Source organism: Phoenix dactylifera, unplaced genomic scaffold (genome assembly GCF_009389715.1).
Source record: "Phoenix dactylifera cultivar Barhee BC4 unplaced genomic scaffold, palm_55x_up_171113_PBpolish2nd_filt_p 000090F, whole genome shotgun sequence".
Taxonomy (NCBI): Eukaryota; Viridiplantae; Streptophyta; class Magnoliopsida; order Arecales; family Arecaceae; genus Phoenix; species Phoenix dactylifera.
The window spans coordinates 680313-752401 of NW_024067679.1; the positions used below are offsets into that span (position 1 = coordinate 680313).

A 72089-nucleotide genomic window follows, 5' to 3' on the forward strand; every position below is an offset into this window, starting at 1 on the left:
TTGTATTGACTAGGTTATCATTTCCGTGGAGCTGTCTCTTTTCCTGTGTCTTTTGTGTGGTGGGTAATAATCTGTGGGTATTATAGTGCTGAGTTGGTGATTTGGTGCAATAAACCGATCACGGCACACGAAGACTAGACTTCTGGGGCAGAGAGAGTTGGGACTGGAAGCGGACTTGGGCTGGTCTTAGGCCCATCGGACCGAGCTGGCTTTGGGAGTATGGGCCTAAAAATAGGGCACAAGGAGATTTTGGGCTGACCTCGGGTTGTTACTTGTCCTAGTCCAGGACCGGCCTGAAGCCCGAGCCCGAACCAGACTCAAGATTGGCTTGAAACCATGCCCTAGAGTGGCTCGAAACTAGGCTCGAGATTGGCTAGAATTGTGCCCTAGATTAGCTCAAAACCAGGCCCGAGGTCTAACCTGAGCCTAAATCCAACCACACCTTGAAATAGAGGTGCAATTGAGCTAAGTTGAGTTTTTGTAGTTGGAGTTTTGAGCTCGACTTGATTCAAAATACTCGCGCTCACAACTCGACTTAAAGGTCGATTGAGTCTTAATATCCAAGTTCGAGTTCGACTCGATAAAAAAAAGAGCAATACTTGGGTTTGGTTTGGTTCGACTCGAATATCAACTGAGCCATACTCACATTCGAATTCGTGCTTTGGCCATAATTAAAAATATAGTTAAATAAAATATAACATAATATTATATTTTAAAATATTAAATTAATAATGTATATTATAAATAAAAAATAATATAATTAAAAAAATATGTGCTCGACTAGGTTCGTGAGCCTTCGAGCCATGTAGTATGCTACTCGAGTTTGACTTAAAGAATTTTGGAGCTACTCGAGCTTGGTAACATTTGAGTTGAGTCATGCTTGAATAAGAGTCGAGCTAGAGTAGCTCACGAGTTGCACCCCTACCCTGAAGTGGTTGGGTTGTTCTATTTAGATTGGGAGTCTATGACTTAGTTAGCTGGTTTCAATCAGTGAGTTCAATCTCAAATCAGGCTATTCGCCCTAATTCCATCAAATGATCAGGCTCATCCTAATTTCCCTCGTTGTCAGTCGATCCCCAACCCTGGACACCCTTCTATTATTCAATCCTTTGACTCTATGGCTTGTTGGCCCTCTTCACTCGTTTAGCCTTCTCCCATCTCTTCACATCCTTCTCGCATCGTCATTGATGACCGGCCCAAGCAGAGGCAATGTGATCCTCCTCTTGTCGGCCAATGGCATTGCTAAAAGCCATCGCCGTCATCGGTCATCCCTAACCCTTATTTTCCTTCATTGTCATCGGTCAACCTCCTCTCGTAGGCTGAAGGCATGGCTAAAAACCAACTTCCTTGAGCTTGAGCTACTCTACTTGTTCTCCTCGTGTTACCACTAGCTGGTGGCGAGGTGCTTGTGGCTGAAATTATTTCAGACAATTATTGTTCTTGGTTTTTTTTCCAAAGAGAAAGAAATGTTTTCATTTGGTATCCTTTCTGTGATCTAAAATAAGTCAGTGATTTTTCTGGTTCAGTGTGTTCTTTTTTTTTTTTTGGGTAAAACGGTCGTTCACGTTAATCTAGCGTAAGTGCAACCAACAGAGTCAAGATACAATATGTGGCATAAAGATGGGGGTACAATCTCAGACCATGTCCATAAGACCTCTCCAGAATGATGGGCAGCAAAGGAAGCAACCCAATCAGCCGCCCTATTTGCCTCCCCGTACACATGAGAAACTTGAAACGAGTTAAAGTCTCTCACCATCCGTCGTATATCGCTAAGAAGAGGATGATCGTGTACTTGTCGCTCAGGAAGCCGAATCCAATCAATCATCATAGTGGAATCTCCTTCCAGGGTGATCTCACTAGCCTCTAGGACGCTCCTCGCATAAGTGATGCCCTCCCATACCGCCCTAAGCTATGCTCCTATGACTATTGTGCCGCCAATGTGTCGCCCTCTTGCAACAATCAGTCTGGAATTGTGATCCCGAATCACATATTCCGTCTCTCCTCTGTCTCCTCTAGTTAGCATACTACCATTGAAGTTCATCTTAAGGTGACCCAGGGTTGAGGGTTCCCAAGTGACAAAAGTGACTCTGGGCACTGTGACAGCGATGTAGGAACCGCAGGTGTCCCTAGTCCCTCTAAGTGAAGACTCTCTGATAGAGTAGATGAACTCGACTGCATGTCGGAAGGCTCTGTTCGCCGCAGCCTGTGGGTGTGCCCTCCTCTCCTCAAAGATACTGGCAGTCCTGTCTAACCATATATTGTAGACCAGGTAGGCACAGGTAACGCCCCACTCCAACTCCAGTCTCCTCATAGATACCCTCAGATAATGTAACAAATCCTCCGCCGAACCTCAATCCCGTGACAAGGATGGTGCTGCACTCCTCCATACCTGTATAGCCCGAGGGCAGTAAAGAAAAGCATGAGTGATGGTCTCCTCCTCATCAAGGTAATCCTCACACATGAGAGTAGTCCTGACACTCCGCTTAGCTAATACACTCCGAATCAGGAGACATCCCCAGGCTACTTTCCATAAGAATAAGGCCACTCGGGGATTTTTCTAGTCCAGTGTTCTTTACTAGGCGATTGCTGCCTTCATCATTTTTGGGAATGAATTTGGTATATCTTTTAGTGGATTATGGTGCTGATGTTGCATTCCGTTGCGCTTTGTGATTTCTTTAATTATTTTGGAGATTTCTATATCCGTCTTATTCGGCAAGAATGTTCTGTAGTTCTTGTTATATGGTACAAGGATGTTTGAAGCTGGGTGCAGGGAGGTACTTTTAAGCGAAGGATAAAGGTGAAGGAAATAGGTAACTATAAATTGCTTTTAGGTTTTGACGTGTTTCTGCATTGCTCTTTGGTACGCTTGCTATGTTAAATACATATTACAATGGTCTGCTGATACATTAAACTTTTTTTTGGATCCCAAGGACCCGTGTAATCACAAGGTGTGAGTATTTATCAATTAGGGTTGTATTCTATGGTTACGATTATACCAGATATATCCTTTTTCATTCCATTGAAAATTAATTGTACTAGATATGTCTTTTGGACCGATGAACGAGGATCCTAGAAAGTTAACATCCAAGCAATTGGGTTCCCATCAGATCAGCCAAATGTTTTAGCTGGAACAGGCTCAATCAGGTCAGCCAAATCGAGTTTTGGGTCAAGTCCGGGCTAGGGTTTTCGAGAGTATGCCCCGCCAAAGCCTGAGAAAAACTGCAGATAAAACTCGATCAGGGGCATAGCCCAGCCTGACCCGATTCCAGCCCTCAAGACAGTAGTATGGTAAAGCTTTTTCCTGTTAGTTATAATCCGTATATTACATTTACATATATATTTCTTTTTCTTTGTTAATGCCGTGACTACAGGAAGCAACTGGGCACCAGGGGAAAGCATGAGCAAGCATTTTATCGTACAGGGATACCACATTTTTTGTGTAAAGATAATAATATAGTCTAGCTATAAAGCCATCCACTCTTAAATTATTCAAAAAATATTAGTTATTACGTCTCAAATCTCTTCAATATTTGCATACAAGAATTAGAATACAAATATAAAAATAAAATACTTGTGCAAACCTGACATTTTTATATCAAACCAAACACCCAAAGGAGTGAGCTCATATAACTCACTCCTTAATTTCATGAACTCACTTCCAACACTCACATACAAACAAACAAGGCACGAGTCAGTGTTTCATAGCGGGCGCCAAACATGAGGCATCTCCCTAGCCACTACAATATGAAGAAAAAACATGGTGTCACATATTTCCTACATTGCAATATCATGGTAATTTATTACTACAGTGGAGGTAGATGTTGTCCAGAAGAGCAAACTATCTAACTTGATGCAAGTCCACAATGTGAGATCCCAGCTGCATGCGCACGTTGGTTGTAATGCATTCGACATACAAATGTGATCTCCAATAAGTTGGGATATGTTGATTGCGCTACCAGAACCATTCTTCTCGTGCATCTACAGCCTTCATGCTGGTAGGTACTAAAGGCACAGATCCATAAAGGGAAAAGAAGTCATTGAGGCATTTATTCCTCCTCTTGTTATGATCCTTCAAGCTGCTGATACCAGAGCTACCAATCTCATATATCTTACCTGTAATAATAATTCCACCATATGAATAAGAAATAGCACAGTGTCTTGATATGAATCTATGATATTCCCCAAACTGGGGACAGTGCTTTCTCCAATTTTATTTAACTTTCTAGATTGCAGTTGTAAGGCTTGAGATGCTTACAACTAAAACCTAGATCATTTTAAAGTTGCATATAAATGAAAATGGGACTGTTCTATCCAAGGTCCACCGTACCGGGTCCGGTAGGCGTACCGGTTGCCTACCGGACCGGTACGGGCCGGTTCGTACCGTGCTCCGGGCGGTACGAACCGGGAAGCTCTTCCCCGCCGGAACCGGGGAAGAAGAAGAGAATCAGAGAGAGCGCGGGGAAGAGAGGGAGAGAGCCCACCTTCGGCCGCCATCGGAGAGCCACGGAGGGGCGTCGGAGGCCGGCGGGGGGCGGCGGAGCCCGCGGGGGCGCTGCAGAGGCCGCGGCCGCGTTTTTTAATTTGGGGATTTTAAGTGAAGTCGGCACATCGGTTGCCGACTTCACTTAAAAATCCCCAAATTAAAAAATTTGGAGATTTTTAAGTGAAGTCGGCAACCGATTTGCCGACTTCACTTAAAATCCCCAAATTAAAAAACGCGGCCGCGTCCTCTGTTTCTTTCGAAACAGTGACGCGGCCGCGGCCGCGGCCTCCGCAGCGCCCCCGCGGGCTCCCCCGTCCCCCGCCCGGCTCCGCCGCCCCCCACCGGCCTCCGACGCCCCTCCGCGGCTCTCCGATGGCGGCGGAAGGTGGGCTCCCTCCCTCTCTTCCCCGTGCTCCCTCTTTTTCTCCTCGCCTTCTTCGTCTCCGGCAAGGAACCAGCCTGTACCGGTTTCCACGGCTCCGCCGTACCGGTAGCTGGCCGGACCGGTTTGTACCGGCCCGTACCGGCCGGTACGGCATACGCTGGTTCTATCTGCTGCAAACAAACTACGAAGTAACGAATACAAATAAAGGCTCCATAGGTAAGATGTGCATATATCTATCTTGCTGCAAATCCGAGATATTCCATGAGGAAAGGAGCTCAGTTTTTAAAATACATTGCCGGCTGAAATTGCAAATTTTATTCTAAAGAATGTAGTTGTAACAGCAAAATCCAGTTCCATCAAAGCAAAAGCTACTCTACCAGATAATTAATCCTAAAACCTATATAATTTTGCCAATATTCCTTTTATGTGAAAATTCAAATATGCTGACAATAAGCCTAAATAACACTCTTTAAATTCTCTGCTTCTCTGATCATCTCCTTTTGATTAATCTAAATAACTTCTCCCACTCACTCTGACACTACCCTCCTTCCTTTCTACTTCATACAAAATGTAAATAAATCCTACTCTTAAAATTCTAAGGAATAAAGTTTCTCTCCTACTTCTCCATTTAAAAGTTGTGCATAAATAGTCCTTCACACTCTATTCTGAAAATTTTTCTGTTTTCTGCATATTTTAATGATTGCACACCAAGCATCTTCCCTCTATTCTCTCCGGTCAACATCTTTCTCTATCCTTGATCCCTCCCACTCATTCTCTCTGTTAAAAATGGTAGTATTCAGAACTAATAAAATTATGATACTGGAGTCCTGACAGGCTATCTACATTAATCTATAAACACTGATTCTGTCAATCTAATGGCTGGCACCTACCTGTGATCAGGAGACCCTAATTCTTTCCTCCTAACTCTCTCCTCAGTCCAAAGGAGGCCATCATCTCACTGTGGACATGGAAATTGTATTTTTAGTCCAAAGGAGGCCATATGGATTGTGCCTCCGAGCATTGTACAGCTCCTCTCCTCAGCCATGTGCAACTTTGACAAGTGTGATCCACCCTACAATTGATAGCAGATTTTGACTGCAAATGCTTGCATATGGCTCTATTACTATTTACTCAAGAACAATAAATTTTTAAATTTCTCTGTTTATCTTTTTGCATCTTTATCGTTATTATTTGTATATATTCTCCATGTTGATAAGATCTTTATTATTTTAAACCAAGGTCCACCGTACCGGGTCCGGTAGGCGTACCGGTTGCCTACCGGACCGGTACGGGCCGGTTCGTACCGTGCTCCGGGCGGTACGAACCGGGAAGCTCTTCCCCGCCGGAACCGGGGAAGAAGAAGAGAACCAGAGAGCGCGGGGAAGAGAGGGAGAGAGCCCACCTTCGGCCGCCATCGGAGAGCCGCGGCGGGGCGTCGGAGGCCGGCGGGGGGCGGCGGAGCCCGCGGGGGCGCTGCGGAGGCCGCCCGCGGGCTCCCCCGTCCCCCGCCCAGCTCCGCCGCCCCCCACCGGCCTCCGACGCCCCTCCGCGGCTCTCCGATGGCGGCGGAAGGTGGGCTCCCTCCCTCTCTTCCCTGTGCTCCCTCTTTTTCTCCTCGCCTTCTTCGTCTCCGGCAAGGAACCGGCCTGTACCGGTTTCCACGGCTCCGCCATACCGGTAGCTGGCCGGACCGGTTTGTACCGGCCCGTACCGGCCGGTACGGACCGGTTTGTACCGGCCCGTACCGGCCGGTACGGGCCGGTTCGGCATACGCTGTTTTAAACCCTTAGCATGAGTTTGTGCAAAAATTTATGTGCCCAAAATGCCCCTTTCACTATTCTTACAATGACACTTTGCCTAAAATAACTAGGATTAGGATTCAACCGTCCGCTCTTTGTGAAAAATTATCAAGACTAGGATCCAAGATGAGCTTCTTTATGGGCATGTTCCCTACTCATGAGGAATCAATGCGTTAAACCTGAATTGCATGTTGATCCTCATTTTGAATCTTAACAAGTTCCAAGAGAAGCAATGATAAAAAAAAAAGGGGTTAAAATGTCTATACCTATGGCTTAAAGACTCATGCCTTGGAAACTCTCTTCCTTTATGTCCCTATGTTCTAATATCATGAACCTTACCAGTTACATATTAGTGTTCTTGCCTTCTTGGAAGCTTTAAAGATGTTTTTCCCCCATTATCTTTGGATCATAGATATCCTTTAGGCCTTAAGAGTTTTAGCTTTCAAGTGAGCATTAGATATGGCCTAGGGGCTGTTAGTTTGGTTTTTAGAGTGTATGGCTTACTTCGCTTAGTCTTGCAAGTTTGATTTGACTTGATGTGTTTTGTTTTCTACCTTGGACTATCTTTAGTAGCACATGGACTATCTTGCTTATTCTTGGCCAACAAAAGCATCCTGTAAGTTGAAAAGAGAAGTTTGACACCAGCTCATGAACAATACGATAACTCCAAGCATGCTCTGCCATCATTTATAAAAAAAGATAATGCTAAATAATGAAGAAAGACTAACTTCAAATGGTTTAATAGTGAAGTGGGAATGAAAAGGTTTTCATTAGATTTCTTTTAATTAGATTGTGAAAAATGATTTAATAATGTCAGAACGAATTTTGATTTTATTACTGACACTGAGGTCCAAATATTCTTTCATTATTTAATCTGACAAGTTTTCCTATATTTGTTTTGCTAATCATAATAAATTAGTTTTCTAGGTACACATGCTTAAGCACACAAAAGATAACTGGTGACATCAAATAACAGCAAGTGGCTGTATGTTCTTGATTTGTAAAGGTCTAGCCCTTAAATTGACAAGAAAACTAGTTAAAAAGATTTTGCATAAATGACAGAGGTGGTGTTTAACATCTATGCTTCCATGCAGAAAGACTTTCCTAAAAGATGGAACAACTAAACACTTCACATGACTGAACCACCATAATTGTATATGCATCTTGAGATCCTTTTCATGAATAGAAGTTTCAGTAAGAGAGTTTGCTTCCAGATTGAGGTAAGTTATATTATCAGCTTCCCAATCTTTTTTTACCTCATCAAATAGTCTGTTGCATAGTCTATGTCATCTGCACTTCTGCAACAAGTTTTGACTACGCTAACCGTCAGACAGCAGCTCATCTATTCAGTATCTTTATTTATGGACAAAAGGTACATCAAGTATCTAACCTAGTCTCAATACAAGGTAAATTGAAATAATCAATTTTAGTGGGAAAGTGACAATGATTCTAAGCAACAGCATATTAAGCAACAAATTTCAGTGACTGGACAATATCCGATTTCTTATTAACATCTAAACTGCAATACAAAACTTTATAAATCCGCCAAGAAATAACCAAGATTGCCATAGAAAGGTCTTTTGATTAGACAAGACAAAGATAACATTTTTAAATAACTTTTCCTTCTTTTTTTTCCATCATTGTAATCGGCCGACACAACGTTCCAGAAAATGATGTTAACAAAAACTGTGAACAGAAAAGAATGGAGTTGTAGCTTCTGCCAGCGAATTCATCAGAAAATCATAGTTACCAAGATATTGCATCTCATTGTCAGGTAATATACGTTCATTCACAAATTGCATATCCAAATTTGCTATAAACCCTTTCAGATTGACCTTGAACTTTTCAAAAATAGTTCGAATTTTTAATAAACTAAATGTTGTGCTTTATAATATCATTTTGGTTTTTAGCTGATGCCCAAGGCCATTTGTAGCGGGAGATAAGGTGCTATTGGTGTTACAAACATGCACATAAAACTGAAAACTGCTGCATAGAATTCAGTCCTACCTTTCACCCAGATAGGAGGAGCTCCAGTGGCATTGGCAATGAGCAGCGACATAGCAATGTCTTCACAGTTCCTACAAGAATCGTAGAAGTCAACAGATGAAAATGCAAAGCTAACATCAAAACAATAGAGCCGATGCTTGAAGTGGACCTTTCCCTGGTTACATATTTACGAATAGATGATGGCATCTTGTAGGTGTACAGGTCCAAGTACTTTCGGTGGAAAAATGCTGCTTTTGACAGAACCATACTGTAAGCACCCATCCACCATACTGACCACCAGCCTCCATATCTATAATATGGCATACCATTTTCCTGCAATAACAAAAACTGTCAAGAGTAAATTCTTGGATTCTTCCTACAACATGTTGTTTCAACCGGACCGGTTCGGTACCGGATCGGAACCGGTATGGCTACCGGCATGCCCAATTTTTTTTACTTTTCAAAAATATTTAATTGGTAATCACTCTTTTTGAAATTTTTCAATGATTTTAAGTGTAATTTGATAATTTTTTTGGTATTTTCTTGATATTTTTTTGGTATTTCTATGATCCCGGTTTAACCTAATGATGCATTTTCTTGTTTTAAAATTAGACAAATCATAAAATGATTAGTGAGATGCTGCATGCTACAAGGAACGACATAAAATATTCTCAATTCAAATAGTGATGTGAAAAATATAAAATAATACAATCACTTATATACATTTAAAGTACAACATACATATTGATATATAAAATTGGGTCGAGTGGCGATAGGTTTCGTAGATATCTGAATCATAAGCATAGTCAAGAGGCACATCAACCCACCCCATTAACCAAGCAACATTATAGTTTTGTACATTCATCCCATAAGAAACACGTGTCGGGTTATAAGCACTCTCAGATCTCTCACTGAAGCTCTGGTTCTGAAAGGTGTCTTCTGATTAATAATATGGATGTAGAAAGGGCGCATCCGAAAATGCCGGCAACAAAATCCGACCGGTGAGATGCTCCAGACTGCGTAGGATAGTAGCCACCGAAAGATGCCTCAGACGCATGATATCCATACCCGTATTCGTATGGGTCATAGGCAGCCGTGGTTGTGGATAATAGGATCCAGTATACGACTCAAAACCTATACGTCTATGGATCCCACTCCATGTGCGAGGTTATTTATAGCTGCATCGTGTCCTCCTGAATGAACTCAAGGAGCCTGTCTCCTATATGCAATCGTATTTTCGCGGGCTCTATCAGATCGTGCACCATGGTCCCTATCCTATGTAGTATGTATGCATAAACTGAAACTTACGGGTATATCGAAAACCACCATGCGGCTGTCTCATAAATAATGGTCTCTTGTCCTTCACTCCCTCCATGGCCAGCAAAAACATAACCACTAGAACTGCTATCGCTGTTGTTCCAGAACTCCTCTTCGACACTCTTCATTGGCGTTGCAGGTGTCTTTTATTTTTTTGGTGTGTTGGACAGCTGCCTTTTTACCTTTATGCCCCTCTCTACCTAGCTGTCCTCCTAACCGAGTCAACCGGATAGCGTAGTAGCCTCGTCTAAGCATCTCTCGATCATATTTCTAAGAGGATGTCTCGGATAAGAAGTCATATGGTGATTGGCTTTCCTGTGGTTTTGGCTAATCAGCTGTAGGAATGCGTGGAATATTACGCTCAGCCCATTGCCCTGCATAGACCCTAGCCTTGCTGGCTACGAAGCTGGCCGGTCGTAGAGGCAATCTTGGCTCGTCAAGCTTTGGCTCCTGCTGCTAATCCACAAGCCTTTCGATCAAAGGATCATCCTCATCATCAACGAAAGCACTATGGATCAGATTTGTATACTTAAGCTCTACTTCCTCCTGAATGCACTTTAGCTTCAACCTCAGATCGTAGTGAACATATACAGGATCGTTAAGGCGCTTCTGTGAGGGTGAAGGTAGACCAGTTGCGCTCACAGCCACTCAAAAAGACCTTCTGCGAGAAGATTCGGATAGCAACCCGTTTAAGATTTTTCACAGACAATCCAAAATGAATCCGCCATTCAGCTACAAAAATATTGAAGAAAAATAGATATAAGATCGTACTATATTAGTAACCATCTAACGCCAGATAAATATCCTCCTGATATGTAACATTCTCGAATTCATACTTTTCTTAACGACAACTGCTTGTTGTCCAAAGCTGTCACTACCCTCTCTAAATAATTTGGTTTATGAAAAAGAACCGTGTTGTACTATATTAATAATAGAAGATACCAGTTAACTTATACATGTCACTTAAGTTAAGTTACCTCTTATAGACATAGTGTTGCAACTTCTAGATCAGGCTCCATCTTGTAAATGACATTACTTAGAGTGGCTAGAAGTTCGTCATCCATACCAATTTCAGTTACGCTGTACTGGAACCAAGGGTTCAGGTAGTATGCTGCACATAAAGGAGACTGTCTTAGTACAATTATACAAGTACAAAAGTAGTCTAATTTTTAATCTTCTTGCTTACATGTTAGATGCAAGTCCCTATCTATTTGGTAGTCCCATTGTTGCTCAATAATGCTGATGTACTCTTGGGCATGGGTTAGATCTGCCTCCATGATCTGAGCCTTTACTCTATCATGTGATACAGAAAGCACATATGAAGGTACCTCTTGCTATACACAGTCCGAAGCACTTCATACAATGGTCTGATAGCCTTCACTATCGCAGTGGCCCACTGTCAGAATATTTGCCTCGTCACCAAGTCTTCGACACTGCTTCCTTCAATGTCGTGCTAGGCATATCTACTATTTTGCCACTCAGGACTGACAAACATCTAACGTAGGGCTGCTTTCTTCTCAAGAAGGCTATCAAGTGCAATGTAATTGGTAGCAAACCGCATGACTCTTGGTAGAAAAGAGGAAGCACGCCTTATTTAGCCTTGGCTCTTTCTTCCGATAGCCTGAATCGGTGTTGTTTGTAGATTTTTTGGAAAGAAAAAGCTCTGGCTCTGTGTCAAATTACGTTGGGAAGGCCTTTTCGAGCTTTTCCAACACCACTGAAGGAGCTTTTAAAGCCATCTTGTGGTCACTGTGGCATTATATAATGCCACAGTGGCTGCATTGTGGCAATAATCTTGACTTGGTGCGAACCGACCGATTCGCACCAAGTCGGCATCGAACTATCCGGTTCCGGCCCGAAAGGGACCGGTTGCCACAGTGCAGCTTTACTCGGTGCGAAGTGACTGATTCGTACCGAGTCAGCATCGAACCGACTGATTCGCACCGTGTCGGCATCGAACCGTCCGGTTTTGGCCCGAAAAGGACCGGTTCTGGCCGGTCCCATTTCGGTTCCGGCCTGTAGGGGATGGAACCGATTTTAAATAGCGAACCAACTTGGTTCCGCACCAGGTCGGTTCGGTACTGCCTGAACTGGGTGGTTCAGCCTAATTTAACAAACCTTAGTTTCAACATTAGTTCTTGTTCTCTCCACATACAATTCCAGAATCATAGTTATCAGACCCTCAGGCCGAAAGTTGAATCGGTGAGGAAAGTGGGTAACTAGGTTACTGATCCAACAATGGGTCAATAAAAATGATTAAAACTATTATGAAAATAGATATAGCGATAAAAACAAGAATAGTAAAGTTAAAATATAAATATAAATACTACAAAAAAAACTACAAATAGGGCCATTACTTGATGCAATGGCAAAAGGCTTAGGCTAACAAGTGCAATGGCTCGAGCCAAGTCCTGCGGCAACAACTTTGTGCAAAAGCATGCCAAAAGTTAGATTTGTCCCTAGTCCGTCCCTCTAGGGACCCAAATTGCCAAAACCATAACTAGATAATTACCTTTTTATAATAAAAAAATTACAACTAGATTTCTATATGATGTTTAGACAATTCCAACTAGTTTGGGATTAAGGCTTAGTTGAGTTGACATGAGGTATATATTTTATTGGTTTATATTTATGTGAATACAAAATTAAGGAAAAATAGATTTTATATTTTAATTTTCACTAAACATGCTTAATTCAGTAAACATAAATATGAAAAATGTATAATTAAATATGAAATTGACATTATTTTCATTAATAGTTCAAATCTATTCAAATAAATGCCCAACCAATGTCATGTGAATGCGTGCAAGTGAACACATAAATGATATTACATATAAAATTAAGAAAATCAAAAAGTTATATGAATTGATAATTCTTTCTTTTCCTTCCTTTTTTGCCAAGATGGTTAACTTTTATCAGTGCGAAGCACTACAATCTTCCCTAATGAAATCTTGAAATCATTGACTAGCTACTATTTAGCCAATTGTTTCCATAAGTGAAAAGCAGGCATTCAAGTCACCGATACCTGCTCGGTTTGCTTGCATCAAGATGAACCTGCCTCAGGCAGGTTTCACCAGGTTGACTGCATATCCAGTCCTATAACAAAAGAGAACTGGACCAGAGGCCATTCACTGGTTTTCTGGTTCAACCGACCAGTCCAGCCTGGTTTTGATAACCGTGTCCAGGGTACAGATTCATACCAAGTCTGTCTATAGGTTTTCTACCACAACAAAATTCACTTTGTTTTATAGATCTTGTTTCTCTCTTATTACTTTATTGCTATCCAAAGATGCAAAGCTCTGTTATCTCAAGCTTCTATCAATACTCTCTGAAATTCATTGAGCACCACCACCATTTAGACATTGACATTGGTTGTCAATGGTTGATCAAGATTGATGGCTTCAGCCTGTGAATAGACCTTTTTCTTGTTTTCTGGCCCAACATAGCACCCCCTGAATAAGCCTATATGATGTTTTGTTTGTTTTGCCTATAACCAATGCTGCTTCAATTGATCTTTTACCATTCAAAGGTGCAAGCTTCTATGCCTCTAGATCACATGCACCTCTAGATCACATTCCATAGATCTCCTTAACTTTCTCATTCAGTTGATAATCACGAATATATGTAACAATTCTTAATAATATAGAAAAAATCATTGAACAATCAAAAGATGGAAAAAAATGAAGGTTAATTTACAAAGAGGCATACTGATCTATAGTGAGAAAATAAATACAAAGTTCAGTATAACTCACATAGGGGATCGTATAATTGAAACAAATGCTAGGTTGTTTCATGCTTGCTTGTGAGATGTGAGTCGGTTTCTCAAAAAAGAAGTGGAGTGTAAGAGAGAAATCATCATGTTAAATCAGTGCAGCCAAGCAGCTAGATTGGTCCTAACCAGCATCCATCTGATAAGAAGCCAGCTCAATAGAAGAGTAACTTGCTATGATGTATTGATCACATTTTCATCACAAGTAATGTTCTCCCCATCTCAATAGATTTCATATGTCATTATCCTCTTGCATTTGTGGAATAAACTGATTCTTTCAGTAATATAATTTCCAGGGGAACAACAAAATGACAAAAATTTTGAAAAAATACCCATCAAACAAGGGTGAATTTGTCAACCTATATGTTAGATAATTAAGATAGGGACAAGATTTTCATTACCAGGTGAAAGGGAGGGAGAGTTCAGGAAGAGAATAGTTCCCCTTTTTTGGTAGGAGGAAGAGAGCAGTCAAGGCCAAGTGCTAAAAAAGGCTCGACTTTAGGAGATTAACCAAGGAGTAAAATTACATAATATCTATTGCATGTTAAAGAATTCTAAAGTTAAACAAGCCTGGCATCATCTATGAATTGGGGCCAGGGACCATAATATGCTGGAACTTCATGCTTTTCCAAAAAGAAATCAGCATTCACATGGCATTTAAACACCAGGATATGGAAATGTATATGTTGCATATCTGTAACTATTTCAAAGTCACAGATACAACAGAAGTACTTGGTATATTATAACCTATGTTTCATGGACTTATGTATGAGCAACAGGTGCATGCAAATGTCCAGGCTGGATCCTTATAATATTCAGGAACTTATTTAAGATGCCCGAGTGTCACACCCATGTCCAAATCTAAATGTGTACTGAAACATTGGATTAAGCCAGAGGGTAGCATAAAATAGATTACAATTTCCTAAACAGGAGTAAGTGAACAAGTCCAAATTTGTTCTCTCTTTTTCTTACATATTCAAAAAGAATTCATTATCAAACCTCGAGCCTCACAAAAACAATATGATGCCATAAGATCAGCTAAAAAATGATCAATAAAATGCAGAATTTAGCTAACCTCAGCCAGTGAATGCATGCGTGGAACAAATCCCGCCATTGTGTCCGGAGAACTTTGCCATACTGCGAATGCAAAATCCAAAGTGGGACAAGGAACAATTACATCATCATCTACTGAAAAGATTGCATCATTTTTGAGGTCCCCAATGGGCTTAAATCTATTATTCAGATTATCTTCCTCATTCAGTTCAAATCTGAAGTTTGGTTTACGGGCACTTTGGGACTGTGAAAACACTATCTTCCTGAGATAGGCTTTAAGGCTTTCTGATGGCGGATCACTTTCACTCCAGACTACATGTATTGCATCAACCCGTAAACAAGATGAATAATGAGCCACAGATCGCTTGAGAAGAGAATTGCGCTTCCAAGTGTTTATCAGTACCGTGTAACCACCCCTAAAAGCACGTTTTGCCATTTAATCTGTATAATTACAAATGACAGCGCACACAAAAAACAAAACATAACTTCATGAAAGCCAAAATAAGCTTGCAAAGGTAAATAAAATACTTCAATAGCAGATTGTAAACCAGATAACTTCTTCTTATAAATCTCAGAAAAAAATAAATTCAATAATAGGGTAAAACACTTAAACATATATTGCATAAGTCATCTCCTCAAAGAAATGTTAACATCATGGAAAACTGAAAATGCATCAGCATCAAGAACGCATATAGATAGTCGAATGAAGTACTACACCAGGCTTAAGATTCATAGGAAAAAAAAAAACTTCATGTTTGCAAGCTCTTTAAGAATCAACAGATGAATAATAGCACAATCTCAGATCATAATCATTTGAAGTTCCATTTTCAACTTCTAGGTTTGACCAAAAAGCTAGATCAAGGAATTTTTTTCATAATAATTTTTTCCAGCAAAGACAAGCAACCATACGAAAATAATATTTCTGGAAAAGTCAAATACATTTAATAATTTTGTAATCTAGACAAGAAATTATTAAGAATACACCACTTCTACATGGTTTTTTCACTTTACTGGTAAATAGCAACAGTCAATCTTATCAGGTTAAATGCAGAGAAGCTGAAACCAGCCTCTGAAGACAGTATCAGCTCCCAGTTTCTGTTCCACATAAACAAAACAACAATATTTGTGCAAAGTATTTGATGCCAGCTTTAATTACAACGCATAAGTTTCTAACCAATGGCCAACTCCCTCAAGAATTGTATTCAGATGCCTTTAAAATACTTTGATCAAGTCCCCTTCAGTCTCTCCTAAATCTTCAACTGGATTACAAGACCAGAATCATTAAGACTGTAATGCTACTAAATTAGACATGTCCACATCATCTCAAATGGGTTTTTATTTGTGCTATGTAAATGTTTTTCCTTTCCCAGGGTAGGTTTGCTGTATTGCCCGACATTGCCTAAGTACCTTGGATTTTGGGTTTTGAAAATGTTGGAAATCTCTGCACTCATTATCAGGGCAAACTGAGATATGTTCTACAATTTGTGATATGTGATCTCCAGCAAGTCTTAAGTCTGAAATTAGTGTAAGAATCAAATATGCTTTATTAAATCCCATGGTGATCAACTTACTGGTTTATTTGTTGCCTATCCAGTTGAATTACCTTGAACACAATCGCGAATGACAACCATGTCATCTAATTACATAACACTAATTGCCTTGTAAATTATTTTAGATAGTGAATTAGTTTTACTATTATCATAGTGTTTTCAAACAACACACAGTGTGTGTTCTTTTATGGATCTCAGGAACAATTTGACACCATGATTCCAGGTTCTCAGCTCATTTTTATTTTATCTCTTCTCAGGCTAATCAACTAATCCAGGTAAGTCGTACAACACTACCAAGATAACAAGAACAATAATTTTCTTCACTAGGTTCCAAGCTCCTACAGTCTGGATTTCCATTTTTTTAACCTTCAATTTCACCTCCTTTAAACAGTTGACCAACTTCTCAGGGTCTCTCGATGCTCAATTCTAGTTACATTTTAGATCCCAAAAATGCATACTCAGTTCCCAGGCTAACTTCTGTTTCCAAAATTGGCAACTAAAACACCACCAACAACCTTAGAGTTACAATATCATTGCCAACCACCTAAACCACAGGCCCAAACCCTTAGAAGATTTATTATGAAAATAATTTACTTCATTCATCAATCACTTGTATACACAAAAAAAAGTTAATTTCTTTTGTACAACATTTAAGGTTGGATCTAGTGAGACATTAACTGCCTTTAAATAAAAGAGAAACTGAAGCTGAAGTAGGTGTACAACAAGGAGGATCTGAAATAGGGAACATGGAAGCAACTGAATGAACCAACAAAAACATAGGGGCATCTGCAGAAAATGGAACACAGTCTTCTGACAAAAAAAATTATGCATTAGAATGCTGATCCAAGCATTCTGTACTTGGCCTAGAAAAATACAACTTTCACAACTAATCTAATTAAAAGAGTCTTGTAAATAGGATGAACAGATACAATTTAAGCAGGGCATATTAAAAGATTGTAGTTGATATTTCACTTTTATGCACCAAGGCTTAATTTTTCTAATTCAAATTGGCAAAAGAATAGGATAGTCTTTCCAGGGACGTTTTCTTGATATCTACCCTCTTTGTACTGACAGACCAGAGTGTAACAGGCCTACACTTATTTGTTAACTGATAAAAAGATATAGATCCACTGGTAAGCACAAAAGCACTAATTTTGTAATTTTGTATGGCAAAAGTATCAAGAACGAGAAGTTCTTGAGAAGAAAATTTTAAAAAGCTTCCACTGTGGCATAAATTTTTGCTTTTACTTTTGTTTTTATGGCAATTTAAACTGATATGTATTTCTTTTACTTTTGCTTTTATCTCGATTCAAAGTTAGCCCCATCGACAGAATGAAATGGTGTCCGATTTCCTTCCTTGGCTAGAAGAAACCACCTTAGTTAATTTGGCAGCCTGCCACATCATCTTAACCAATTTCTCCCCTTTGATCCAATTCACCTACCTAGCTCCATCCACCATCAATCTTTAACCAAATCCTCTTCTCCCCATTTTCTTGACCTCTTTATGGCCTTTCTCTACAGCTAAATGCAGAAAAAATAGGACCCAACAGAGCTTTACAAAATTCCTAATTTATGTCACTACTTGACACCAACTTTCAGCACGATTGCACAAGAGGCAAAACACAATCCCCCAATCACCCCAACAATATAACAAATAATACACTTTAAACCAGGAAAAAAAGAAAACAATCACTGGCAAGGGCGATACTCACTAGTAATTGGATTCCTAAGATTGTGCCTGTGAAACCCAGTGGACTGGGCCCGATCCATTTGACCGGCCTAGCCAAATTTTGGGCCAAGCTTCACGTGCGATGCACGTGAGGAAGGCAGGGAAGAAGCCTCTGACTGGGAGTCTTCTTCCACCTTGATCGTGTCAAAGATCGAGAAGCTCATCGTGATCCAAAGACTAGCCAGATAAAGCTGGGGTTCTCTATTTAAAGACCTCTTCCTCTTTCAAATTCACCCAAGATCAAACCACCGATCCCGAGCTCCTCTTCCGGATTTTCTTCCTCGATTTGTCGTCGGAAGGAGCCGCCGAACCACCTCGCCGGATCGAGGTAAGTGCTCCTCGTCTCCTTCTCTCTCTCTCCTGGTATTTTAGCCGTGAACCATCACGATTTGAGTCAGTGAATTGCCGGACAATCATCTGAAATAGAGGTGCCCTATTTCGGTCTTCATCTTCCAATTCCGCCGCCACCAGCCGCCAAGTTTGGTCAGGGTTGAGGTCGCCTGTGGCTACCGTCTGGTAGGTAGCTGGGCCACCATGGCTGCCACCCCCTTGGACATGTGGCGAGAAGGAGGAAAGGAAAAGGATAAGGGGAAAAGAAACTTCTCCGTTCATGAAGAGAGAAGAGAAAGAAGTTTCTCTCTCTTCTTCCTTGTTCTCTCTATTCTCTCTCTTATTTTCTCTCTCATCTCCCTCTTTCTCTCTCTTTTCCCCATCCTTTCTCTTTTTTGTTTCTCTCTTTATCTAGACTTTCTATCTCTAGAGTTGATTGAACTCCGTAAGTACGACTCTTAGTAATTTTTGGATCAATCTAGGCGAAGGGTCCTGATCTAGGATCGTCAAGCAGCTTGTCAGCCCCCACCTTGCTCCTTGCAAAATACTGTTGGATTTAATGACCCCCGATCGTTGTTGAATCATTTGTGCCCTAGTCCGAACATGATTCAATGAAATCATCTTGATTGGACCGACTCAAATGTCGGGCACTCCTACTTGGTTAGCCCCTGTAAGGGTGTTGGAATTTAGAAATTTTATTTTTAAAATTATTATGACGAAATTCTAATGAAAAGTGTAATTTTGGAATATTAGGATCTAAAAAAGATTTCAAGATTAATTGAACCTATTAGTTGGATTGCATTTGCAAACTAAGTAATGATCTGCCTTTTCTAGAATTTTTTTATTACATCAAAAAAATTGTTAATCGATTTATATGTAATTTATGAATTTTATGAGATAGTGTTTCGAATGAAAAATAGATATATAATTTGGAGTAATATTTGTTGAACCATTGTTATATTTTTTAATGATCTTACATCACATATATATATATATATATATTTACTGGAATATGATATATATATATTATTTTGTAAAAAAAACTCTGATATGTATCAGATTTGAACTCTCAACCTTACTATATTTTGGACCCTGCCAGTTGGGGGTTATGCAGTTGCACTTCGATTATTATTGAGCTCATTAATTCTATTTCTGGCCCTGCCATAGGATATAAATGTGGTATTCTGGCCCACTCCGCAGGATATAAATGTGGTATTCTGGCCTACTCCATAGAGTATAAGTGCGGTGTTCTGACCCACTTCACAGGACATAAATGTGGTTCTATTTATAGTCTAGCCACACGGTATAAGTGTGGCCATAGTTTAAGGCTGTAGAAGTTGAATATGATTTGTTTCAAATCGAATTTATGATTACGTATCCGAATATTTGAAAGATATAGATTTTAATTGATTTGTGTTTTAAAACAAAATTGATTATATTTTTACACTGTTTTGTGGTAAAAAATTTTACTATTGTATCTTCTGTTATGATATGAATTGTCTAGTTAAGATATTCATTACTTACTAGACTCTCTATACAATTTCTTACTATTTTTATAGATATGAAGAATTAACTCGACTCAGAGATTTATCATAAGTGAGTGATTTGAGACCAGATTTTGATTAGACTAGATTTTATTTTAGAGTTGATGCAAGATTTTGGAATATTAGTGGTTTTGTAAGACTTTTAATTATGTTATTTAATTAACATTTAAATGTTATTATTTAAATTTCTTTTGTTGTTTAATTATGATATAATGAGATGCCTTGCATGCTTACGGAGAGAGTTCTCAATAAGTATGTGGCAGTTGCCGTGACCATCGGCTCACAATCTTGGGATGGGGCATAACAGTGCCAACAAACTAAAACCAAATTCTCTAACAAACAGACTAAATCATATAAAAAACCATTTTGATAGCATCTCCTGTTATAAACAGAGCAGGTCATATGAAAAGTTCCCATTTTTTACTATTATCTCATCTTATAAACAGACTACATGATATAAAATACCATAAACAGAGTCCGTGATATGAAAAGTTACCATTTTGACTACTATCTCATCTTATAAACAGACTGCATGATAGAAAAGACCATCTTCGGTTGCATCACACCACTTCTATGGAAACAACAGAAAAGATAATGAAGAAGAGACAAGAAGAGAAGGGAAGGGTTAGAAAACCTGGAAGGAGAGGAGACGGAAGAGGAAGGCTGGTAGTTCCACCCCATGAGGGGCCCCACCTGGCGAGAGACGAGGAAGAGAGCGAGGAGGACGCAGGCGACGAGAAGGACCCGGGCCTTGACGAGGCCGGCGAGCTTCCGGGACCGGAGGAGAAGCAGCGGAAGCGAGGCGCGGCTAGGGTACCCGAACCCACGCGAGGCGGCCTTCTCCTTCGCCGGCGAGTAGGGCAACCCGGCAATGGTGGAATCGACGGAGGCGATGGCTCCGGCGCCGGCGGAGGTGGCCGCCGCTGCGACGGATGTGGCGTCTCGGAGACCCATGATGGCGGCCATGGCCGCATTCCATCAAATGGGGGAGGGGGAGGACGCGCTTCTCGCTCCCAGATCTAAATTCGAATCGAATCGGGTTCCTCTCGTTGTGCGGTATAAAAAAATAGGCCCGTCAGATGGGATCGGATCTATTCTTCGTTCCACACTGCTTTTCGCGCGCTGGAGGGACGCGTGGTGACGTGTCGTTGTCTGGAGTTTGTTAGTCAGTCGGTGAGCTGATGACCACACTTTTCCAGAACCATCCACGTGAAAGCGCTTTTTTATGAAAACAAGACTTTTTTGCAGGACTTTTATGGCATCCAAGCTCTGTATGAATCTCATATTAAAAAAATAAGAAAAATTCTGTTTTAGCTTTACTTTTCGGATATTTTTATTATAAAATTAATTGAATCATGAAACATTGGTTTAGATGGTAAAACAAAACCTCCCGGCTGCATGATACACACTTGGATGCTCCCCATATTTCTTTCATAAATTTGCGCTTGATGAATATATTCACCTTCACGACCCCATGTTACCATTTTTAGCATAGCATCTCTAAACAACTCTTGGAAGGCTTTTCCTCAAGGAAAGATGCTTGATATAAAAGGAGTAGTTAGATGTGTTGTCTTGCTTTCCTTCCTCCATGGTTTAACCATGTTGGATGTGGTTAACAAGTAGCATTTTGTGTCCCTATGTTTTGTAATTTTTACAAGCATTGCATTTGATGTCTTTACCATCTGTAGGTGCTCCCTTTCTTATTGTCTTTGTAATTCCATATGTATTTATATGTATATATATATATATATATATGTGTGTGTGTGTGTGTGTGTGTGTGTGTGTGTGTGAATATTATATATATGTATATGTGTGTGTGTATATATATATGTCTATCTATGTATATGTATATCATAGAGGATAAGAAAATTCTTCCACATGGTTCCTATGATCTTGGCCTCTTTAGAGGACATATTAGCTTTGTTAGAAGGTAAATTTATCAATACTACAATATTAAAATTTTGAGATAAATAAAAACAATGCCAACATAATTTGTATAAAATCGCTTACAATGATTTGAATGTCAATTGAACTTAATTACCGAGTCTTGTGTTTAACATAATTTCCTTAAGACAAATTCGTCTCCCTCTCGGTGCTTAAGGTTTGTATAGATATTTGTCTTCCAGAATAAAATGGTATGAAACCTCTTGAAGATGAAGCACTACAATCTTCAAGCCTTGTTTGAAACTCAATGCTTAGTACTCAACTATGGGAATGGGCTGGAAGGAATAAAGAAACAAGTGTAGAGAGAGAGAGAGTAAATCTAGAAATCTGTTTACAATTTCAGAAAAAAAAATTCTGCAGATTTTTGGAGATCTCCAAATTTCTGGAGTGAAGGATTATTATATATTACAACTGAATAGCAGTTATAAGAAGTTAATAAAATGCCTTGAACAGACACAACTGTTGACAAATGACAGTTTTAAAAACTGTTCTGTCACACTCTTTTTAGATCAACTTCGTGGTGGTATGTAAACCATTCATTAATCTCCCAATGTGAGATTCATATTTTTCCATCAAAAATCCATTACCAATTTGATACTTTGAAGCCAATTATCTAATTCACTACTTAACGAATTTGAGCATGTGAATATATCACATTATTCTACTCAAAGAGTAGAATATGTTTCCACTTAGACCCGTTCAATTGAACATGTGGGTCTCACATTTAATTTGGCTTAAGCACTTAACTCCCATAATGCTCAATATTCTAACAAGCTTTAGGAAAAAAGAAGCCAGGAAGGTTTTGGAGCTCAAGTGAAGGGAAAGAAAATGGAATCGGTCCGGCTAGCTGCACCTTCATAAATTTTTCCTACAATAGTGAGAAAAAGAAGGGAAAGGACCTTCTAATCAAGCATAATGAAAACCAATTTAGTGAGTTCTCAAGGAATCAATCAATAGGGGTAGATCTTGCAATGCATATGTATACAGCCAAATCTAGAAGATTCATAAAGGGCCTCTCTGCAACTCCAAGCTTGGAAGCATACTTTTCTATGACCCAATATAGATAACCTAAAACTAATGGAGCTAGAGCAATGTGTTGATCTTCTGTAAGGGCGATAGCCAAATGAAGGTGGGCTTTAACAATTTTGACCAGTCGTAAATAAAGATAAAATTCACATATTCAAACTAGAAAAAAGTTATATACTCTTTTAGTGACAGGCCCGATTTGCCGATAATAGTTGCTATATAAATAGAATGGCTAGCATTTTCATATAAATCTAAGCCGAACTCACTATCAAAGATGTAGACAAAGGCATTAGCATAAGATTCAGAAGAAACTCCAAATCCAAAGGCTAGGATTAGATATGTCATGGTTCAAATATAATGCATCAATCAAAGATGATCAAAACAGAGAGCTGCAAAATGAAGGGATTGGTTCGTATCAAGAGGAAATCTATACAAAGTGATGATATTCCAATGCCTCTTTTTCCCTCAAAGGGAGTCCTTGTGGTTAGAAACATAATTAAGCCATGGATTCTAGAGTCTTGACTTAATTAGCTAGGACTAATGCGAGTTATTAACGTTCTAGAGCAAAGTTTTGAAATCCGGTCTTTTACAGAGAGGTTTATTTGTGATGTATAGGAAAATGGAAGAAAGGGATGGGGGGACGACACCATATCTAAAAATGGGGCTAAGGATGACAAGACCAAGAGGGTCAAGAATGAGTACCTGGGGGAGAGCAAATTCTAAGAGACGAGCTCTCGAGTTGCTCGTGCCTCTCTTTAGTCTACTTGGCCATAGATCTGATGATGGAAGTGTCCAGGTTTATAGGTTGAGAGAGAGGGGTCTCGAATACTCAAAAGAGGGATAGGGTTGTAGGAAGAAGAGTTGGAGTTGGAAGGAGACAACTATGGAAGCCAGGGCTTGCGGGAGGAGATAAAAAAAGAAAGAAAAGATGGGCTATATTTAAAAAATCAAAACGCAACCTACCAAGGCATATCCAGATTCCAATTAATTACATGATCTAAAAGATGCAAAGATCCTGTGGGTCACTCATGATAGCCTCTTTATTCAGGCACATGGTGCATGGAGGCCGCTGTAGATGACTAAAAGAGATATGCTAATGCCCCATGTTTGGACGTTGCCGGTGAAAGCGCTACCGGTCCACTGGTACCGACGTGGCGCTGGAGTGACGTACTCACATATGGGTAGTGATCCCAGTGGAAAAAATCTATGGGTGGAAGAGGATATGCAAAAATTTGTGGCCTGCATCGAATATTTTCTGATGAAAGGAGGGTCCAGTGGAGGCTGCTACGCAAGTGAGATTCGCCTCCCCCCCTCCTATTTTTGACCAAAAAAAAAAAGAGATACACTAATCTACACGATAAATAAAGATAAAGAGATGAGATATGAAGAGTTCATACCCATCAGACACCAAATCAAGACCATAGCTACAATGTTGGGTATATCTCATCACTTTTCTTATCGTAAGATATAGAGGGTATTGTTTATGCTTCATGCCAATCAATAGTGGAAGCCCAAAGAACGTGGAGAACAGAGCGAGTGGCATGATCCAAGAGTAGGCCGAATGTATGAAGAATTAGTATTGAAGTCGGTCGAGTGACAGGAAGTGATTTAAGAATAGGCCGAATATGTAAGTATTAACCAATCATGGAACAGTTTGCCCAACAAGACCAAGTGCTAAGTTACGTTACGACAGAAATGGTTATGAAGAAGCCAAAACAAGGGGAGTCGATACAATAACCCAAAAACTAAACTGAAAGCGGTAACTATCAAGAGAAATGCTTAAGAGGGGTATCAACTGAAGAACAAATGTATCAACACAGAAAAAACAACTGTCTAGCGTTTAGAGATAGGATTTATTAATAACAAGATATAGCTTTTTTAGTGACTCCTTTTCAAATTTTCAGAACTTTTATTATGTTTGTATCATTTTTTACTTTTATTTAGTATTATCTCTTGTTATTTATAGTCTAGTCTTTTTAGTTACTGCCCTCCGAGTGGGCAAAAAATCCCAGTAGCGAGCCTGAAGATTCAAGGAACCAGGACCCGTTACTTTCTCTCTATCCTTTTCGGTTCGAATTGGTAGCACGCCTGCGCTTTGGTCTTACCAATGCCAAATGTATTTGTTACAGAGTATAAGCTCATTTAAACCAAGAAGAAACACATTTCACTTGTCCCTTCACAAAGAAAATTAGAAGTATGCGTACACTGCATATGAAAGTCTTAGTATCAAACTTGCTTTAACATATTAATTGCCTTTAAAAATAATTAAAAACCTGTAACCTTCTAAGCTTACCTGCTTTAATTCTTTATCCTTTTATCCCTACAAAATGATGAACGCCCACTGTTAAAAAAGAATAATAAAAAAAAAATCCATGATGCAAAGAAGACTTAGTATGTTTACTAGTTCTTTTGGGAATCCTGCTGAATGGGACTCCTGGGACACAAGATTTGAAATAACATGACGTACCATTATAATCGATCTCCCAAAAACCATTATTTACCATCCTAATAGTTATAATGATCGTTATTTGCATATAAAGGTAACATTTGAAGCGTCTAAATATTTAAAAAATAAATATTAGCAGCCATTATAATGGCATTATAAAGAACAATAACTATCTTTCCCTTCACTTTTCATTGAATAAAAATCATGTAGTTCTTTTTAGACGACACAATCATTTTTGGAGGAAAAATTAATGGAAAAAATGGATTTTGAAAACTAGAATTTTACTTGAGAAAGGTACAAGTGAAACAATGATTATTAAAGCTGTCCTGGCCTAGTATAAGACTCACAGAAATGGATTCAAAAAGAACTACAAGGATGCCAGCGCCGTATTAAAACTAGAGCTACTCATGGGCCGGTACCATGGCCTGTTTGGTAGGCTTGGGCCAAAGATTTTAAGTCTGACGAAGCAGGCTGGGTTTGGAAAAAGGAACTAGTAAGCGGACAAGGCATAGGCTTGAGGATTAAAGCAAGGTCTGAGCCTAGCTTAGACCGATTGTTTTTCTCTTTTTCTTGCATTATTTGTTACATTTGACCTATTTATAAACTTTATTGATAGTTGTTATTGATATATGAATGTATAGAATAATAAAACATGTTGTAAATTGTTGGCAGTATTTAATTATTCATATCTAATATTTTAAAAATATTTTAAAGTATTTTTTAGCATTTTTTTAATTAAAAAGTGGTTATGAAGCTTAAAACCCGGTCCAAAGCCCCAAGCCGAGTCACCCTAGGTCTAATTAAATAGTGTTGACAACTAAGCTCGGCCCAACCTAGTCCATGAACAAGTCTATATAAGATAGAGGATCAATATAAATTGACGAGGCCAAAATTAATATATGCAGGGTTAGACATAATATCTAGATTAGGGTCAAATTCAAGCCCTTGGCTATAAGCAAGATGCCAACATCTATGTGCTGCCTAGATACTCAACAAGGGACTAGACATTAGTATGTATTTTATAATTGAAATCTACTTGATACATGTATTTCAAGTTAAAAACTATATATTTTGTCTTATTTATTACAATTGCATCGATCAAAGTATCATATTGTCTCGAGACCAATATAAAATAACATAACAATATGATAACCATAAAAAGACATTTTCAAGATCCATAAACCTAAAATAGCCATAATAAAAGAAAAAAATAAAAAAAAAAGAAAAAATAAAGTAAACCTATGCTGTACCAATAAGCTTATGCTTGCTGAATGTCCGTAAGGTACATTATCGCACCTTACGAATCCAATACTAGACGGGTATGATACCTAGTGTTGTGATTGTGAACCTTGATTATAATGCCCACAATAATGGTTATCACGACATTGGCTTATTGTCATAGCCAGGGATTGAACTTCTTTTCTAAGCATGGGACTTGAACTTTGTTCTGAGTTCCAAAAATCAAGCCTAACATGTTTTTGTTTCTGATAGTCAAGTACCCAGTCACTTGGATAAATGATACCTCACTTTACATTGGCCCACTAAGCAGGGCAATGTAAATACATTATAAGCACAAAAAAGACTGAAGATTTGCTCCTCACACAAACAGAAGAGTATAGAAAAGGAATGGCAAGGAGGCAACCAAATGTTAGGGCAAAAACTCGTCCAAAATGTCTCCAGCTTCTGATCAATTTTGCATTGGACTTGGTATGTAAGGCTCGAAAAGAGTTACACTTGGGTTGGGATCATATTGTAGTATATCTGCAGCCCGCTCGAATTCCTCTCTCAGAATTTTAATGCTGTGCTTGTCAACTATACGGCCAAGATCATGTGAGGTTTCAAAGGGATCCTCAATGCATATAAGATGACGATCATTTCCAATTCGCCTTGTCCAGTCCTTCAACTGCTTGCTGTCAAAAAAGCTTGAAGTAGGTAACAAAATATAAAGAACTAATGTTTAGGAAACTAACACAGAACGTAGACTTCATCTAACTAGTTCAAGGACTCAAAAATTTGGAAGGAAAGATTAACTAGTGCCTAAAGCTTGCAGTTTTATTATTCAAAATAGCAAGGAAACCAAGAAATACTTACTTTGTATGTATAATTTGAAGAGTCTATTACAATTGTAGACAATTAGCTGCATCATTTAGAAAAGATGACATCTTCCCAGAACCCTAGTGGTTATATGGCTCAAAAGGCTGAGGACATCTCAATACATAATGCCTATTTAGAGTCTGCTGCTTAATATAAGTCTACGCTCCTTGGTGACCAAGACTGTGGCAGCTCCCCTCATAGTTATCTGGTTTGTGTTTAGCATGCCAATATGTGCATAATTAGAACCACAAGGCAAAATTTGTCATTTACCTAATATGTGCAGCCATGCCTAGCTAGTCATCTCACAAAGAGACGAGGTTGGAAAATATTAATCGTAAACTTTGAGGTGCATATGAAACAATAGAGTAAATCTTTCTTACTCAATATATCAGCACTGCAATACCAAGCATTCATCCCCGAGCAAAAATCAAGAAACAGTCAGAATGCTTTCTTAGATGATGTATCAACCCTCCAAATTTGTCCAAACACACAACTAAAACTGTTGCACGCACCTTAAAACAAACCTTGCCCTTGGGTCTGCGGTGTGGTAGACTAAATCCCCTTCTGCAAGCCTAACATGCAACATGAATTAAAAAGAAAAAAATTGCATGCAAAACTTGTTGAAGCCTAGAACCTGCTGCAGACATGGACAGTGACCAATGTTACTTTCCTGTGTTGCGTCCCTGCTGTCTATATGCTAAAGAGCATGTACATTATAAGCTGATCTGGTGTCAATCTGACAATTACACGTGCAGAGACCTAGGTGCAAAGGTGCTGTCAAATGTGGGCATCCCTGTGCCAAGGTTTAAGTTCATATTCTCATTCCTTTGGGTACCAAGATATGCTCCTGTATGCCTGCAGTTGTGGCTCATCATCTATTATGAACTCATGGTGGATCCCTGTCTCTCTGTCTCAATAAATTCTATCTCAAAGCATATAATTCTACTTATCTGATTCGGGACATAAGATTCATAAAAATTCCACCTCTTTCCACTAACATGCTTCAACCCTTTAGTTTTAGAGTTAAGCATGAAAACATGCTTTAGAAGAAGTCTATGTGGCTAGTAGCGTATGCCGAACTGGCCGGTACCAGCCAGTTCCTCACGTACCGTACCGGTACCGGAGCCACCCGGTACAGTTCAACCATGAAAAACGGTTCCAGCTGCATACTGGTGCGAATCGGTCCGGTTCACACTGGTACACGCAGGGCAGCACACCCGTGCGCGCGGGGAAGAAGAAGAGGAAGAAAGAGAAAGAAAGAATTGGAAGAAGAAGAGGAAGAAGAAGAGAAAGAGGAGAAGAAGAAGAAGAAGAAGAGAAGAAGACTTACCAGTACTGGGCCTCGTCGGGGTGCTCGCTTTTCCTTGCTCGTGAGAGAAGGGGGAAAGAGAGGAGAAGAGAGGAGAAGGAGAAGAATCGGGAAGAAGAAGAAAGAAGAGAAGGAAAAGAAAAAAGAAAAGAAGAAAAGAAAAAGAAAAAGACGTGGCCTCGCCCGTGAAAACGCATCCCATGCGCGTGACCTCGCCCGCGAAAACGCGGGAGAACTGGGACCGACTCGGTTCGGGTCGCCACCAGTACGCCGACCGGTACCTGTTCAGCGTACCTTGGTGGCTACCACATGTGGATGGGCAAAATAGTGGGCAAGAAGGCAGTCTGCACAAGCCAAAATGCTCTCATATGCATCTAGGACTAGGAAGATGGGGATTAGGTGGGATGGGTCAGGCAGTGTGGCTTAGAATACGGTAGAAAGACCTACCTCTCACTTCAAGCATCATGGGAAGATGAATCCTAAACTCTCACCTTCATGTGAGGCTTAGAGAGGCAAAAGGCAGTGAGCAGTCTTCATAGGAGTTGGTGAAGAATGCTGGGAAATGATAGAAGAGGGAAGCAGGAGTAGCGTTGGTTCAGGTGATATAGATAATTTTTTCCCTCTCCACCTATTCTCCACCTTTGCCTCCACCTCTACTCTGCTGTTCTGCCCTCATCCTCCACAATCTCTTTATTTTTTTAATAATTTTTTACTAACTTAATTCTAATTTCCACTTTTTTTTAATCTATTTTTTTATCAATTTATGCATTTTCTAAATACAATTCACCTTAACAGCTGCATACTACCTAGGCAATATGAGTTAGCTTATCTGCTTGCATAGGCAACTGGCTTTTAGAATCTTGGCAATGAGAGTACCATCACTAATGTGACATCTAAAATGTCCCCTAGAAGAGCTTGTGCCTTGCTTTCTCATGTCGACGCCCTCAAAACTTATCTTCTGAAAATGAGCCCTTTTATATTTTGTCTCCCATATAACTGCACTTCCAGCCATTAAACTTGCAATCAATTAACATACCCACAAATGCCATTTATCAAGGCATTCCACTACATGTAGGTGGAACTTCAGTCATGCTACTTTGCAACATGAAGCCCAGTACCCTTCCCTCTGCACAATTTGGTGGTCCGCAAAGCATGAGATTTCAATCTTCTCAAGAAACCCATGCAAATACTTGGAAAGGAAAACAATGCTCCTTTATATAGACAAGTAGACAACAACTGTTCTTATCCTCATTATGCACTATAGAAAATAGGGATAACAAACCAATAAATTCTAGAATAATCTTTTCTTCAAATAATGATAATAACAATGAAAAACAACTCATCTTATCTTCTGAAAATGAACCCCTTTATATGTTGTCTCCCATATAATTGGACTTCCACCCATTAAAAGTGCAATCAATAAACAGTCCCACAGATGCCATGTATCAAGGCCTTCCCGTACTCGTAGGTGGAACTTCACTCATGCCTACTTTTTTTGCAATATGAAGCCAAGTAACCTTCTTCTGCATGCTTCCAAGGTCAATAGTTCAATTCATAGTGTTTCACATTGCTTTAAAGCATGGCAGTTTGATTCCATTTGTTTAATTTCCAAACAACCCATGTCAAAACTTGGAAAGCAAAACAATGCTCCTCTATCTAGGTAAGTGGACAACTTGCATTCGTATGCTCCTTATGCACTCTAGAGAATCTGAATAACCAATCACTGAAGTCTAGAATAATCTTTTTTTCAAATAATAATAATAGTAACAATAAAAACAATATAGTAGTACAATAATAATGATGTCTTAATTTACTAATATGCATATCAAACAGAAAATTCTACAAATTCACTTTATTCACCATAGGACAGTACATTTTCAGTACTTCAACCAAGATCTCTCAGGAGCACTATCAATTGAAGGAAGAGCTTTGTATTAACCAATGTCAAGTTGTGGCATGTTGTAGTCTCCTTGCAGAGTTCAGCAAATGGTACCACATAATCCACAAAACTTATAAATCAGAAACCTCTAGAACCAATGAAATTCACCAACATTGTCTTGGTATTTGGTAAGAAAATCATGCAGCCTCATGCACATGGTGGTAGACTTGACCACGGTCCGGTTCTAACCAGGGAACCGGACCGGAACCGAACCGGAAAAAACCGGACCGGAACCAAAACCGTGTCTCACAGTTCTTAACCGAACCGGAACCTTGAGGAATACGGTTCGGTTAAGGTTCCAGGTTTGATGGAACCGAACCGAAACCGTAGCCTAATTTTTTCTCTTTTTTTTCATTTATAATAAAATAAATTAGTTCCAAATTTAGTTAATGTAACTTACTATTTTTTTATAATGTTATCTAGTTGTCTTATTAAAATTTAGTTTGATAGTAAATAATAAAATGAGGTACAAATTATCATTTTGTATTCATTACACAATCTATTTGTATTTATAATTTTTTTCTAAATTAATTACACAATTTATTTTTTTTTCAAAATTTTATAATTTATGTTGAAAAATCGGAATCGAAACTGTCTAGAACCAGAACCGGAACCGGCGATTCTAGAACCGAAACCGAACCGACTATTTTCGGTTACGATTAAGGTTCTATGTTTTTGTAGAACCGGAACCGGCGGTTTCAGAACCATGGTCAGGTCTACATGGTGGTTGACCAGGTTATAAGTTTTGGCAGAAAGCTACCCATTTAGGTTGAAATGGATCAGTTTTGATGTCTAAAACTGATTTAAATCTTTGATTTTAGTTGGTTTTGGCAGACCTCAACAATTTCAGCCTGTTTTGATTAAACTGATCCAAAACTTCTTTTTAACAAGTATATATGCTTCATGTTTTCATTAATTATCCTTTTATTTTAATTCCTTCACTAATTAGAAAGCACTGTGCTGTATGATTCTTTTTCTTGCTTAGATGTCTTGGGAAAAAACCGAACTAATGAAATAAAATGTGTTTTTGTTTGGAAGGATTTTTGTTTAATTAAATGGTGGTTAATTTTTTTATACTCTTGTGATACTAAATAGGTACACATAATTACTTTTATACACCTATGTACTTGTCTTCTTAATTACGTGCTCAATTCAATGATATTTGGTATTTTCTCACTCAATAGATTAGTCATCAGTATAACATTTAATACGTTATAAAAATGATGGCCTAGAACTCAAGAGAAAATAAAATAGAGAGGCATAACTTGTCTTATATATCTTTTCTCCTTAATTTTTCTTTTTTTGGATTTTTATAACCTCTTAGACCGAGACACCAACTAGGAGAAAAACTTCCATAACTGCCAAAATGACCAAAACCAAAACTCTACTTGGCAGACTAATGTCGAGTTTTAAAACTGAAACTCTACTTGCTGATAATAGTTTCCTACTTTGGTTATTACACACTGGGACAATGGGCACAACACTGAAGGTTTACACCCGTTGCTTAAGGATATGTGTGGGATAGTGAGGGAGCTTGCTGCCTTCAGAGCCATGCGCATCTTTCGGAAGGCGAACAGAGCAGCAGACTGGGTTGCATCCTACGCTGTGCACCACTTGGGAGGCTTTCTCTAGGATAGTATTGAGATGGTCCCGCCTGCACTACGGTAAATACTCATTTCGGATTACTCGGGGTGCACTCAAGGCAGTATACAGAGGATCTCCAACTATAGAAAGTTGTACAGAGAATCTACAACCATAGAAGGTTGTATACAGAAGATCTGCAGCCATAGAAGGCTGTATACAGAGGATCTCCAGCTATAGAAAGTTGTACAAAGGATCTACAACCATAAAAGGCTGTATACAGAAGATCTGCGGCCATAGAAGGTTGTATGCAGAGGATCTCCTGCTAACAAATCTGTCTAAATATGGCAAGCTATCTACGTTAGTTATGATACAACTTATATACAGCTAAGACCTGAATGGGCTGGGCTAGTATAAACGCTATCTCACTGACAAGTGTGAGGCACCAGCTCATTAAAAAAAAAAAAGGAGGCAAGAGACCAAATAGTCCTAATAATATATCTCTATGGTATCTAGTTCAAAAGTCTCCAAGGATAATAATTTTGCAGTTTATTTCAAAAATATCATAAGACAACAGTTTTCCATGAATCTTAAATGATGCAAGGAGCAAAATGCGCTCACAAGGCAGATAAAGACATTATGAGCTCTGAAAATACAGACCAGAGTAGCCTAGGTAGAGAAAAGAAACATGATCAAAGTATATCATATATTGTGCTCAAGTATGTTGCACAAGCTTGTTATATGAAAACATCCATAGCTTTTGAGAAGTGAACTTTTGTTGAATTTATAATATAGAAAGTGCAAGAAATCCAGACATATCTTACCTAATGATGCTTCCAGTGCGAACAGATATTACATCACTTGTATAATCATGATGATAAGCCCAATGATGAAAGAATGCCCAAAGCAATTGTGCAATACCTTCCTTATTCTGAGCACCAAAATTTTTGAGTTTCTCAACTTGATCAAAATAAGCACATTCAGTATCATCTACAGCGAGGACATAAGTTGCTTCCATTTCCTGACATGAGTTAGAAGCATAATTAGATGTGGAGCAATCATCAACCAAGCCAGGCAGATGATAAATTAATACACGAGGTTTTAAAGACAATGCTTTGCAGACTCTGGAGTAAAAATTATCAATTAACTATTGCAGTTTCCATCTATGCTCTGTAACTCCAGAATAAGGCAAACAAGAAGCCATCCATATGCCATAAGAAAAATTTAAATTGCGCAGATTCTATATAAGACTCCACAAGTGGAAGTTAATAGATTTTAATTTCCCAAGGATGTTTTATCAATTCATTTCCAAATTCAAGTGCCAAATCAAATAGAACATGCCACTAATTTGATAGTTGATAAGGTAAATGTAAAACCCAGCAAATTGGGCCCGGTCCACTTGATCGGTCCAGTCATCTTGGCCCAAAATGAGAGACAAAAAAAAATGGCATGTGTTGCACACATGCGAGCTGGGAAGAGACTCCCGATTAGGGTCTTCTTCCCCCCCAAAATCATCGGACGGAATCCGACTCCAAGTTGGATTCCGGTCACGCCAGGTCAATTTAGAGACCCTCCCCGACTCCTCTCTCACCCTCACCGGAGAACCGGCCTCGATAGGAGCTCACCGCCAGCATTTTTCTTGATTTTTTTTCCGAGCGCTGATCACCTTCGCACCGTTGTCGCAACCTATCCTCACCGAAAACCAGGTAAGGACTCGATTTCCCTTAAGCAACTCTCTCTCCTCCTTCTAGGGCCGTTGGGAGCCCCGATTAGGCCGATGATCGCCAGATTTTTGGTGAAAAAGGGTGATGCCCTGTTTCTCCCTGTTTCGGTAGGCTGACCCCTGTTTTTCTTGATTCTGGCTATTTCCGCCGTCGGTGTTCGTCATCGAAATCTTCCTCCGATCCCTTGCAGTGGTAGGAGACTATGGCCAGGGCTCCGACCATTGGGATACTTGATTTCCATGGTTAAAGGGGTCGGAACTCCTATTTTGAGTGGTTTTGGCGCTGCGGGCCACCAGTTGTCGCCGGCCGCCGATTGGCCGACCGTGGGTCCTCTAACCCCGAGCACCACCCTCGGTTACCCTTTTCTTTCCTCTTCCTTGGTTAAAGAGAGAGAAACTTGCTCTCTCTCTTTCTCTCTCTATTGATCTTAAAGGGTTGATTTTGTTAATACAAAACAGTTGAGAAAAAAGATGACTAATTTATTACCTTGAGTTTAATTGATTGATTTTAGAAGGCAAAGAAGAAAGTCTTTAATTTACTCTCAAATGAAGATCATTTATCTAAAGCTCTATAATCAAGAAGCTCTACTCTAAAGAGGCCATAAAAACATTCCTTGGAAGCTCACATACAAGCACAGAAAATTTTATCCTAAGCTACCTCAAGAGTCAACCCGAAATTTGTCATGAGTCGACCCTGGCACACTATCGCTGACTGATACACCGTCCCGAGCTGACTCCAGCAGATCGCAAGTCGACCCCAAAACAGTCTCAAAAGTTAGACAGAAAAGCCGTAAAAATCAACATAGTGGCAAATGGACCCATGAAGTGCACGAGCCGACTCTAGTCTAACAAAAATTGACCCCAGAGACAAGCAAGTCGACCCCTAAATGGACACAGAGAAAAGACAGAGAGATGAAAAGTTCATCATATTGGCGAGTCGACCCATGGGAATCACGAGCTGACTCTAGTCAAACAAGAGTCAACCCCTGAACAGCTACAGGAGAAAGACAGAGAGCAGTATAACTTAGTCCATTGCAGATTCGACCTCTAAAAACAACGAGTCGAGTCCTATCACCAGACGAGTCGACCCTTGAACTGAGAGAAAGCCGACTCCACAATTTACATAAAAGAAAGATAGGGCACAGCAGAAACAGAATCAAGCTCGAGTCAACTCCTGAAAATCACGAGTCGACTCTTGGAGATCACGAATCAATCCCTGAAGATGTCGAGTCGACTCTTTTACGCCTGACAACAGTAATAGCTAGTTTTTTTTGTGAGTCAGAACGACTATTTTTCATCTCACAACGGCTCTATTACTTATCTAACGGATAAGAGTATGTTCCAACCTCTTCCAAAGGGTATAAATGCATGAAAACACCAAAGAAAAGAGCTCAAGCAGTACAAAAAAAAATCCATCTAAGAAAAAGAAAAAAAAGAGAGCTTCAAAGAGAAAATCATTCAAGAGCTTTCATAGTGAGTTGAATTTTTATGCAAAATAGCATGCATGCCCCTAAATAGATTTCTGATTTAACAATTTTTTATTTTTATTTATTTTAAAAAATATTTTTTAATTCATAAGTATATTTTTAATTTTTAAAAATTATATATAATCCAAAAATTAAAAATTTGTATGTCAACGTGTAGATCGTCCATAGATCTACAATATATAAAAAAATCAATCCCAAATCAAAAATTTTGGTGCGATCTCTTCTTATTTTGTATTTTTTGAGCTATTCTTTCAAGCCCCTCCCTAGAAAAAGAGAGAATGAGGTAGAAAAGAGGAAGCACACCTTATTTAGCCTTGGATCTTCCGTCTGATAGCCTGAATCGGTGTTACTTTTGGAGTATTTGGAAAGAAAAAACGGTCGAGAGAGCAAAACAGCTTTCAAACTGCCTTTCTAGTAGACACCTGATGCTTTAAAAAGCATCAGGTGCAGTCTACAATGTCAACCCGGTTTGGAACAGGGTTGACTCAGTGCGACCGGCCGGCTGGCTCACACTGAGTCTACACCGAACCGACCGGTTCCGACCAGTTCCGATCGGTAAGGGACTGGTTCCGGCCGGTTCTATATGGATTCGACCGGTTTGGGGCCAAAACCAAAAGTAATAGGCAAACCAATCTAGTTTTGCACCAAGTCAGATCAACACTGCCCGAACCAGGTGGTTCGGCTCAGTTCGGCAGTCCTTGGTTTCACCCTTTAATCCACTTTCCAAGCAGTATCCAAGTGTATATGTGAGAATCTGTGCATATTGAGTTTCATATTCACTATGCAATAGGTAAATCTAGAATACATATATAGGACAAAAAATCCAAATATCTTTCGGTTAACCTTTTTAAATAAGGTCCTATGTCATCATAAATGGTATCAAAACAGACCGGTCCATGTCCCATGTAGATACAGGATACTGCAACACATGCCCTTTTGGGGCTGATTACTGGCCGATTTAGTGTTTGTGATCAGATTTGATTGGATTTGGACCCTTAGCTTGGCAAGGATGCCTAGCTTAAACAAGAAAAGTGTGTGAGGACCCAAACAGGCATATGTTTTGTCCCATATGAGTTATATACTGGGTACATCTTGGTTACTTATATAAAGCCAAAAAATCCAAAAAACACCTTCTGGCTAGCTTTGCTGAGATGAGTTCAAGGCAAATAGTCCTCAATCTTTCTTTAAACCACTTGATCCACCCTCCGCTCGAGCATTTGGGGGTGATTCGGATGTTTTTCATTAAACCTAGGCCTTCCTATATGAAACCAAGCTTGCCTGTACAATAGAAGCAATAGCACTGAATTGCTTAACATTTCAAACCTTGTTTAAAATTGAGAAGATCACAACCAAATTCCACTTCAAAATTTAGAATTATTTCAAAATCCAAGGACCCTAGTCCTAATTTCAAAGAGAAATAGGCCTGCAAAATTACTCTGTTCAAAATTTACAAAGATTCTTTAGAGACAAACTAAATCAAGTTTGGAGCACCACCTTCTTAGCTAGAGCAGCCCAACCACAATGAATTATCCATGACAACCAAAATCATGGTGACTATGATGATTGTCATCCTCATGGCTTTTGTCCTTGTTTTCAACCTATACCGCTAGCCTAGTAGCGTGGGTCGCCAATCCCACCATTGATTGCGGCCATAGCCGGTTAAACTTTGCCTCCTTGAGAGCACTATCCTCATGGAGGGCTTTGACCTTGTCATGATCAAGACCCTCCCTTGCATAATATTTCATGTCAAGGACATCAAAAAGGGCTCCAACTGAGTAATATGAACTTATATAAGATGCTGACTTTGATAATGGAATCCATGGAAGTTCCACCTATGGAGGTAGATCTAAAGATGGCTATTCGACTCTTGCTTACTGTTGAAATAAGGAGGTGGAAGCACTTTGGAAACTGCTTGGATATCACATCACTTAGCTTTATTAGAACAACCAACCTCATCTTCAATTTCTCATGATGATCATCTTAAGCATTTCCTCTGAACCAAACCTCAGATTCTCCCTCCTCTCTCTTCTAGCAACAATAGAGGTGGAGAATTCTCTTGAAGCTTCAAGAGGCAAACATACTTTATGGATATTGAAGCACAAAACTGAAGCTTCACTAACAACCTAAGAATTAGCTTCACAGTGATTTGATCACACCTACTATGGGAATTGGGAAGCTTTAGCAATGCAAGCATGCTTTTGTGGTTGCTACTAAGGTTGGGAGGTAGGCAGGCTAGAGAGGAGGCATCATCAGTAGAATAATTTCAAAGAAAATGCTTCAGCATTTCAACTTGAGTTTAGATGAAATTGCACACGTACCCTAAAAATTGGTCATATATTCATGCCATAAAACTAGAAGCTCAATTTGGAAACTTTATTATTTGAGTTAACTCAGCTGTAATCAAGATTTGCTATCTCGGTACCGGTATCAATATCGGATCCCTTACCAGACCATCTTGGTATAGTAACGGTATATCCGGTACAGGAGTCAATTCAGCGTACTGACACTCGGTACACCCTCCGTACCATATACTAGTTCAATGACAGTACAGTATATAGTATGGTCAGTACATACTAGTAACAACCAGCATAGCATACCATGGTTGTAACCTAAGATACTGTATTGTAAGGCTACATGTGAGAATTTTTTAATTTAATGGGGGTATATATGAACTCTGAAACTTCAAAGAATGATGTTACTGGGACACTCGCCTAGCTCCTAGAATCCATGCTAGATAAGTACCCAAGTTGAATATGTGTTGGACGCTTCGATACTTATAAAAGTTTGCTAATTTCAGTTTTTAGAAATTAGTGGAGAGTTGACTCTAACAATTAGTTCGATCCACTATAATAATGCTTAAAGTGAGATATTGATATTTTTTCAAAGATTGGTTAAAAATGTACACATTAAAATAACTATGCAAATTATCATTGTCCAAAATCCTTAAGCTAACTTGGAAGTTTAGATGAGAAATATGCATCTTGAAAGACCTTAACAAATAGTAACTTTTAATATTTTCTTTTATATATTATTTAAATGTATAAATTAAAGCGACAATTATTTTTCCGCACATCCCTGCATCTTTTTTTTCTCCTCCTGCCAAGTCAGACACTTGGACACATGTCCCTGTCCATGCAACATTGAAGAAAACAGTTCTAGGCTAGACGAAAACACTGGAACCATAGTCAATTCCACCATCCTCCTTCAGTAATATGTTGTGATAATGGAATTGTGTCTCCAAAATGTTTAGAATAACATGAAAAATTTGTAGCTAACAATTTATTGGTGCTAGAATTTAACCACCACATTGAATGAACATGCACTTTGGTTGTAGCAGCAAATAATGTATGTAATCTGCAATATGACAGAAACAGATTGCATCTAGCTCTACTGCACATAGAAGGTTAATGCTATAAAATAAAAGAAAGAATATATCAAGTTTCAATTGTGCAACCTGCAAAGAACCATCAAACTGCTGCCTCTAGGGAAGTCTGCATCCAATTCTCAACATGGCATAATAACCAAAACTAGAAAAAGCCTCATCCTATCAATGTGGTGTACTTTATGGAACCTTCATATTCCTCTTGTCACAACCTAAATTTGAAGTCACAGTACTTTGTCAAATATTTTTCCACCATTTTTTCTTATTTCCCTCCGATTTGCTTGTCTTTTATCATCTACAACTAAAATGCATTTACAACAAATAGGTCTTAAGAATTTATATCTTCATCAAGAACCACAAGAGTTGTAACTGCGGATTCCTGCGTTCAAGCTCCAAAAAATTGGAGAAAAATTCTCAGTTAAAAAGACAAAAGGAAAAATTTATAGGAATGTTTGAAAAGAAAATACCTCTGTTTGAACAAGAAATGTAGTACTGTATAGAACTGTCATGCAATTTTGCTGGTTTGCAGTTTTTTGTGAAAGAAGAAAAAAAATGTCTTTTACGGCATCTTAGGATCCTCAGAAGATACCATGAAGTGAGAAATGGTAAAAATAGTAACTGATTACTTTATTCTTTATGTAAAATAGGTAGAGAAAAAAAAAATATAATGTCTAGCAGTTCACATTTGATAATCCCCACAGCAATTAAGTCCGGTTACTATTATTAGAATACATGTTTCTCCTTAGCTGGTGTAACCCCTTTAAATAATTGATGATTTTTCTCCTGTTTCCCAAGTGGAGGTCCCACCAACATGCAAGCTGAGATAGTCCATGTTGTTTGAAGGTCCTACAAGAAAGATAAGTTTTAAAGGGCCTTGAATCATGAATGGCCACTTTACCGGAAATAAACATGGTGGCTTCTTCATATGTTTCTATTAGTTAGGATTCAAAATCCTAGAGAAACTAATCTACACAAATGTTGCATTCCAAACAATAACATGGAGACATAGATCCTATCTCTAGTGCAGTTTTGAACTTTGACAAGATTAAGAAAGCCTTATGCCTACTGCCCTTAAAGGAACAGAAAAAATGAGAAAAATAATATGTGAAACAAGTAATGAGATATAACAATAGAAACACAGGCAAGGAGGGTAGATAAGAGAGACAAATTCAATCAAGCGATCTAGCCAGAAATTCTGTACTCCTTATAATCCTCATAGTGTGACTGCTAGAACAAGGATGCTTCCCACAAGTGGGATAAATAGAAAATAGCTGCTCCTGCAACAACCTTTAAAGGAAAATGAAGGGAAGGAAAAATATGTCTTCATACTCTGATTCCCTAGGCAAAATGGTGGATCAAAAATGTGACATGTACTCTAGCAAAAGCATTCAACTCATGCCTCTGAGGATATAAGCGCCCATGAAGAACATGACAAAACTTTATGATGAACCTGAGATTAGGGATGCTCATGCCAACCACCAAATTGGAAGGCCTAGAGGATTTTCCAAACTGATTAACATGGTAGTAGAATTAACTTAGGGTAACAAACATCAGACTTCGGACGAATACAGGCAAAATCATCAAAAAAGCATGCATGACAATTGCCATCCATGGACATTTTTGTATTTCTGACATTTTGAGTTCTCAGAAAGAGAGGCACTATGGTTTTTATTTTCTTCTGAATTCTGATGACTACTTTTTAGTGTTACAATTTCACTTAAAAACTGTTTGAAGTAAAGTGTACAAAGTTACATATTTTTATTGTTCAAATAGATAAAGAAGTTGCAGATCTACGTTGCCATTGAGGAGTAGCCCAGAGGTATCTTACTATTTCCAAATTTGTCTGAATAATAATCATAACATATCAATAGGTTAATACCTTATATATGCCTCTTCCAAGGAAATGAGATCTTTGGACTTGATAAATCATTTGGTTTCTTTACTAATATACAAGCATGACTCCTTCCTGTTTAAGTAAACTTGCTACCATTCAACAGAGAACTCTTCGTGAATTAATGCAATTGTTTGTTAAGAAGCCAAACAAATATAAGAAGAAAAGTTCAATGAGATGCAGGACCAATAGGGATGACCTGCATGTGCATAGAAGGTCCCATGCAGGAGTACAATTTAGGTTTAAGATTAAAGAGTTCGCTTCCTGTCAAGTTTTCAGAAACAAGACAAAAGAGGAATTCTTTTACTGTTATGATCCAATGAAAGTACAAATAAAAAGGGTAGAGGTAGACCAAAAATCATATGGGATGAAGTAGTAAAGAAGGACTTTATTATTGCAACATCTTTCGGAAACTAATGGCTCTAAATTGAGCAGAGTGGAAGAAGAGGATTTATGTAATGGACTCCAACTAGTTTGGAATGAAGGCTTAGTTGAGTCAAGTTGAATTTATGATCAGATGAAAATTCAAATAAAGCTTCCGTAAGGTTTTTGTGACGAGGATGGATAGGAGGAATAATGCCCTATAGGATTTTAGGCTAAACAAGTAGGTTAGTAGTTAATGTATAACAAATGCAGGAATCAGTGCAAGAAGAAACCTATGATTATATAACATAGAGAAAAGATAACAGACTAGATCAACAAGTGATAGAGAGGGGGGGGGGATAGTTAGCATCAAACCTGGCCCACAGAAACAAAACTTTCATTCATTCAAATATTTTATGTACAATGCCCTTTGACACACACTTAATAACCAAGTAATTAATCTCCATAAACTTTCCTATAATGTGAAATTCGGAATACTGCAATACACTATATATATGTAAAGAGAGAGAGACTTAAAAAGCAGACAAAAATCAAATGGTAATGACTCTATAACATACCCACTCTCACATATATCTAAAGTAGAACTTTTACGCACGAATTATACTAAAATAGGACTCTAACACTTATTTGGTAATTGGCCAAAGAGAAGTCCTAAAAATATGTAAAAAACTGAACTAAATTAAATAATTTTTATTTGCAATTCCTGCCTAACCTGGCCCTCTCCAGACAAACAGACACATACATACATGCACGCGCACACACAAACACACACACACACACACACACACACACACACACACACACACACACACAGAGAGAGAGAGAGAGAGAGGGGGGGGAATAAGTTATGTGCATGTTTGTGGTGAAAGTAAACAAATTCTAATATGAAATATACTAAAGGAGATTCCTCAAAAAAGAAAGAAAGAGAGAAATATACTAAAGGATAGTGTCAAATGGCAGAAGAGAAAAAAGCTACTATTTTGCATATGCTTGTCAATAAATACAAATAACAATAAATTACTGGCCTGTAAACAAGGAAGAATGGCAGGTTTTCGCAGCTGTAAGAAGTGAATGCACATGAGCACATACCTGAAAAGAAATTTTAAAAATATATTTTTATTTAAGAAAATTACAAAAATGTTGCAAGTTTAAGTGCAAAGAATCATTTAACTCACGCATAACTAGAAAGGGTGCCCTGATATGTTGCATTAATTGCTCGTGACCTAGCCCAGTGTTTCACAATAAATGCCAATTGGTGTAACCTGTCATCTATCTGGGCATAATCCTTAAGGAGCTTTGTGTTAACCACGGCAAAAAGATTATTAATGCATATGTCACAAGAAATTCCAGTTTTGGGGTCCATCATCTTTACAATAGGAACCCTAGCATTAGTTAGGGCCTGTAAAGATAAACTTAAAGTGAGAATTCAGAATGCCAAATAATATAATACATCTATACAATTTTTTTAAGGACAAGAAGATTTTGCAGTAACAACAATATGCATATTATTTTCTTTAGAAAGGCAATAAAATCATTATTGTAATCTCACACTTGAAGCAAGAAAAAGTAAAGAAAATGCAGGCCTTCCATTTATAAGGGGACAATGGTGAAAGATACCCCTCTCCCAATATTAAATAAACAAATGAATATATAATAAATAAAATAGTTTAAAAAATTACAATAGAAATCTCCAATAGAAATCTGTTCTCTCCAAACATATCCCACCTGCTCTACTAAAAGCAGATATAGACCATTATGTTGTGCCAGATACAACAATTCAGAGGTAGATCTGGTAGAAGATTCGCATACTTCAATGTCCAAAAATCCCACCACAACAATATGACACAAAATTCCACCACTTTTCAAACAGTAAGAAAACCTGATGATGGTTGAGGCAAAATAAATAATTCTCCACATAACCAAGTACCCAAAATAGATATCTAGCATCAAAACAACCAAGTGACACTACAATTGTGTAAAAGATGTGCTATAATCTTATCCACAAGTCGAATGAAAACTACATCTGTATTCACATTCTCCATTCTCCTTAATACACTTTATTCAGAAAATCCTTCTGGGTAGAGTAAGAAACTATGATAAGTTCTTATTAAATATTCACAACTTGCATAATCCTAAATTTGTAACAAATAGCAACCTTTCCAATCTAGGCCAAAAAAAGATACTCTAGTAGAAATTTCTCATACATAGGAGCCTCCCAAATGTGCAATGTCATCCTCTATGATTTGTCCTCCAGTATTTCCCAACAAAAGCCGAGCAAACATAAATGACAAATGGCCATAGTTAACTCTCACCATGCCATACCAGGGAGGACAAGCATCGTCTTGAGCACTCGAGCGATTGCGAGGAAGGGGGTTGCTACGATCGTGAGTAGCAGGGTGGGGGGTCTCTCAAAATCATGAGACAGGGGGGACCAAGCTGACGGAGTTTAATTGATCCGGGTGAGGGGATTGAGCCGAGTTAATTGAGTTGTTCTTAATTGAACAAGGTGATCGGTGGAGGCTTCACCCTCTATACCAAACTGAAAGGGGGAACCAACCTGCTTCCCTATTAGTTCAGCTTGGTATGCCCGAACTATACGATTTGGGGCGACACAATGAACCATGCTTATACTTTGTATTATAGCTTTTAAATTGTACTCTATATGATCATTTCTTTTGTTTAAGTAATATTTAATACAATTACCATCTTTGAACTCATTTGATTAACTATGATGATCACAACTCAAGATTTGAGAAAGTTTGTGCCTTTGGTCATGACAAAATACCAATTTCATCTAGCAGTGGTTTCTGTAGTTTTGGTGGCTTCATTATAGTTGTAGGGGTTTTAGTTGAAAACTATAGAGATTCACAAAATATCAACAAAAATTAAGAAGAATGAAAAATAAAAATTGACAATATCATAAGTTAAGAGATTATTTCAAAAGATGTTGTATTTCTATGACTTTTAAATCCATCGTTTCAGTAATTTAAGTAGTACAATGATCAAATATTGTTTATTGATATAAATTGTCCAAAAGTTTGTCAAGAGCAATGTTTTAAATCTCAGTAGGATGGAAGGCATCCCGGTAGTCCCATCCCATTCTTGTGAGAAAATGGATTGGGATAGGGACACGACTCCAAAAACCATCTATGCAGGGAAAGAAGAAAGAGCAAAGACAGGAAGGGAAGAAGAAGAAAATAAAGATGAAGAATGGAAGGAAAGAAAAAGAAAAAGAAAAAGGAAAGATAGAAAGAGAGGGAGAAGAAAAAGAAAGGAAAGAAGAAGAAGAAGAAGAAAACGGAAAGAAGAAGAAGAAGAAGAAACAAAGGAAGGAAAGATGGAAGAAGAGAAAGAAAGAACAAGAAAAGGAAAAAATGAAAGGAAGGAAAAAGGAAAAAAAAGAAAAGAAGAAAGAAAAAAGAAAAAGAAACAAGCAAGGAAAGAAAAAAAAAGGAAGAAGAAGGGGAGAGACATGGAGGGTGACCACTAGGACGGTGGCCGGGATGGGGCTGGACAATAGGGCATCTTGTTCTTGGAGAAATTGAGACATCCCTATCTCATAGGATTCAAAACATTGGTCTAGAATACTATATCACTGGAAGTTTAGCATATGATAATAGAAAATTTTGTAAAAACTTGAGCAGATAAAGTCATGTCTTTTCAAGAAAAAACTTTCCTATAAACATTTTTGGATCTAACATCTCAAGTGCATTTGGATGATCAATCAACTTGCAAAATCCGATTTTGGTCCCCAAACAAATGCTTCAATAATTAAAAAAAATAAAGATTCTAAATAATTGGAGCAAACATGCTATACATAGACTAAATTTGGCTCCCTAGGATAGATTAGATTGAAGCTCCAAAGCCTTTCAAAGTTTCAAATGAATCTTCAAACCAATATGAAAGACAAAACGTCTGCCCAAGATGTAAATTAAAGCAGGAGATCTATTTGTGATTGACAATTGAGTGCAGTCATAACTAGTTAGGATAAACTAGAGAACAATTGTGTAGGCGTATGAAGACATTTCTCTAGGCAGATGGTGCTTCCAATAGAAATGACTTGCAAAAATATCCTCACATAGCTAGGAAAATGATGGTCACTTGTAGTGTAGGACCACTTTCATTCAACACATGGCAGATTTGATATTTCACAGAAGTTATGACTCTAGATGTAAAATTAACTCACTACAAATCTGGACAAGCCATATTGCATGTAACACAAAAAAAGAATAAAAAAGCAATCTAAAGCTACAAGGGAAAAAAATAAAAAAAAAGAATGTAATAAAAGAGTTGGTATATCTACATATGGAAACATACTTACTTTAAATCAATCATGAGCTTTCAAACATCATTTGCCGAACTGTTGGATTAAAAACAATTAAAAGCATCATAGATAGATGAGTGCCAAGAACCTGAAACATACCTGCACATTTTGAAGATTATCTGACTGCAAAATTTCTGCCAATTTTAACAACATCTCATTCCTACTCATGTTGCTATCGTCAATTGCAAGGCAGATATCAACATCGCTATTTGAGAAGCCAAATGTATTAGCACATGATCCATAAAGATGCAGCTGAGCATTAGGCCATTCTTTATTAATTGATTTTTGTAGCAACTGTAATAATTTATTTTGCTTTGCCTTTTCCTCTTCTACAGGTATTAGGGATTCATAGACAGAAAGGAAGCAAGGTGTCAAAGTGTCAATGTCATCACGACATTCTCTGTATCTTTGACAGATTCTCATTTTCAGGCTTGATACATGCTGTCCTCTACGATCTGACCTGAGTTCCTGAGTATAAGTGAAAATGAAGTTAAATAGGTAGAAAAACATTCATGTTAATGTCACTTTGAGGATTTCCATCTACTTGGATAGGCTATGTAATCTATAACCATTCAGGGTATGATGCTCACAAGTAGGGAAGTAAATGGACAAGCACAGCCATAACATATTTAAATTTCTTAACAGGCCTAACCAAGGTTCGCCGTCTCGATACCAGACTCTGTACCAGTGCTACACCAGCACTATATTAGTACGGTACGATACGGTATGGAATCTTTTTGGCATACTAAAGGTCGGTATGCCTCCATACTGGGTACTGGTACCAAACCAGTACAGTACGGTATGCCCCGCACTATCCAATTCGGGCCAGTACGGCAAACCATAGGCCTAACCAAAGTTCCTATTGACAAGGTAGTGAAAACCAAACTGTTGGCATTCCTACTCAAAAGAAATAATTAGCAAAAATTAAACGGTCCAGTACTTCATATTCAATTGGGCTATAAACTGGAAACTAGAAGTGTCATACAAGTTGCACTACAAAAAAAATCTCTAGACAAGCCAGCATACTAAAAATTTAAAAAAATCAATATCTTCATAAAAGTTGTCAAATAATTCTACAAGTTGGATTCTATATATTAGAATTCAGCATGTGACACCAGACTGGAGGGATGGGGGTTGAGGAAGGGTAGGGGGGTAGAGAGGGAGGTGGGAGATTTATTAGTCTGAGCACTATAACTATCAATCTTCTACCCTAATTGGCATTAGCTTTTTAAGTAAAACCTTCTTTTTCTTTTATTTCTAAGTTGCATTTGAACATGCCAGTATACTGTAGTATATATAGGGATATATGTATGACCTAGACTAGATGCTTAATTTTAAAATGTTTACTAGAGTTGGCAATTCACAGTCAATGATAGGTCATCAAAATTGAAGATCCACACCATTAATTATAAATGTGAGCTACCAAATATGCCTAGCAACCAAAAAAATATCTGTTCGGAGATTCATAATCTATTTATCGAGCGAAAAAATAGAAGGTTTCAATAGCATAATACCATGTTTTGCTCAATGATTCAGATCCCATGGGACGGGGTTGTCCCATTTTCTCCATGGAATAGGATGCATCGTGTCTTGACACTCAAGATAGTAGATGTCCCATCCCATCCCAGTCCCTATCCTACTTTGTCTTGTCTTGAAACTTGGGACGATGCCCCATCTCAACACTTGGGACAATGGAACACCCTACCATCCCACCCAAGGTTTGTCGTACCGGTACCGGACCCCATACCGGTGCCACATTATCATAGTGTTGGTACGGTACGCTACGCGGTACGACTGGCGTACGAAGCGTCGATATGCCACCGGTACCAAATCAGTACGGTACCATCCGGTACGGTACAGTGCAGCATACCATAATCCCACCAAACTTAAACCCTTGATTTTGCTATAAAATCATTGAATTCTTATCTATATGTGTTTTAAGATGCTTAGATCATGAATATTATCTAAATTGCATCACTTAGCATGTGTTTTAGCGCATTAGCATAGTGGATCCATCCATTTTGTCTCCACCTAATGCATAGCTAGGACAACATCACAACATGTAATCTTTGCTTTCTAGGCATTTCCCATGGTGTGAGTCGTGATTAATGTTGCGGGTTCCAATTTGGATGATTCATCAATGATTTTTATTTGCTAATTTTGCCAAAAGTCTGGCGATTAGTATGATAGTGGATCTACCTACCTTTATAAAGATATAGACATGATGAGTACAATTCTATTATATAATATTAAAAATTTCTTTTTTTATGATGAATGACGCATGAATACTGACAAGGGAGTCAATAAGGAAAAATGAAATTGAATTAAGAAAACCTTAGATGTTGAACAAAAGACCACAAGAGGTCTCTCATTCAAAATCCTACACTTGAGCTCTAGCCTCTAGCAAGATACGAACTGAGGAAGTTACGCAGCATATGCTCCCGTAGATAATATGACAATTATAATGATATTACTTGGTTACTATTTCATATATGAGTACAGAGAAGTCCAAGATATCTTTGAACTGATTTTTATTGTTTATGTTCACCTTGCATGGCTTAAGGTATACTGAATTCTCATTTTGTGGAAATATTATGAAAATATGTTGGTAATGAATTTGTTGAATCAACTAAGTATATGGTGTAGGCCAGGCATATTGCTTGGGATCAACTGGATGTTGACAACTATGATTTGCAACTATAAATGCTACTGATACACCAAATGTCTTAGCATCATCTCCATACTAGCTCCCAAATGGAATCTCATGCAGCAATGAATGCAAGTGTGGTTAGCGTATAATCACTTTCAAAATTTAACAGTTGAAAAACACATATAAAGGTTTTCGTTCTTTTGAGTTAAAAGTTCCATTGCATTGTAAAGCATCCATTTAAAGGTGTTCGACACTTGCAGAAAACAAATGCAATAAAAAATATGTTCAAGACCAGACTATCTATCATCAAATAGTTTGGGGTGGGGCCATGTTATATAAGGTTTAAAGCAAGGTCCGCCGTACCGGATCCGGTTGGCGTACCGGTCGCCAACCGGATCAGTATGGTTTCGGTTCATATCGGAATAGAGCAGTACGAACCGGCCAGCTCTTTTCCGCCAGAGCCGGGGAAAAAGAAGAGAACGAAAGAGAGCGCGGGAAAGAGGGGGAGGGGGGAGACCTGTGTCCACCATCGGAGAGCCACGGAGGGGCGAGGGAGCTCGGGGGGCGGCGGAGCCCGGCGGGGGGAGGGGGGGCGGGGGGGGAGGGGAACCCGTGAGGGCGTGGCCAAGGCCGCGGCCACGGAGGCTGATGCGCAGGGGACGCTGCCGTGGCCTCGACCTCCGCCGCGCCCTCGCGGGTTCCCCCGCCCCCAACCGGGCTCCGCCGCCCCCCCTCCGTCGTCCCTCCGCGGCTCTTCGATGGCGGCCACATATCTCCTCCATCCCTCTCTTCCCTGCTCTCTCTCTCTCCTTCTCTTCGTCTTTTTCATCTTCGGCACAGAATCGGCCCGTACCGGTTTCCACGACTCCGGCGAACCGGTAGCTGGCCGGACCAGTTCAGCTCGTACCGGCCTGTACCGGACGGTTCGGCTCGTACCGGCCGGTTCGGCATACCTTAGTTTAAAGAGTACGTTTATATAAGAAAAAGGCACATTTGGCATTGAGAGAAACAAATTTACCTTGACTCGTGAAGCATTGGACTTTCTCACCACACTCCTACGAGTAGGATCATCCAGAACCATCAAAGAATCCATTACTAGATCAGCTAGGACATCTTCTTCTCCCAGAGTATCATTCTTAGAGTCAAAACCATCCATTCCGTCCTGCTCTGCAACTCCTTCTACAGACAAGTTTCCCCCCTCCAAAACCTCACATGGCAAATACTCATGAGTATCCGATCCCAACTCGGAAAGCCCATCGACGTTTCCAATAGTACATTCATTCTGATCAACCTGATTGGTGGAAGTCTTCAATGCAAGCTGATCATCGCTTCGAATTCCAGGACTGCACAATTCTTTTCCTCCTTTTTTGCTATCTTCAGCTGTTTCAGATTTATTATTCCCGTCTTGCCTCCCATTCACAGGAACCCACTCCTCTTTCATCTTTCTTCGCTGTGCCACAGCCGGTGGCCGCCTCTCCTCCATCATCCCACCCCTTCCCTTTTCATTGTGAGAACGGTTCCACTGGAAAGAGCCATGTGGCCTCACCATGTACCCCTTCTCCCTGCGACCAGATTCAGCAAAACCAGCATCACCTTCGCGTCGGCTCGGGATCCTGCCACCAATTCCAGCACCACCACCACGCATGGCCTTCCGAAACCCCGGCCGGCTATTCTCCTCACTCCTGTCCCCTCGACGCCAAGAACCAGAATACCGACCGTTCGGAAAATAGCCAGCTTTCCGACTGGCCGGAAACCCATCTCCCTCCGGAGGCTCAGGATCCCCCGGGAATCTCCGGTGATCGGCTACCGGACGAATAATACCGGGCAGTGCCGGAGAGTCTGCAGACTTGGGAGGAGTAGGGAAGTGATCGGCCGCCGCCTTCGGAGGAGCGATGACCTTGTGGGGAGGAAAGAGGAAGCTGGGCACCACGGGATCGCGGTGGGCCTGGTGAAGCTCGTGGGGAAGAGGCGCCGCGGCCGGCGGTGGCTGGGCCTGAAGGGGCTTCCGCAGCAGCTGGAGGAGGAAAGCTCCGTCCAGAGGTGACGGCTGAGAGGCGGTGCTGGCTGCGGAGGGACGGTTATCCTGACCGCCACCGGTGACCCCAGCTCCACGATCCTCAGAGGAGCCGCCGCCGCCGCCCGCTCCGCCCGACATTGGCTAGGCGGATGGGATGCAGACGAAGAAAGGAATATGACGAGGTACACCGGCGCGGTTGGAGTGGTCTGCTGTGACCTGATACAAGCACAACTGAGGAGTTCGAATAAGGAAAAGCGAATGATGAGCCGCGGACGAGTCTCACTTCTCGGACCGGGATTAGATATTTCACATGATGCTTTTATGGGACCAGTGCTCATGTTGGAAATATCAGTGCGGTGAAACGGAGGAGGGGTAAGGGGCGTGGAGAATCGTGATGGGCTTTTGGGGGAATTAGAAAGTTAGAATTGTGTGAGGGATGGCTATGGTGGCCCAACTATGCTGGAATCATTTGACATAGCATAAATGCAAATTATATATGACCATTGAGGGTTAATCATAATAAGTCTGGATAATTTCTTGAACTTATTTTTCTGTAATGCCATGCATAAAAATAGTCATATGGGGATCATATCCTATATCAATTTGTTCTTTGAAATGTGTTTTGTCAAACTATAAGTTATGTTGAGCATGTATGTTATTGCCTATTTGATCTCGCATAGAGAACTCTATGTGCATGCTCGGATGTTAGCGCCGTCGTATGCCTATGAAGTGAGGTTAATTACAAATTAGTAGATAAAATCGGTTGCTTAGTATTGTATGAAAAGCAACCTAGACCTTTAGATTGATTATTAGATAGAGCCGGCTCAAATACCAAAAATAGTTTGGCATATTTGGTACCAAGTGAATGCTATCAACCAAGTTTAGCGACAAATAATTTGCGACTTTAATTTTGTAACGCATTGAGAAATTCAAGAAATAAAGTTTTAAGTCATCTTCCAAGGCATGCAATAAGGAGAAAAAGCTTGGGGATTAATCGAGGTTCATAATAGTAGTCTTAGGGGATTTGCGTCAGGCTTACTTCTCTTTGGTTATGGATCTTTTATAGTCCAAGTTGCATCAAACTCCTACAATTTGCACTCTTCTTATATTCTGATTATTTGGTAAGCCAAAAATTTGCATTAAAACTCTTGTATAAGTAGAACTAGGGCTGCAAATAGGTCGAGTCAGATCCTGAGTGAGCCCAATCTGATCCGGATTTTTTTTCGGATCCTAATTTTGGACCCAGATCCGATCCAGTTGAAAATCGGATCGGATCGTGTCCATGCCAACAAATTTTGACCCGACGGGTCATTCGGGTCGGGTCCGGATCGGATCCGGGTCTATATATTTTTATATTCAAAGTTCCACTATATAATAGTAAATAACATCAAGCAAAAAAATGGGTGGGGTCGGGTCGGGTCCGGATCCGGGTTGAGATTGGGTGGACCCAACCCAACTCGAAAAATAGAATGTGTCTAAATTTAAGATCCGACCCAGTCCCGCGGGTCCTAAAATTTGGGTCAGGTCGGGTCGGGTTGGGTCACGAGTCAACCTGACCTACTTGCAACACTAAGTAAAACACAAATCCCAAAGACTTCATACAAAACAAGAGCTAGGCGACAAGAGCATATCTTTCTTGGGTCAAAGGTGTATCTTTCACACAATAGAAGGATTCACTAGGGGTAAAAGTGGATTGGATAATATCCATTTGGACTCGTTTTCGTATCCGAATTATCTAGATATGGAGAGAAATTTGAGCATCCAACTAATATCTATATTTGTATCCATATCCGTTAAAAAAAATGAATATGGATATGGATAGACAACTATCCGATCTATATCCGAATATCTGATTTTATTTGTAACTCTATTTAATTTTATATAATACTCATAAAATTTTAAGAAAAATAATTTACCACATTAATATGCCATTAACTTGATTTATTATCCACCTAGTAATATCTTTAATTATGTAGTTATAAAGTTTAATTACCTGATTCATATACGTATTTATATTCATATTTTTAGTATCTGATTTGTATCAATATCTATTTAAAACAAATATGAATTTTTGCATCTAATTAACATCCGTATCCGTATTTATATTCGACAAACAAAACAAATATGGATATAGATATGCTAGTATGCGATCTATATTCGATATGATTTCAGCCCTAGGAGATATCTTCCTTCAAGTGAATGCACCATCAGATCATCTACTAGTTGCTTTGAGATTTGTGCAGATAGATGAATGATGGTATTCAGAGTACTTTGAGATCTATGCAGTGGGTGATCCAATAGTTGATTCATATCAAGGAAGGTGAATCTTTTTTCACACGAAAGATACAACCATGATCCTTCCTTCTCATGTCCTACATGTCTCAAAGCCTCCTTGTGCTATAAAGTAGTTAAGCCTTTGATTAGAGGGTTATATGAATTCAAGGTTGATATTTAAGGTGTACCCTCTTATAAAATGAAGTGCATAATTCAATCTAATTTTGAAGCTTAGAAATAGTCACATGTCTCATACACGCCTTCTTTGGAATACAAACTAGTTAAATTTCTGTACTATATCTTTCAATTTGGAGTTTATATTTTTGCAAAGAAACACTAGCGGTGGACCTTTTGATGCTTATGCCTAGAAGCAAAATACTACTATTGGTTATTGATTTAGTAATGCACTTTTACCCTAAACCTCGTCTAAGATTTATCTTATCATAGTAAATGGCACTACCTTGACTTTGTAAAATTATTAGTACCCTATGTTCTTTGCAAATTGATAAACTATCTCCATTAGACATTGATATTTAGACGAGTTTTTGCTTGAGTATATGACAAAATAGTCTTTAATTAAGTAGATGCCGTTTAGACCCGAAACTACTATTCCAAAAATCGAAAAAAGTCTTATAATTTTAATAGTCCTTATAATTCTTTTTTAATTTCTTAAAAACCTTAGGTTGCTTATGAGCAAAGTCTTGCAAACGAAATAGATTAAAAGGTAATCCAAGCTAGATTCATAAAATAGATCTAACCAAAAAAATCTTATAATTTTAATAGTCCATTATAATACTTTTTTAATTTCTTAAAAACCTTAAGATGCTTATGAGCAAAGTCTTGCAAACTAAATAGATTAAAAGGTAATCCAAGCTCGATTCATAAAATAGATCTAACCAATATTTATTGTAATACCCGATCCTTCAGGTAGTAGGCCTGGTCCATTTAACTGGCCTAGAAGCAAACTTCAGCCCCAAGCACAAAAAAAAAAAAAAAAGGGGGGGGTGGGGCCGCCGATGATGGGCTAGGAGGAAGGGAGGAAAGGGACTCCCATTGGGAGTCATCTTCTTCCCTATTTTTCCGGTGAAGTCTAGCGCCGAGAGGGACTTCGGCACTTTTCCCCGACTCTATTTAAAGGGATGAAGCTTCCCCCAACCTCCCTATCAAAGATCAAAGTCTTGAGTTGAAGACTTGCCAGCATTTCCCTTGTCTTCGCCCGAATGCCGTTCGCCACCGCTGTGGCTTGAGATCGCCGGAACCAAGGTAAGACCGATTAGTCCTCTATTTAATCTCACTTCTCCTACCTTGAGATCATGGATTTCGTTCTAGTTATTGCCGTTTTTTTTTGAAAAATCCGACCCCTATTTTTGGATTTTTTGGGCCATATTCTTTCTTTTTGCCCATCTTCATTGTCGGAGCTCGTCACTAAGGTCTCCATCTGGTCCCTCGGAATGGCTTGCAGCCATGGCTGGAGCCCCAGTCATCAGATACCATGAATCTCAAGGCTTAAGGAGCCGAAGTCATGTTTTTTTTTTGTCGGCCGGTCGTCATCGCCGACCGTCGATTGCGGGACCTCCGACTGCACGGAGGTGGCCAACACCATCCCCAACCATAGCCACCGCCGAGCCGTGATGCTTCCCCTGCTTTAGAAAAGGGTGAGCGTGAGCTCCTCTATTTTGCCAAGAAGCCAAGGAAAGAAAAAAAAGGGGAAGAAAAAAGGAAAAAAAAGTAGAGAAAGAGAGAGTCCCATTCTCTCTTTTCTCCTCCCCCCTCCCCCCTCCTTCTCCTTTTTCTCTCTCTATGAGGATTTGCTAGATCCTAGAGAAGGGTCTTTTTCTTAATAATTTTGTTCAGCCCTTGAGAAGGAGGTTCAGACCCATAGTCATCGGATAGCGTGCCATTCCCCATCCTAGGTCAGGCACCTTAGATTTTACCGTCAATCGCCCCCTGTAGGGTAGTGCTATATGTACTGATTCTTGTTCTATGGTTTGACCATCTAAATTATCCAAATTGTGTCAACTGTGATGTTGGTCATTACTAGGAATTTCAAATTTTTATTTTTAAATTAATTATAGCTAATTTTAGATAGAAATATGTTTTTTTGAATATTAGGCTCCGAAGAATACTTTTGGAGTTAATTGGAATTGTTGGTTGATTTCATTTGCACGAAAAGTAATGTAATTTTTTTTTAGATTTATCGGCAAATTATATAATATTTATATCATTGCATTTTGAGCCGTATTATTTGTAATTTATGAACTTGAAGCATGGTATTTATTTATTGAATATATCTTATTATAGAATATTATTTGATGCATGATCAAGGGTTTTGATTTTATTATGGATTATGATTGATTGATGGTTTTGCGAACTTTTCGATTTGGAATATGAAATTGATTTTATAAAAAAAATTTAGTTTGAGATGGATTTGCAGTTTAACTATATATCGATATCTTACAAGTGGGGGTTATGCACTAGTACATCAATACCCTACTCATAGGCGTTATGCACTAGTATATTGATACCATGTTAGTAGGAGTTATATGTTGGAGCATCGAAACTCTGCCAGTTGGATTTACACATTGCCACCCTGCCAGTAGGGGTTTTATGTTGGCACGTCAAAACCCTTCCGATGGGTTTTATATGTTGGCATCTTGATTACTATTGAGCTCACTTTTTAGCCCAACTACAATGTATAAGTATGGTCATAGTTCATGGCTGACGAGTTTGAAAAAGATTGAATATATAATAGGATTTGATTCGCATGGATGATGTTTTATATTGTTGCTTATCTAAATTTGATTTTTGAATTGATGCACTGTCATATGCTTATTCTCAGTATATTATTATTATTTATTTTATTTTTTAATTTATTTAGTTTAAAATATTCATCGTTTTTTAGGCTGTCAGCTTATTACTTTATATTTTACTATTTTTACAGATCTTGAAAACTAACTCGGAGATATCTTATAGGAGAGTGATTAGAAGCAGAATTTTAGTCACTTAATTAGATTAGGATCTTAATTAAATTTTATGTAAGACTATTGGTTGGAATATTTTGATATATTAAGTTTGAACTTTAGTTATTTAAATTTTGAATTTATTTAATTGATTATTTAATTTCATTGTTTGCTTATTGATATCGTGATGAGATGGCTTGCACACTTGTGGCACTAGAGGAACCCTTGGCATTGCGAGCACTTTTAAGTCACTTGCCGATGCTTAAAAGCATTGCAGGATGACCCCCCAACACTTTAGAAAGTGTCGAGAAGCATTGGCAATGCAACCATAGAAAAACAATTTCACGACACTTTTGGTTTGCGTCGTTTTTTAAGAGAACGATGCTTTTAAGCGTGGCTGACGGACGATGCTTTTAAAAAGCATTGCTAGGTGAAGTGCTTGGACATGGCTTCCGAAGACGCTTTGAAGTATCACTACCGATGATGTTTTTTTGTTTGCATCGAAATTTAACGATGCTTTCTAGCGTCACAGATTGATGATGTTTATGTACCTCGCTAATTAAAGATGCTTATTAGCATTTTTAATTGATCTTTTGATGATGCTTTAAAGCATTGTTATCATTAAAATATTGTGATGCTTTAAAGCATTGCCAACTTGAATAATTTTTTGTTAAAAAAATTAACAAAACCTCCACATATATATATATATATATAGAACCAAACATATGTATCATATATAAAAATAGCAAATTTTTATTTTATCAAACGTGATTGAATGTCCATTACAACTCAAAAAACTTGAAAAATATTGAAAACATAACATATAAAACCCAAAAAAAAAAGTCTAAGGGCTATCAGTGGGCTATGGCAACATCATCATCATCTCTACAACTGCTAGAAGTATCAGAAACCTATAAGAAAAAGACAGAAACTTTAGAAGTTAAAAATATAAAAATCACAATATATGATAAATCATTAAGCTCATACAAAATTATACATGATAATTATGTAAATATACAAATAGATGTAATATTTACCTAAGGCGGGACAAATCTCTACAACAAGGATGTAATATGGTCAAGCTGAGCCCTCAAGAATTATATCTCTATCTAACGGTTGTACCTCATCCTCCATCTCTACCTCCAGCCTATGAATGTCTACAAGGATGCTATTCTGTCTAGCATTCTAGGTATATTTGCTCACTGTAGTCAACTGAATAGGGTGACTCCAACCTGATAACTTCTCACTCGATCAAAACGTTTCAGTCCTATTAATTCGGTAAACACATGGGCTTCGACATAACTGATATCTGTAGATGATAATGACTCGTTGATATGCTCTGCAATAAGGGATGCAACCCTATCTTATATTTAAGAAAAAAGTCATATTAATGTTTGAAAAAACGAAACTACAAACCATTGCACAAATCGATTATCAATAAATATTATATATCTCTCGACTTCTTGTGGACAAAGCTACCATCTCGATGGATGTGAATTATCCTATAGAACTCCACATCACTACTCTTCCATCTACAAAAAAAGTATATGTTATATGATATGGTCCATGAGATATGATATATAACACAAGATACATGGTTCATGATGCTCATTATATAATACATGATACATGGTTCAATATGGAAACTAAAGTTTCAGTTTGAAGTAAAAATGTCTAAGAGTTTCAATAAGACTCATAAGTATCATGATATATGGTACACGATATATAATACATATATTCATTAAGTATAAATGTTTCAATATAAAACAAATAAGTCTAACAAGGAGTTTGTAATATGCCAAAGAATTTCAGAGCAATATATGAATTCATCTCTACACCTCGCATAACTCTTAGAGCCTAATGGGTGAGGAATCAAATGAGATGCTCGTGCAGCTCTACTAATATCAAAATATGTTTGCTAAATAAATAAACAATGTAATCTATCTTATATAAATATGCAATCTATATTAATAATGAATAAAATATAAGGTATTAAAAGAGTATACATAGCCTATCCTTTCTCAAAAAATTACTAGTGAACAAGTTTCCTCCACTGATGAGAGTATACATCAAAAGAACAATTATGAGCAACCTTCTCTTTTGTCATACCTGAACGGAACTCTTGTAGGGTAGCATGCATGATTTTAAAAATTTTCTAAAAAATCAGCGGAAGCAATTAAAATTTAAATTCTTTAATTTTCATGCATGCTTGAGATCTAATCTCTACCATAAAAATAAAAACTAGGATTTAAATGTTTAGGTAAAACATGGAACTATGATTGTATGTCTAACATATAATCATAAAATTTCAGCAACCCTAAAATTTCAGCAACCATGTTAAAATCTAATTTTAATTTCTAATGAGATCAAATCTCATACCTGATTTGCTGGAGGTCTTTGATGACTCCTTGATCACGCTTTGTAGCCGTACATGCGTCCGGCTTCTATGGATCGTCCACGCAAAGCTTCAGGAAGATCGATGACTGCGGGAGTGCTAGCTCGCGCAGAGGTGCTGCAATGGCTAAATTTTTCTTCCTCGTGGCAATCAACCCTTTGATTGCTTGCTGAAGAAGAAGATGATGGAGGAGGCGAAGAAGGAAAATAGATGGTGGCTGGTTTCAGAATTTTTCAGAACTCATGAAGCCCTAGGCGTGGAGGTCCTTTTATAGGCCAAGGAGTCCAACTCCTTGCCTAGTTTGACCCTCACGCCACACCCCTCTATTTGCCAACTTATTTGGCTGATTAAATTCCCAAAAATTTTGGTGAATACGGTAGCTAAGAGGAGATTTATCCCTCTTAATTGTGCGCCATGAATCCCTACATTTTAGAAATTAATGCGCCACCAATCCTAGTGCCGCACTCCTTTTCATTCATGCGCCATGATCTCCTACATTTTAGGGATCTTTATCCATTTGTTTTGGGAAGTTTATGCGCCATCTTTTCCAGGAAAATATGGGGACGCCTCCTCTGATTTCCCACGCCAACTCTTGGCTAAAAATAAAGAGGGAGGCGCCATGAATCTAGGAGATAAGATGATGTATCTATCTTCTCCAAGAAATAAAGCTAGGCTCTTGAAATTTTTGGGATTCTTCTTCTTATTTAATTCTGAATTTTTGGACTCATAATACTTATCAAATAAGGACTTCTAATTGACTTGTGTCAAGCCTAATTCAATTGGGTCAATTCTTATTAATTGGGTCAAGTACAATCTATTTGGGTCGAACCCAATCCAATTAGGTCAAACCCTGATGTAGCCCAAATTGAATTTTATTCAATCTGGCTCAACCTAAGCCCAATCATTCAATCAAATTGAGTTCATTAGTAATCTAATTGCTAATTAATCCTTCAATAATTCAATAATTATTTTACTGCAACCTTTGATTTGGGTAATTTGTCAATCGAATTGACCAATGTACCCCTAGACAATTCTTAATCGTCTTTCAGCTATTTGATCAACCTAGAAACTTCTATGCGTGTAACCCCATAGGTTCGAACCTAAGCCGGTAGCACAAGAACAACTTTTTGTACTAATCGAAATGACTATCTAGCAATGGTACCCGACGTCCGGATAGGCTGAATGATTGCAAAGCAACATTTAAGAACCCTTGGACTATGGTTACTGTATAATTCATCCCTATGACTCCGAATGCATAGAATGACTTCAGAGTTCACTATCAACTCTTTAATCAGTTCATCCAAAATGGGTTTCAACTTTACAAATCCTATGACTTCTTACAAAGATTACCCTGGCCAAAGTTCTGTTAAATTGAACACAAGAGCATTATCTCCTATCACCAGGGGGTCAATCCCTTCTTGACTCACACACCGACTTCGCAAGTACTTGATTATACCCAGAACACTTTCGTCACTAAATTAGAAATTCAGATAGTCCGGTACCAAAGTACAGTGAGTTGCTTGCTAGTCACCATGGCGATCTCAGGTCGGAGGGACACTTATACCCATATCCACTCGGAACATCTTCTGACAGCAGTGTTCTAGATCAGATCATGTTCAGTAAAATGTACTCCTACACTTCATCTGTGTGGCATACTAGTGTCACACACCGGACTCACACACCGACTTCACAAGTACTTGATTATACCCAGAACACTTTCGTCACTAAATTAGAAATTCAGATAGTCCGGTACCAAAGTACAGTGAGTTGCTTGCTAGTCACCATGGTGATCTCAGGTCGGAGGGACACTTATACCCATATCCACTCGGAACATCTTCTGACAGCAGTGTTCCGGATCAGATCATGTTCAGTGAAATGTACTCCTATACTTCATCTGTGTGGCATACTAGTGTCTCTACACTCCTTGGTTAAGAGAACAACCAACAAATATGGCACACAACGACCTATAATTGATAATACCATTGTCCTAGTAATAGCATATCGTTTGGTCGTGAATAGGTTTAAGGACTTATAAATAATTCCTCCTTTATCATTTATAAGAGTCCTAAGAACTTCATCATATTAGTACATTACATGAGTTCATGAAGATGTACAAAATATGCGATGAAAAATGCTAAATAACTTTTATTATTTATTAATTCATATACATCTCAATCATCAATAGGTTGACGATTGACTTTTAGGATACAATTTCCAACAATACCTTCTCTCTTGTAGTCCCTTTTCAACTTTTCCTTAAATTCTTTTCATTTACGGTTGAGGGACTTCAACACCTAGTCATGGCTCTTTCGAGGGAGCACAAACTTGCTTTATAACAAAGTAAAGAATGATACATATGTTAAATCAATTAGATACATATGCTAGTTAACAAATTAACATACAATGTCAAATTCAATTCTTTACTTATATAACTTGTAGAACTAAACCTTATAACAATTATCATTCCACTTAGCATAGTTAAAACTAACATAGCTAACCCTTTCTCGTAATCAATCCTAGAAAATTTGCCTAATATGCTTTCAGACCTCTTGATGGGCTACCCCATCTGGTTGCAACGGATGACGATCCTCTCACCCTCACCAAGCTGCCATACATCACTTGCTTATGTGGGTCTCCATTTCATCCTAACTCTTCCTTGTCCATCTACAAAAAACATATACAAAGATAAAACATATTCAAAATTATTAGATATGCATTAAATTTGAAATGAAAATAATTAAATCATGATAGTTGTTGGAGGAAAAATGGATTGCCCCGAAGCACATGGATGCATCGCCGGCACGTAGTAAAGGACGCCACGGCAACAACTCTCAAGGCGCCCGACCCCAGTGCGCCCGACCTCAGAGGCGCTCGACCCCAGCGCACTCGACCTCGGAGCTCACAGCCGTGCAGCCTTGATCGGCCTTAAGTCCGAAGAAGGTCCAGTCAAAGAATGGAGCGGACCTCTCCACTCTGCCGAGGATCAAGCTCCTCTCCCATTCTCCCAAGATCTAATCCCGCAATCTCCGTCTGAACGACTGTCAACAATTAAATGCGCACGATCTCCATAAATCTCCAGCTTACTCAAAATCTCAGGCCATCTACGACAACTAGTTGACTCACTCAGCTCCGTCTAGTAACCCACGGCAACTCATTAATTCACACAATCACGTCCAATCATGACAGTAGCTCATTAATTCGCCCAGTCGTATCACAGGTAACCCTGTATCCCCCCTATAATAGGGAAACTTCTTCCCCTTGAAGGAGATTCTGATTTTTAGACTTCGGCACATAGACTCTCTCTCTCTTTTTCTCTACTAAAGTCCCCCTCTGACTTAAGTATCGGAGGGTCGGCGCCGGAAACCCCGACCACCGGCTTTTTGCAGGTCCCCCGGAGGACACAGCTCGCCGACGTACCGCCCGCACCGGAGCTCCCCCTTCTCAGCCAGTGGTCACCCCCGGGTCCAATTTCCAGCAACAATAGTAATGAAAATATAATATTTCAATTAAATTATTGTAGGTCTGCAAGTCATCTATAATAATTTTCTTGCCCAGGTAATCAGCAGGAGGCTCGTACTAAAATCGGGGATGCTGGATGGATGAGGAAGAACTTGCCCAAGGCTGCTGAGATTAGCATGTCGAACGACCACCTTGGGTTGCTAGTATACATACGGATGCTAGGGCTTATGGGGATATTGGGACTGTTGGGAATAATCAAAAGGTGATTCAATTTGGGAATGATGAAACTCCAAATCTTTAGATCGTCTTCCTCAAGTCATGATGTTACCTAGTATTCATAAGTAAAAATTAATATTAGTTAATATAATATTAAATACAATACTAAATGAATTGCTAATAAGAAACAATATTTATTAAATTAATATGATAAAAGAAGACAATAATTTATACAATGTATATATCTTAAATATTTCTTACCCATAAGAATCAAGCATTATTCTCTCCTTCAACATTTGTTCTAGCCCAACTCATACTAGCATTTAGTTTCTTAGTTGGCACAATATTGTAAGGCATATACTGAGTATAATTAAGTTTCATCATCCTCTACTTCCAACTCTTTCTCCATATTATATAAGTTTCTAGGTTTTGTCTTGATGACAACAATCCATTCCTTATCTTTTGAATATTGTACAAAAAATACTTGTCGAGTTTGAGATAAAAAAATGAATGGGTCATCCTTCAATAACACACCAATAGGTCTCAATCTTGAAAAATTTATAAGTGTGAATCTATTTGTGGCTTGCTTCAAATCTCTAGGTGAGTTTATATCCACCTAATCATATCGAAATCATACTATCTTTATCTTTTCAAAATACTCCAACTCATAAATATTTGCAAGCACACCATAATAAATTTTTCTATCTGCTTCCACTATAACTCCACTATTCTGAGTTTTCTAAATTTCTCATACTCTTTAGTATAAATTTTTTAAGACTATTGATGATAAAACCATTATCTTTGTTAATAATATTGTTAGGACTTCAAGCAATGGCTATTAATTTATCTGAACAATTTTCCTTCATTATCATAGGTGTTGCCCAAGGTGACAAGCCAAGAGGGGGGGGGGGGGGGTGAATTGGTTTCTTTTAAATTTAAACTATCTTACTCAAGTCAAATGGATGGTTAGTAAGCTAAAGCAAATCACAACACAAACAACACAAAGTATAGTGGTTCGGTGCTCTCCTTAGCACCTACGTCCACTCCCCAAGCGACCCCTTGGGAATTCACTATAATCTCGCGGATTACAGTTGGATTGTTTTCCGGGCTCACAATCCAAAAATCTTTGTTGGTTTTACGGGCTCACCAACGAACCTTTACACTTTGATTTTCCGGGTTCACCAAAAACCTTTGTTGGTTTTACGGGCTCACCAACGAACCTTTACAATTGGTTTTTCGGGTTCACCAATCAATCTACTCCGTTGGTTTTCCGGGCTCACCAACCAACCTTTACAAGTTGTTTAACAAATAAAGAAAGAAGATTTAAACTCCTAAATGAGCAAATGAAACAATATAAACTACAAAGAAGAGTATAGAAAATATTTATCGCTTTGAAGTGGCTTCTCTCTTCTTTGTCAAGGATGCTTCACTCTACAAGGGAGGATGGAGCTCTTGATGACTCTTTGAATCTGCTCAACCCCTTTCTTTGATTCTTGAATGAAGCACTTGGATGAAGAAGATTAGGGCACTTTTGTTTTCTTGTGTACTCTTTGATATTCCTTTTTAAAAGTTGTTCTATCTGATGAATAGTGCCACTTTAAATAGTCTCCTACATCCATTGGACAAGCCCCAATGGTTAGAATTCAAAAACTAGCCGTTACTGACTTTGGGAAGGACAAAAAGTACATCTGCAGAACTAGCCGTTATGCTTCAGCCCGTGTTTGGGTCGGCTCAACCTGTCCTTGGGTCGACCCAACTTTCACTTGGGTCGACTCAAATATTCCTTGGGTCGACCCTCTCAGAAAATACAGAAACTTGAAATTCAGCCTTCTTTCCCTTGGGTCGACCCAACCATTCTTTGGGTCGACTCAAAGTTCACTTGGGTCGACTCAACTTTTTCTTGGGTCGACCCTCTCAGTAATTCCAGAGAACCATTTTCTGTCTTCTTTTCTGTCTTGCCTTTGGGTCGACCCTCTCAGGGTTTGGGTCGACTCAAGCTTGGGTCGACTCAACTACTTCTTGGGTCGACCCTCTCAGTGAATCCAGAGAACCATTGTTCTGTCTTGTTTTGAGGATCTTGATGTTTGGGTCGACTCATGCTTTCCTTGGGTCGACCCAACTCACTGTTCATCTGTGCCATTTTTGCAGAAGTGTGCCAAATGATTTCTTGATGTGCCGGGGTCGACCCAATCATCCTTTGGGTCGACTCAATCCACACTTTGCTGCATCTCAAGGTTAGATTCATTCAAATAAACAATGAAATGTATCTATATCAATTTATACAAATATCCTGAGAGTAATAGTCTTATAAATGAAGTATCAATTTAACTTATAACATACTCTAGATAATTGCTTGTTAATCATCAAAATAACACTATCATCCTCAATCTCCCCCTTTTTGATGATTACAAAATAAAGAGTATGAGCCTATTGATACTTGTCTTTAAGATCAGTTTTTGAAAGGGCTTAACTTGCTGAATTTCAGCTTTTCATATATAAGAGTGAAATCTCCCCCTATTTCATTTAAATGTTGCCAATTTGACTTTTTGAATTGCTCCCCCTTTCATTTATAATTCATTAACGATGAAACTTCAAAAATTTGAGATAAAATATGAGTTTCAGGATATGTATCGGGGTGCGAGAGGTGCGTGCCAAATTCTGAAATTATATGTGCCAAATTCTGAAATTTGATAAAAATTTTTGATTTGATGATTTTCATTGTTACAAATTGCTCCCCCTTAGATGTATAAGCTTTCTTATATAATTTTCAATTTGTTTGCCCAATTATTTCTCTTTTCTTGCATAAGTTCTTATTTCTCTTTCTTTACATAACTTCTTATTTCTTTTTCTTTACTTCTCTTTTCTTTAATTTTCTTTACTTTTGCTCTTATTATTCTTTCTTTACTTACTCTAAAGATATCTTTAGTTCTCCCCTTTTTGTTACTTTATTTACTCTAAACAATATCTTTACTTCTCCCCTAAGATCTTTACTTCTCCTAAAATAAATACTCTTTATTTACTTCTCCCCCTTTTTGTTATCATCAAAAAGATACATGGGAAAGATGCAATAAATACCAAACTTCAAACTTCAAACTTCATTGATCAAAATGGGAACATTTTCATACATTCATGCCAAAAACAAAAACAGATACAATGTTCCTGAATCAAAGTTTAAAGATACATGATAAAAGCAAAATACATATGAGAATTAGATATCTAGCCTAGGCTCTAAACATAGATGCTAAGATCAGTCTAGGGAGACTCTAACGGCTGGGATCTAGTCCTCATCCTCCTAGTGTACGTGGCGAGGGGAGGTCGAGCCTGGTGAGACTGTGTCTGGCGTGGAGCACGATGAGCTGGATGACTCTGTGCCAAAATCTCTGACTCAGCAGCCTGGGGCACAGATGGTCCATGGGTCTCTCTCTCTCTCTCCGGAGTGCTCCTATCTGCTGCCTCAGATCACTGATCTCAGCAGACATGACGTCCAATCGGGTGTCCAATCGGCTCGTCAGCCCGTCAGTGATAGTCCTCGCCTGAGCTGACATGAGCTCAGTCATCCTGCTCCAGAACTCATCCGTATCTCTCGGAGGAACGGATGATGATGGTCCAGCCTCTGAAGGTGCAGTAGGATGATCCATATGCTCCTCATCCTCATCCTCTGGTGCATCTCCCTCTGGTGCCTCACTCTGAATGCCTGCTCCAGTGTGAATCCACTGCCCGTTCACTTTCTCATATCCCATGCGTATAAGTGTCCGTGCAGTGTATGTGTCAGTATGATGCAGACTCTTGGATGCCTCCTCCTCGAGAGCTAAACCGTGCTGTCGAAAAATCAAGGTGAGTATCATACCATAAGGTAGTGATACCCTGGAGTTGCACATCACCTTCCTCATCTGTCTCAGTATCATGACCGAAAGATTTAGGGGAATCCCCTGAATCATACACTCCATCACTGCTAGATCTCGCTCTGTGATGAGATCGAATCTCCCGATCTTTGGAAATAAGATTCTATTTATTATACTGAGCAGTAATCTCATTTCAGCAGTAAGAGAACTAGCTATTACCTTCGCGGAAAAGTCGAAGTTCTCATTTTCCATGATCAACTGTAGAGCTCTCATTTTGTTTTCAGGCTTTTCCGGAGTGGCTCCTACGCAGGGTAGATGAAGTAGCTCACTCAAGCTCTCCTCGGAAACTCGAACTCGAACCCCTCGAACTTCCGAAACAAGCCCTCCCATACCAGTTTTGAGGAAGGCATAGAACTTCTGAACCAATCCGGGGTAGATCATCACGTCTAGGGAGCAAAGATACTCCCAACCTTGCCTTTGGATCCATTCCCTCAACCGAAACCCTTCTTGATCAAAGAACTCGGAATGGATCCTTCTCCCCGTTGTAACCGGTCTCCCCGCAAATCTTGCAAGTATCACTGAGGGGGAAGGAGGAGGAGGGGCCTCCGCACGTGCCTCACGTCGTGGAGACACGGTAGATGGCTCCGTAGGTTGCCTTTCCTCCCGTTGGATCCGTGTGGCTCTTCCGGATCTCTTGGCTACGGCTCTTTTGGGTCCCATTTCTCTAAGATCTCAAGGTAATCTACTGTTTGGAGGAGTTTGGAGGAGTTTGGAGAGTGGGGATTAGAGTATTCAGAAGAGGACAAGGGCAAACAGTGCCCTAACAATGCTCTCGGGTCCCCTTTTAACCGTGGGGTCCCGACGTTGGGTCGACCCTATTCTGGGTTGGGTCGACCCAAGTGCAGAATTTTTTCTTTTCTCTTCCTTTTTGCTTCTAAGAATTTTCCTTGCTTCCAATCCTTATAAACTCTTTATGGGACAATGATACATGAGTAAGGAATCTCTAGATAACAAATTTGACTCATGTTTCATGGAATTTTAGAAATTGGAAGAATGTATCATGAGACTACTAGCTCCCTTTTATATTTCTTCAATAAAAAGGATCACATATGCCTAATTCCCTCCTTAGCATGCAGAATCTATCTTCACTCAATGGTTTCGTAAATATGTCGGCTAATTATTTTTCAGTGCATATATGCTCAATACATATATTTCCATTTTGCACATGATCCCTAATAAAATGGTACCTTATTTCTATGTGTTTGGCTTTAGAGTGCTGAACTGGATTTTTAGTAAGATTGATGGCACTAGTATTATCACACTTAATAGGAATATTATCTAGTTTAACTCCATAGTCCTCTAGTTGTTGCTTAAGCCATAATACTTGAGCACAACAACTACCAGCAGCTATATATTCAGCTTCAGCTGTGGACAGTGCCACTGAATTCTGCTTTTTGCTAAACCATGATACTAAGTTATTTCCTAAGAATTGACATGTGCCACTTGTGCTCTTCCTATCTAATTTGCATCCGGCAAAATCAGCATCTGAATACGCAAGCAAATTTAGACAGGAGTCCCTTGAGTACCATAGCCCTATATTGGTAGTTCCTCTTAAATATCTAAGGATTCTCTTAACAGCACTTAAATGTGACTCCTTAGGATCCGATTGGTATCTAGCACATATTCCTACACTAAATACGATGTCGGGTCTACTAGCAGTAAGATAGAGCAAGGATCCAATTAGTCCTCTATAGAGCTTGATATCAATACTCTTCCCTTTTTCATCCTTGTCTAGCTTGCTAGTAGGATTCATTGGAGTGTCTACTCCCTTATGATTTTCATTCCCAAACTTCTTTAGTATTTCCTTTGTATACTTAGTTTGATGAATGAAAATGCCTTCTCTAGTTTGTTTGATTTGTAATCCTAGAAAGAAGCTTAGTTCTCCCATCAAACTCATTTCAAATTCTCCATGCATTAAATCAGCAAATTCTTTGCAAAGAGTATCATTTGTGGCACCAAAGATTATGTCATCTACATATATTTGTACCACTAATAGATTTTTGTCCTTTCTTTTGAGAAATAGAGTTTTATCTACATTTCCTCTACTAAAGTCATTATTAAGCAGAAATTTGCTTAATCGATCATACCAAGCCCTAGGTGCTTGCTTTAATCCATATAATGCCTTATGTAGTTTAAAGACATGATTTGGCAATTCATGATTCTCAAAACCTGGAGATTGTTCTACATATACTTCCTCCTCAATAAAACCATTTAAGAATGCACTCTTCACATCCATTTGATATAATTTGAAATCCATGAAACATGCAAATGCTAGAAGTAATCTAATAGCCTCTAATCTAGCTACAGGAGCAAATGTCTCATCAAAATCTATTCCTTCTTCTTGATTGTATCCCTTAGCTACAAGTCTAGCCTTATTTCTTATAACTAATCCATTTTCATCTAATTTATTTCTAAATATCCATTTTGTTCCAATTACTGAATTATGCTTTGGTCTTTCAGTTAATGTCCATACATTACTTCTTTTGAATTGATTTAATTCTTCTTGCATGGCATTTATCCAGTTAGTATCTTTTTCAGCTTCTTCATAAGTCTTAGGTTCTAATTGTGAAACGAAAGCAAGATAATCATTTAAATTCCTAAGAGATGATCGAGTTCTTACCCCTTGAGATGGATCACCAATGATTAAGTCTTTAGGATGTTCATATGCATACCTCCATTCCTTTGGCAAGTTTTGGGATTGTGGTGGCACGCTATCATCTCCCTTATCTTGATTTGGCACGTCATCAATATTCAACTTTTCAAAATCGATAATTCCAATATCATCATCAACAATATTTTCTTTCCTAGCAGACTCACTATCAGACTCATCAAATATAATATTGACTGACTCTTCCACTACTAAGGTTCTTTTATTGAATACTCTGTATGCCCTGCTAGATGTGGAGTATCCTAAGAAGATACCTTCATCTGACTTGGCATCAAATTTACTTAGATCCTCCTTGCCATTGTTTAAGATGAAACATCTACATCCAAAAACTTTAAGATATTTAGCAGTTGGTTTCTTATTCTTCCAGAGTTCATAAGGAGTTTTCTTGGTTATAGGTCGTATTAAAACTCGATTTAGAATATGGCAAGCAGTGTTTATAGCTTCAGCCCAAAAGTACTTTGGAAGATTTGACTCACACAACATTGTGCGTGCCATTTCTGCCAATGTCCTATTTTTCCTTTCAACAACCCCATTTTGTTGAAGCGTTCTAGGTGCTGAAAATTGATGTGATATTCCATTTTTAGTGCAAAATTCTTCAAAGTGTTGATTTTCAAATTCCGTACCATGATTACTTCGAATTGCTACTAAGGTGAGTTTCTTTTCATTTATGATATTATTATATAGTTTCAAAAATTCTGAAAATGCTTCATTCTTATGTGCCAAAAATGAAACCCATGTATACCTTGAAAAATCATCAACAATAACTAGTCCATATTTCTTCCCTCCTAGACTTGTAGTTCTAGTAGGTCCAAATAAATCCATGTGTATGAGTTCAAATAGTCTAGTTGTTGATACTACATTCTTCGATTTGAAAGATGATTTAGTTTGTTTTCCCAATGAACATGGTCCACATATTTTGTCCTTTTCAAAGATCAATTTTGGCACATCTTTTATTAATTCCTTCTTAACTAGTTTTGATATTAATTCCATACTAGCATGTCCTAATCTTCGATGCCAAAGCCAACTAGTTTCATTTTTCTTTTCTTCATTAGTAATTAAGCATAAACCATTTTTCCTGCCTAACTCATGAAGATCTACTAAGTAAATATTTCTTTGCCTTTGTCCTACAAGTACAATGCTATTATCTTTAGGATTAGTGATTATGCATACAGATGCTTCAAATGTAACTTTAAACCATTTATCACAAAATTGACTTATACTAAGAAGGTTATGTTTCAAACCCTTAACTAATAAGACATTTTCTATAAAAATAGATGGAGCAATATAAATTTTACCCTTTCCAATGATATGCCCTTTACCATTGTCTCCATAGGTTACTACTCCACCTTTCTTTGATTCCAAGGTGACAAATTGATCTACGTCACCGGTCATGTGTCTTGAACAGCCGCTATCTAGATACCATCGTTTTTCCACTTTATCAGCTGTAAGACACACCTGCAATCAAGATCAAGAAGAAACTTTAGGTACCCAAACTAAGTTGGGTCCTTTAGGGTTAGTACTCCATGTTCCTTTTGGAACCCAAACTTTCTTGAATTTAATCTTTTGATTATAACTTGATTTGTTTTGACTGGACTTTCTAAAGTTACATTCATATGCTCTATGTCCTAACTTATTGCAGCAATAACAAGTAATATTTTCACTTTTAGCTTTTACAACAATGTTCTTTAAGAATTTTTGTTTCCTATTTGTTCTATATCCTAAACCAGCCTTATCATATACAGCTTTTTGGCTATCAAGAATCATATTTAATTTGGTAGAACTAAGTGTAAATTTATCTACCAAGGATTTATATTTTTCAGCATCTTCTTTTAGCTTGATATTTTCAGCAATTAGATCCTTGGTTTCATTTGTAAGTTTCCTACTCAAAGTTTCACAGGTATGAGACAGTTTTAACTTGTCCTTAATAAGAGATTGATTTTCTTCTTTTAGAACTTTATTTCTATTAATTAGTTTCTTATGTTCTTCCATGAGTTCTAAGAATGCATCATGTAATTCATCAACAGTAAAATCACAGTCAAGTTCAGAATCTACCTCATCGTCATTGGCCATATGACACATTTGGGCCGTCTCTTGATGATCTTCCTCCTCCGAACTTGATTCCTCACTTTCACTCCATTCAGCCATGAAATTCTTCTTTTTCAACTTTCTTGCCATCCACTTCAAATCTGGGCAATCTATCTTATAATGCCCGGATTTGTTACACTCATAGCAAATGGGAGTTTCTTTTTCCTTTTCTTTGTCCTTACCCTTTTCTTTGCTTGAGTTACCTTTAAGGAAGGGTTTCTTTTTATGGAACCTATTCTTACCTCTCATAAATTTTCTGAATTTTCTCCCAAGCACAGCCATCCCTTCTTCATCGATTTCTTCATCATCATCTGAATCTTCTGATTCAGTTAGTTGTTTAGGGGTGGTAGTCTTTAGGGCAATGGGCTTTCTTCTCTTGACCTCATCTTCTGAATTTTGCCTCATTGTCAACTCATGGGTCATGAGTGATCCTAGAAGCTCCTCTAACTGCAGTGTGTTGAGGTCCTTTGCTTCTTGAATAGCGGTTACCTTGGCCTCCCAATTTCTTGGTAGAGACCTGAGAATTTTTCGCACCAAATCAGAGTTAGAGTAAGACTTTCCTAAACTCTTAAGTCCATTTATAATGTCAGTAAAACGAGTAAACATATCAGTTATGGACTCAGTAGATTCTATTTTAAACAATTCATACTTGTGTACTAATATGTTTATCTTTGACTCCTTAACTTGATTGGTCCCTTCATGTGTGACCTCAAGTCTGTCCCAAATTTCTTTGGCAGTAGTGCAAGTAGATATTCTATTAAATTCATTTATATCTAATGAGCAGTAAAGTACATTTATAGCTTTTGCATTTAACTGTGCTAATCTTCTATCACTTTCATTCCAATCCATTTCTGGTTTGGGTATGGTAGTGCCCTCTATGTTAAGTGTGGGTGTGTGAGGTCCTCTAGTGATGATTTGCCATAGTTCATAGTCTGAAGCTTGAATGAATATCCTCATTCTAGCTTTTCAATATGTGTAGTTTGTGCCATTAAATAGAGGTGGTCTATTTGTGGATTGCCCCTCACTCATAGAACATCCCACTTGGGTTGTCATGATCTTTAACTCTTGATTGTGAGATCAATGAGTACTATTAGAGCACCTTGCTCTGATACCACTTGTTGCCCAAGGTGACAAGCCAAGAGGGGGGGTGAATTGGTTTTTTTTAAATTTAAACTATCTTACTCAAGTCAAATGGATGGTTAGTAAGCTAAAGCAAATCACAACACAAACAACACAAAGTATAGTGGTTCGGTGCTCTCCTTAGCACCTACGTCCACTCCCCAAGCGACCCCTTAGGAATTCACTATAATCTCGCGGATTACAGTTGGATTGTTTTCCGGGCTCACAATCCAAAAACCTTTGTTGGTTTTACGGGCTCACCAACGAACCTTTACACTTTGGTTTTCCGGGTTCACCAAAAACCTTTGTTGGTTTTACGGGCTCACCAATGAACCTTTACAATTGGTTTTCCGGGTTCACCAATCAACCTACTCCGTTGGTTTTCCGGGCTCACCAACCAACCTTTACAAGTTGTTTAACAAATAAAGAAAGAAGATTTAAACTCCTAAATGAGCAAATGAAATAATATAAACTACAAAGAAGAGTATAGAAAATATTTATCGCTTTGAAGTTGCTTCTCTCTTCTTTGTCAAGGATGCTTTACTCTACAAGGGAGGATGGAGCTCTTGATGACTCTTTGAATCTGCTCAACCCCTTTCTTTGATTCTTGAATGAAGCACTTGGATGAAGAAGATTAGGTCACTTTTGTTTTCTTGTGTACTCTTTGATATTTCTTTTTAAAAGTTGTTCTATCTGATGAATAGTGCCACTTTAAATAGTCTCCTACATCCATTGGACAAGCCCCAATGGTTAGAATTCAAAAACTAGCCGTTACTGACTTTGGGAAGGACAAAAAGTACATCTGCAGAACTAGCCGTTATGCTTCAGCCCGTGTTTGGGTCGGCTCAACCTGTCCTTGGGTCGACCCA

The 72089-nt window shown here is 38.7% G+C and overlaps 2 protein-coding genes across 7 annotated transcripts; both read right to left on the reverse strand.

The window, feature by feature from the left end:
- Positions 1 to 3465: 3465 nt before the first annotated feature.
- On the reverse strand, positions 3466 to 21132 carry LOC103718232 (glycosyltransferase family 64 protein C4-like). Of its 2 annotated transcripts, none has more exons than XM_026808904.2 (5): positions 20580 to 21132; positions 14815 to 15208; positions 8823 to 8986; positions 8675 to 8745; positions 3466 to 4002 (listed from the first exon to the last, which is right to left on the reverse strand). In XM_026808904.2, the coding sequence occupies exons 1-5, from the start codon at positions 20909 to 20911 to the stop codon at positions 3953 to 3955; spliced, it is 1011 nt and encodes a 336-aa protein (XP_026664705.2). In that variant the 5' UTR covers positions 20912 to 21132; the 3' UTR covers positions 3466 to 3952. The 2 variants fall into 2 exon arrangements, with proteins under 2 accessions (XP_026664705.2, XP_008805171.2); XM_008806949.4 differs by having other exon boundaries at positions 3486 to 4113; positions 20580 to 21089.
- Positions 21133 to 26754: 5622 nt separating this feature from the next.
- Positions 26755 to 50427, reverse strand: LOC103710680 (UTP:RNA uridylyltransferase 1). Of its 5 annotated transcripts, XR_005507095.1 has the most exons (7): positions 49144 to 50424; positions 45575 to 45943; positions 42327 to 42550; positions 42177 to 42240; positions 33109 to 33305; positions 27453 to 27660; positions 27137 to 27271 (listed from the first exon to the last, which is right to left on the reverse strand). XR_005507095.1 is itself a non-coding variant. In XM_039116399.1 (6 exons), the coding sequence occupies exons 1-6, from the start codon at positions 50278 to 50280 to the stop codon at positions 27049 to 27051; spliced, it is 2226 nt and encodes a 741-aa protein (XP_038972327.1). In that variant the 5' UTR covers positions 50281 to 50423; the 3' UTR covers positions 26755 to 27048. The 5 variants fall into 5 exon arrangements, 4 of the variants coding, with proteins under 4 accessions (XP_038972327.1, XP_038972328.1, XP_038972330.1 ...); XM_039116399.1 differs by lacking the exon at positions 27453 to 27660 and having other exon boundaries at positions 26755 to 27283; positions 49144 to 50423; XM_039116400.1 differs by lacking the exon at positions 27453 to 27660 and having other exon boundaries at positions 26755 to 27271; positions 49144 to 50421.
- Between the last annotated feature and the right edge of the window lie 21662 nt (positions 50428 to 72089).

Bases quoted from the DNA above. Each gene is read 5' to 3' on its own strand.
- LOC103718232 (XM_008806949.4), bottom strand. From the start codon at position 20,911: ATGGCCGCCATCATGGGTCTCCGAGACGCCACATCCGTCGCAGCGGCG. The intron at 8,987-14,814 runs GTTAGCTAAATT...TTGTTATTGCAG, and splicing joins GCATGCATTCACTGGCTGAG to GAAAATGGTATGCCATATTA. The intron at 4,114-8,674 runs GTAGGACTGAAT...TTATTATTACAG, and splicing joins TCCTCCTATCTGGGTGAAAG to GTAAGATATATGAGATTGGT.
- LOC103710680 (XM_039116399.1), bottom strand. From the start codon at position 50,280: ATGTCGGGCGGAGCGGGCGGCGGCGGCGGCTCCTCTGAGGATCGTGGA. The intron at 45,944-49,143 runs GTAAATTTGTTT...ACTTATACTCAG, and splicing joins CCAATGCTTCACGAGTCAAG to GAACTCAGGTCAGATCGTAG. The intron at 27,284-33,108 runs GTAAGATATGTC...ACCTACTTCAAG, and splicing joins CGCACTGGAAGCATCATTAG to CTTTTTTGACAGCAAGCAGT.